Below are 58,051 nucleotides of genomic sequence, written 5' to 3'. Positions count from 1 at the left end.
CTGGAGCTACCCACTTTGCCGCCTCCCCACCGCCTCCGTCCCCTCCCCGGCCCCTCTATTTACCGCCATCATCAGCACGCGCGAGCTGTCACCAGGGCGCGAGACAACCGAACCGGCCCCGCCCCCTACCCGCCTATTGGCCCGCCCGCTGGAGCCCCGCCCCTGGGGCCCTGCATTGCGCCAACGGCGCAGCGCTGGGCCGCGACCCCGGCACCGGCACCCTTTCCGAGGGTTCGCGCCGTAGGCGCAAAGTTTAGGGTCAGCCACAAACGCGCGGCCGCTTTGAGCCTGGCGTAAGGAGCGGCGGCGTAGGGGGGCGTTGTGAATGACTGGTCGAAGTTTGGTTGAAGCACAGGAGGGTAAATAAGAAGGTTTCCAGACAAAGAGACTCTTAAAGGTACAGACTGTTATGTCTGTCCCTCCTTCTTAAAGGGCCAGAGACGCTCCCGAGCCCATCTCCGCCCCCTTCTTCCCGGGGAACTGTAAAGGTATTTTACATGAGTTTCCCATACTTTTTTGGGTTCACCTTTAACACCTCTCCCCACTGCGAAGGAAAAAGGCTTTCTCACTATCCCGTCCATTTGTTTTGTTCTGTTAAAAGACGTTATTTCTGTGTTGTTCCTAAAGCAGCAGCCCGCAAACCGTGGGGTTTCCGGAGGCAGCAGCAAAAGTTACTATTGGCTCCCAGGCGGGCGAGCACGTGTCTGGCTTTTGCCACTGATGACCCAAGAGAGATTCAGCCGTTTTATGGAAATTCCCAAGTTAGAGGATCGCTGCCGGAACTGATGAAGTTCAGCAAATTGTAGAGCTTGGGAAGTAAACCAGACTGAGTTGGTACTGGTCCTAAGGACTTCTTTCTGGAGGGATGGGGATGGACACCGTTGGGAAACAGAACAGCACCTAAGCTACAAAAGGCTTGGTTCCTAAGCAGTCTCCTAGGTGCACTGCCTTGAAACTACTTGCGGGGTTGAGGGGGAGGATGGGAGTCTCCCAAAATAAGATCAACAATCTCAACATCCAATACATAGCTAAGGCAGATAAAGACTTACATTTAAATATAAGGACAAGTAAAATAAACACACATTAACTACAGTGGTGGCTCAAGTTACACACCTGTAAATAGGAGAACTAGGTAAGCACAAAAAACAACCCACACACAATAGGAGGGGGGAAACAATGCCTGGACCAGGCGCTGTGAAGGCAATTTATTAATAACTTGCACTTTTAAAAGAGGTTTGATAGAAGGAGAGGAAGTGGAGTGTTTCATGAGGTTCAAGACCTCAGAGTTAGATTCAGAATTTAGCTGTCTCTCGTCCATCACAGTTAACATAATTCTTTTTAAGGAATTCTTACCTTATAACTCTAATTATCTGTCTTATTCCCTTACTCAGCAATCCCCAAGAAAAATCTTGGAGAAGAAAGATTGTTACTTATTCAATGTTAGTTCCATAACAAGGTGCTTTTGCTGAGTGAAGAATTTGGGAGCCACTTAAAACTTCTAATGGAAGGGATGCTCCCAGAATAGCAATACAGGAGGAAAAGTTTCTCAGTGCTGTGAGCATGTATTAGATCAGTGTTCTCAAAAGTGTGGCCCGGAGGCTGGGTGTGGTGGCTCACGCCTGTAATCCCAGCACTTTGGGAGGCTGAGGCAGGTGGATCACGAGGTCAGGAGATCAAGACCAGCCTGACCAACACGGTGAAACTCGGTTTGACTGGATGTGGTGGTGCATGCCTGTAATCCCAGCTACTCAGGAGGCTGAGACAGGAGAATCGCTTGAACCAGGGAGCTGGAGGTTGCAGTGAGCTGAGATCGCGCCACAGCACTCCAGCCTGGCAATGGAGTGAGGCTCCATCTCAAAAAAATAAATAAATTTTTTTAAAAAGTGTGGCCTGGAAAGCCCTAGGGATCTCTGAGACCCTTTGGGCTGGGGGGATAGTGGAGTGCCTGAGGTCAAAGTGATTTTCCTAATAATAATAAGACGTTATCTGCATTGTCACTGTGATGACATTTGCACAATGATACAAAAGTAGCAATGGGTAAAACTACTGCCTTAGCACAATCAAGGCAACTGCACCAAGCTGTACTAGAGGTCAAGGTATTCTTCACTGCCACAGTATAAAAAAAAAAAAGCACCTGTTTCAGGCCAGGCGGGTGCAGTGGCTCACGCCTGTAATCCCAGCACTTTGGGAGGCCGAGGCAGGCGGATCACTTGAGGTCAGGAATTCGAGACCAGCCTGGTCAACATAGTGAAACCCCCGTCTCTACTAAAAATACAGAAATTAGCTGGGCGTGGTGGCACGCACTTGTAATCCCAGTTACTCAGGAGGCTGGGGCAGGAGAATCACTTGAACCTGGGAGGCAGAGGTTTCAGTGAGCTGAGATCACACCACTGCACTGCAGCCTGGGCAACAGAGTGAGACTCTGTCTCAAAAAAAAAAACAAAACAAAACACGTTTCATTTAAGAAGTCTTCAATGAAGACAATAAAAATTACTTTAAGTACACGTGTTTATGTGATTAAATGTATGTATGTATGCATCAAGCACTTTTAAGTACATTTGTCTTGAGAAAAAGCACTTTTGTAATTTGAGTTTGGAGATGAGTTAATAGCTTTCTTCATGGAACACCATTTTTATTTGAAAGAACAGCTAATAGACTGTAGTTGTTCAGTGGATATCTGGCAGACATGTTCTTTTCTTTTTTCTTTTTTTTTCCGAGACGGAGTTTTACTCTTGTTGCCCAGGCTGGAGTGCAATGGTGCGATCTCGGCTCACCGCAACCTCTGCCTCCCAGGTTCAAGCGATTCTCCTGCCTCAGCCTCCCTAGTAGCTGGGATTACAGGCATCTGCCACCATACCCGGCTAATTTTGTATTTTAGTAGAGACGGGATTTCTCCATGTTGGTCAGGCTGGTCTCAAACTCCCAACCTCAGGTGATCCGCCCGCCTCGGCTTCCCAAAGTGCTGGGATTACATGCATGAGCCACCGTGCCCGGCCGACATGTTCTTAAAATTAAAGTTGAGTCTGATAGCATTGTCGGTTATGATAAAACTCAACCATTTATTTTTATTTTTGGAAACGAAGTCTCACTCTGTCGCCCAGGCTATAGAGAAGTGGCGTGATGTCAGCTCACTGCAACCTCTGCTTCCCGGGTTCAAGCTATTCTCCTGCCTCAGCCTTCTGAGTAGCTGGGACCACAGGCGCACACCACCAAGCCCAGCTAATTTCTTGTATTTTAGTAGAGACGGGGTTTCACCATGTTGCCCAGGCTGGTCTTGAACTCCTGAGCTCAGGCAATCTGCCCACCTCAGCCTCCCAAAGTGCTGTGCAGTGTTTTCCAAATGACCAATGCATGACACTACAAAATCACACATTCGTAAAAGATCCATTCAAAGTGCAAAATAAAGCCAGGCGCAGTGGCTCACGCCTGTAATCTCAGCACTTTGAGAGGCTGAGGGAGGTGGATCATTTGAGCCCAGGAGTTCGAGACTAGCCTGGGCAATATAGCGAGACCCCATCTCTAAAAAGAAAAAAAAAGTGCAAAATAAACCAATAAACATTAATAGAATATAAAAAGTTCACTAATATACTTTGAGGTTCCACATTGCAACTAGCCTTTAGCAGAGTTTTGACAGCATCAAAGAATATCCACAATTATCTGAAAAAGTTAGAATATACTTCTCCCTTTTTCCAAATACACATCTGTGGGAGGTTGAATTTTCTTCATATTCAACCAAAACAACATTGAAACAGATTGAATGCAAAAGCAGATATGAGTATTTCACAGTCTTCTATTATGCCAGACATTCAAGAGATTTATGAAAATTAAAAACAATGCTACTCTTCTCAAGAAATTTTGTTTGGAAAATAATTACTTTTCCTTAAAATATTTTATCAGCTAGGCATAGTGGCTCACGCCTGTAATCCCAACACTTTGGGAAGCCAAAGGGGGAAGATCACTTGAGCTTAGGAAGTTTGAGACCAAGCCTGGACAACATAGTCATCTCTACTAAAAATAAATTAGCCAGATATGGTGGCGGGCCCAGGTAGTTCCAGCTACTCAGGAGGATGAGGTGGGAGGATTGCTTGAGCTTGGGAGATGGAGGCTGTAGTAAGCTATGATCATGCCACTGCATTCCAGCCTGGGCAACAGAGCAAGACCCCATCTCAATAAATAAATAAATAAATAAATAAATAAATAAATAAATAAGATACATAAATAAATATTTTGCCCACGCCTGTAATCCCTGCAGGCTATGGGATTGGGAGGCTATGGTGGGTGGATCACCTGAGGTCAGGAGTTTGAGACCAGCCTGGTCAACAAGGCAAAACCCCATCTCTACTAAAAATACAAAAATTAGCCAGGCATGGTGGCAGGCGCCTGTAATCCAAGCTACTCGGGAGGCTGAGGCATGAGAATTGCTTGAACCTGGGAGCCGGAGGTTGCAGTGAGCTGAGATCATACCACTACACTCCAGCCTAGGCCATAGAGTGAGACTCTGTCTCAAAAAAACATTATTTATGTTAACGTGATGGGCTTATTGTTACCTTTAAGCAAATTAATAAATATTTAGGCCAGGCATGGTGGCTCACAGCTATAATCCCAACACTTTGGGAGGCCGAGGATCACTTGAGCCCAGGAGTTTGAGACCAGCCTGGGAAACATAGTGTGACTCTGTCTTAAAAAATAAAAAATTTTAGAAAATTAAGACCTGAGAGCAGAGATGGCATCTTCTTGCCTACAAAACACTCTTCATATGTATTTTCTTTTGAGCCTCTCAACAACTCTATGAAATATGGAAAGCAGGCATCATTATTCCCACTGTACAGATGAGACTCAGAGACAACAGCTTGATTGAAGTTACGTGGCAAGTTAGGGCCAGTGCTATGGCAAGCACTCAACCATCTGTCTCTCAAAGACGCATTCTCTTCCCTCGAGCAGGCCACCCCAGAACACCCTTCACGTTCACAGCCTTGCCTTTCCTACTTGACAAAAGACTTCACATTCACAGCCTTGCCTTTCCTACATGACAAAAGACTTCTACTCTTGAATTCTGGCTTCAGGACAATCTAGGCTATATAAATGTGATCCCTAAAATCTCTTTTTAAAAGTCTCCAAAGAAAATTCAGTCAAATTCATATTAATCTTAAAATTAGTCTGTGCTATCTGATGGGGCAGCGGTATGTTGGGAAATGAAACAGAGAATGCAAGAGAATTAGGAAACTTTGCCCTAATCATTTCAATAATTTTTCAACTTGCTAATTTCATCACAGAGGCAAGGAACTATTTCTCTGCCTCATCAATCACATTTTCTGAAAATGAAAAGTATATGCATTATGCCAAATTCCATTACAACAGAATACTTGTCAGACCCCATGGAGTGTCATAACAGAACAGTAACTCTGAAGCCACAGAAGTAGCTATCAAGATTGCTTCATATGTATTTACTCCTGCCTATTTTCAAAAGAAAAAGGGGAAACATAGGAAGATAGCACAAACTCAGTCCATCTTCCCAGAAACTGTCTGAAAGGCCCAAAGGATTGGCTATAAAATGAAGAAGGAAAATCCTCTGGCTTGACACCCAGATGTAAGGTCCAGAAGGCAGGGAAAGATCCTGCTCACAAAAGCTGGCTGGACCAGTCTCAAACTTGCTTAACTTTGTCCTCATACTGTTTCCATTGCAGGATTTGTTCTCCCTTTAGAGACTCTTTTCTGGATCACAGATTTTTTTTTTTTTCGAGACAGAGTCTCACTCTGTCACCCAGGCTGGAGTACAGTGGCGAGATCTCGTCTCATTGCAACCTCCACCTCCCAGGTTCAAGTGATTCATTCTTCTGCCACAGCCTCCCAAGTAGCTGGGATTACAGGCGTGCACCACCACGTCCAGATAATTTTGTATTTTTAGTAGAGATGGGGTTTCACCATGTTAGTCAAGCTAGTTTTGAACTCCTGACCTCAGGTGATCTGCCCACCTCAGCTTCCCAAAGTGCTGGTATTACAGGTGTGAGCGACCACGCCCCACCGAGATGTGAGTATTGAATGATTGAGGGATCATCATTCAATTATTGACTCTAAATCAAGCTGGGTGATTTAAAGAGTTATTCTAACCAAAAAGACTGATTTGGGAATGCTCTATGCAATCATAGTGACTCATCTTGGAGAGCTCCTACCCCCAAGAAGTGAGTACTCACAAGCCAAAGACACCAAATTCTCAGGGGAGGCCCAAGCCTGTAATGCAATTGGTTTCAGCCATTCCACATGAGATAGTAATTGGGGTCTGTGGCCTAAGAAACCCACGCAGTAACAGAAATGGAGAGGGAGGGTATGACAAGAGAAAGGCAATGTTGGGAGTTAAAGGTATGGGGCTGGAGATGACAAGGCCATGTATCAGTCCTGCCTGTCAATTTTTGACACCTGGAGCACATGCTTAGGTGGGGAACTTCTAACCACAACCCTTACCTTCCAGTATTTGAAGAGAAAAATTTCAATAACTGCCTCAACCTGAAGCCTCAGAACACACTGGGTTGGGGTAGATCTGGTGGAGGCGAGGAGTGGGTCAGTCCCTAGGTGTTTTCTTCAGTGAAGAAGCCACACCAACGCGTGGTGGGGGAAATGTGACTACCTGGTCCTTAATATCTGAGGAAAGCCAGCAGGAGGCAGCGTGGGAGCAGGGTACAGAGAATCCAGCATGGAAGAAAGACAACAGGAAAGCACAGCCAGGGCAGGAACCATCAATGGATGTAGGAAATAGACTAGACACAAAGTAGTTTACAGTGGTTCCCAAGATCCAGCATTTGCCTTCCCCTTCCACAGGTTTTGAGGTTGGCATGTATCCCCTGTACTGTAACTTAATAGATCATTTGAAAAGACTCTTCCAGGCTGGACAACAGGATGAGACCTCCATCTCTACTGATAAATAAACAAACAAACTCTTAAAAACACCCCCATCCTAAGGAATAAAGTGCTAGTTATACTTTTCTCTTAATACAAATTAGAATAAGACAGAGTACTAGTATTAAAATGTTTCCACATTCCACCTAAAATCATCCAGCACCTCAGGGAGGTCCAGCTGCTGTACTTTGGCACATGCTGGTAGCCAGGAGTCCTGAGCTTGAAGTTTGGTCTGACTCTACCCTCATCTCTCTGCATGACTTCATTTTACACTGAAAGAACTAAATGAGCTCTAAAGCTTCCCTGACAGCTGACAGTCAAGGTTAGCATATTTCTGTGTGGCTCTGGCAAAAGTACCCCAAGATGACATTGGCAAGGCCCTAGAAGTTTCCCAGTTTCTGCTCTTTTGGGGTAGCTACAGATGGGAAAAAGGCTAAAGCATCTGGAAACAGAGGAAGGAGGGGTAGGAAGATAGTCTAGAGTGGCAAGAACATGAGATGTGAACCAAAAAAATATGGCATCTCCATTTACTGGCTGAGTGTAAGATTTACTTATAAAATGGGAATAATCACGTCCTTTTCCCCTTAATTTATATAAGTAGCCCTCAACTTTCACTTTCAAAAATTATACACAAATATTTATATCCTAAAGTACTCCTAAAAGCCCCACTCAGAAATGCACACAAGAGCTGGACAACGTATGGGTCCTTCCCACAAGTCATCAGTTTAGTTTTGGCAGCTTTCCTAGTGCCAAATTTCCTAGTGGAGCCATATTTCTTAAATTATTTAAGAAATGTAGGCTGGGCAGGGTGGCTTATGCCTGTAATCCCAGCACTTTGGGAGGCCGAGGTGGGCGGATGACAAGGTCAAGAGATAGAGACCATCCTGGCCAACATGGTGAAACCCCATTTCTAAACATACAAAAATTAGACCAGGCACGGTGGCTCACGCCTGTAATCCCAGCACTTTGCAAGGCCAAGGCGGGCAGATCACAAGTTCAGGAGATCGAGACCATCCTGGCTAACACGGTGAAACCCCGTCTTACTAAAAATACAAAAAATTAGCAGGGCGTGGTGGCGGGCACCTGTAGTCCCAGCTACTAAGGAGGCTGAGGCAGGAGAATGGCGTGAACCCAGGAGGCGGAGCTTGCAGTGAGCCGAGATCAAGCCACTGCACTCCAGCCTGGGCGACAGAGCGAGACTCTGTCTCAAAAAATAATAAATAAATAAATAAAATAAAAATACAAAAACACCAGGCACGGCGGCTCACACCTATAATCCCAGCACTTTGGGAGGCTGAGGCGGGCAGATCACGACCAAGAAACCCCGTCTCTACAAAAAATACAAAAAAAACTAGCTGGGCGTGGTGGCACGTGCCTGTAGTCCCAGCTATTTGGGAGGCTGAGGCAGGAGTATGGCGTGAACCCAGGAGGCGGACCTTGCAGTGAGCCGAGATCATGCCACTGCACTCCAGCCTGGGCAACAGCGCAAGACTGTGTCTCCAAAAAAAAAAAGAAGCTGGAAAAATACAAAAATTAGCTGGATGTGATGGTGTGTGCCTGTAGTCCCAGCTACTCAAGAGGCTGAAGGAGAATCGCTTGGACCTGGGAGGAGGAGGCTTCAGTGAGCTGAGATCAAGGCACTGCACTCCAGCCTGGGAATAGAGCAAGACTCTGTCTCAAAAAAAAAAAGAAAATATATTGCATTACCTGCCTCTTTTAGTGACACATTTCCTTTAATTGACACAAAGGAAAAAAGTACCCAAGTGGCAGTTCTTAAATCTGGTGTTCTCTAGACTTAAAGCTGGTCGAATGTATGCTTAAATGTGAAGGAAAAGAACAAAAGTGAAAAACGCTGGAAATGTTATGAGCCAAGACTGTGCCTAAAAGGCAAAGTGGGCTGGGCACAGTGGCTCACACCTGTAATCCCAACACTTTGGGAGGCTGAGGCGGGTGGATTACCTGAGGTCAGGAGTTGGAGACTACCCTGGCCAACATAATGAAACTCCATCTCTACTAAAAATACAAAAAATGAGCTGGGTGTGGTGGCGGGCACCTCTAATCCCAGCTGTTCGGGAGGCTGAGGCATGAGAATCACTTGAATCCGGGAGGCAGAGGTTGCAATCCAAGATTATGCCGCTGTGCCCCAGCCTGGGCAACAAGTGTGAAATTCCATCACAAAAAATAAAATAAGGGTCGGGCATGGTGGCTCACGCCTGTAATCCCAGCACTTTGGGAGGTTGAAGTGGGTGGATCACCTGAGGTCAGGAGTTCGAGACCAGCCTGACCAACATGGAAAAAGCCCATCTCTACTAAAAATATAAAATTAGCTGGGCATGGTGGCACACGCCTGTAATCCCAGCTACTCGGGAGGCTGAGGCAGGAGATTCGCTTGAACCCGGGAGGCAGAGGTTGTAGTGAGCCGAGATCGTGCCATTGCACTCCAGCCTGGGCAACAAGAGCAAAACTCCATCTCAAAATAAATAAATAAATAATACTAATAAAACAAAATAAAGGCAAAGTTTGTATACTTTTTTTTTCTTTCTAGCTTTTAGGGAACAGAGTCCCTCCTTACAATGCACAAGTCTAGAGAGTCTGTATTTACCACAATCAAATTCTGGAGATTTTCAGGAAATGCATTGTGTTCAAAATGTTCCTATGCATTATTTCATTCCATAAAAGCTGCAGCCTACAGAAAAATACAAATAAATAAAACTGGACGAAAGCAAATGTAAATCAGGAGGCCAAAAACATAAGATCTGTGCATTTTATTTTGTAAACAATATCTAAAACATACCTCAATATAAAAAACCAGAAACAAAAAAACAAAAACAGGGCGTGAGAACAAAAAATACAAATGACAGGTTCTGTAGTTATGATACTGAATTGAGCTTCCTGTCAGCTAAAACTAGAAGGGAAACATGACCACTACCTGACTTTTGCAGAGGCTTTAGATCTGAGCACTTGGATCTGAAAACAGTTTCTCTTTAGATGTCTTCAAATAAGGGACAGTATCCTTGATGACAATACAGTACATACATTAACAATTCTCCTAAGACCATCTCTGTGTATATCAAGGTTATACCTGGATGAATATTTCTGCAGCAGGCTTGGGGTAGGCAGGCAATATGGCCAAATATGTAGTTTGGAGGTTCAAATGAAACAGGAGAAAGAGCTCAGGCAACCATGAAGCAAGGTGCACGTATCAGGGTCAAGTGTTCTAACACAAGATTAGGGTGCATGAGAACTGGAGAGGCCTCAATACTGAGACTTAGACGAAGGGTGTGGAATTAACTTCCTAGTGTGACTAATCCAACTTAGCTCAAAGTGACTCTGAGATCAGCCCTTCTCTCAAGTCAATTCATAAACGAATGCTTTAGTTACAGGAGGTATTAACTACAAATGAACAGCCAAGAGCATTCCTGGGCATGTCCATTGAGCTCCATGTAGCAGAGGCCATTAACTGGGTCTCAGCAACTTGTAGTCACAATTCTCTTTCATCTTGTAGTCACAGCATCCCTGAGTTTTAACTCGGCACATGACTGCCCAGATAAGAGGCTCTATGTCCCAACATCTCTTTCAGCAAAGTGTGGCCACAGTGATTTGAGCAAGATAAGAGGCTCTATGTCCCAGCATCTCTTTCAGCAAAGTGTGGCCACAGTGATTTGAGCAATGCTCAGTCTATCTTTTTTAAAAAAACAGATCTTTTCTCTCTTTCTTTCCCCAGGAGAATGCAGATATGGAGCTGATGAGTCTTCTTTGATATTGTGGGTAAGAAAACATACTGGGAATGGCTGAATAAGAGAGAAAGAAACCAAGTTCCTGATAACCTTGTAGAGTTAAATCTGCCCTAGACCATCTGATTACCTCTCTATTATTAGGTGAGAAAAAAACAAACTTCTATCTTATAGCAGTTTGGCCTGTGGCTTAACATATTTCACAACAGAAGGGAAAGATGTCAGAAGGAGAGTTCAAAGGACTCAGGCAACATCCTAGGAAAGTCAATTCGCAAATCACTTCAGCAAACAGGTCAGAAAATGGTAACTATCAAACCAGTTGTGCCTTCCACTCCATCTCCAGGATAGAAGCCCAGTTACATCCTCTGACAAAAGGAAGAGGCTCTTATTACAGCACAGTCCAAACATAAAATGCAGCATGTTCACGGTGGGCCTGAGACAAATCCCCAATAGTTGGGGATACAGACTGTTTCCCCCACCAATACCAGGCAGGGACATTCCTGTCCTACCTTTCCCCTAAAGGAGGCAGGGTCCAAACTTCTCCATTCTTCATAATTACCATTCTTGAGGACAGGCCAAATCCAGTAAGGAATGGAGTAAAACAGCTGATGGGGGGCTATGTGTGAGAGTCAGGGGGTTGGGGAGGGGACTCCAGAGCCCCAGAACAAAAGCCACAGCTGGGAACCAGAGAAGGAGAGTAGACTCCATGTCTACCCTGGGTTTCTGGGGTCCGGGAACCTGAGAGTCAGCACCTGCTTCTCCTGTGGAGTACCCCTGGTGACAGAGCTCAGCTGGCAGCTGCTCATCACTAACGAATCCCAGCCACCGGCACCTGCTGCTGCTTGCGGATCTTGTTGAAGAGTTCCATGTACTGGACCATGGTATCTGCTGGGCCGTAGACTGCATCATGTCTGTTCCCAAACACTGCAGGAGCCCCTGGTGTGTGGCTGCCTAGAAAACTCTGTAGGAACTCAAGCAGCAGGCTCCAGCAGTCACTAGCTACCACACAGGGGCCATACTCCACCTGGGAACCAAAAGCACAGAGAATGAGGGTGAATGAAGGCTAAGACAAGGTCTGCTTCTCTTGCACCTCCTGCCTCCTGCTCCCATCTTCCCCAACCCCAAGCTAAAGACATACACCTCCTAGCACAGTGTTGGTCCACAGGAAACATTCAACCCAAACACTGGGCTCAACACCCGCATCTTTAGGCATCTTTGACATTTCTCTTTCTGGAGCTGTGCCAACCTGCAGCCCTCCCAGAGGATCCAGAAGCAGATCTGGGCCCCTTTTGATGATCTCAGGACTGTGTTGTCCCTGCTATGCTGGGTAAAGATTCAAGGAGAGCTCAAGAAAATTCTAAGAGACNCCAGGCTGGAGTGTAGTGGCCGGATCTCAGCTCACTGCAAGCTCCGCCTCCCGGGTTTACGCCATTCTCCTGCCTCAGTCTCCCGAGTAGCTGGGACTACAGGCGCCCGCCACCTCGCCCGGCTAGTTTTTTGTATTTTTTAGTACAGACAGGGTTTCACCGTGTTAGCCAGGATGGTCTTGATCTCCCGACCTCGTGATCCGCCCGTCTCGGCCTCCCAAAGTGCTGGGATTACAGGCTTGAGCCACCGCGCCCGGCTGCTCTCCTAATTTTTTACTGGAGAGATGGCAGGACAAAATTACTGGCAACCCTAAGGAGAAACAAGTAAATAAACAGGTGGGGTGTGTTTCTACTACAAGATTAGAAATGTAGAGGATCAACAGTGGGCCCTCAGTGGGTCTCAGCAAATCCAAGGTCTATCACAAGCTGAAAGAGTTAGGAAGTCTTGGTCCTAGAGGTTGTTGAGCAGAAACTACCACTAATGCCCTTTTCTCCAAGTGGGATTCTTCCTAGACTTATCCATCCCCATGTTTCTACATTTTAAATCCCTACATAAATGTTGATCCTCCAGGAAGAATCACAACCAAAGTCAGCAGTGCTCATACTGGCTTGAATTCCCAGAGCAAACTGCCTCTTTTATGGCATTTTCAGACTAACTTCAAAAATAGTTTGTGTGTTTCGGCCTCACTCAATAAATAAATCACAAATTTTCAAAGGGTAGACCCTGCAAGCTTACTTGTTTTCTTATCTCAGTGCTGGGCATATTATAAGTTGTGAACTTTCCCTGGTCCCACAAGAAGCCAGCTACTGCCACACTGCCACTCTCACTCCTTGTCACTATATATGTGTATGTATACACACACTCTCTCTCTCTCAGGGTCACAGATGAAGTGATCTCACACACAAACACCTCTTTCTACCATGAAAGAACGCAGACAGCATGTCAAAAGGAAAAGCACATTTTTGCTTCCCAACTTTTGATACCTATCTTAAAGCATACTAAGGAGAGCTATATGGGCATATGTGATTTAGGGCCCACCTCCAGAAAATTGTTCCAAGAGTTGTCCTGTTCTGCTCCAGTACTTCTTCTCATGGGTGACTGTCCCTCCATATCATAACTCACCTGCCTTCCTTGACTATCTTTTCCCTTCTCTAGCAAGCTACCCTTCCTAATGAAGCTTTCTGCTTGGTTTGAACCCAGCTTCCCGCTTCCTACTTCCCACCTTGTGTTAGAGAGTCTCAGTCTCTGAATAATTAAAGAAAGGATAAAAGATTCACGGAGAGAAAGCACAGATGCCTTGGAGTCAGGGATCAGGCAGGCATAAATATCTGTTTAAATTGAGAAGGACTGGAGGCCAGGTGTGGTGGCTCATACCTGTAATCCCAGCACTCTGCGGGGCTGAAGTGGGAGGATCACTTGAGCCCAGCAGTTTGAGACCAGCCTGGGCAACACATCAAGACCTCATTTCTAATTAAAAAAAAAAAAAAAAATTTACATTCGGTGGGTATAGTCCCAGGTACTTGGGAGATAGGTTGAAGGATCAATTGAGCCCTGGAGGTCGAGGCTGCAGTGTGCCAAGATTGCACCATTGCGTTCCAGCTTGGGTGACAGAGCAAGACTCTGTCTCAAAAAAAAAAAAATAGAGAAGAACTGGAAAATCTTCAGAGCCCTTTGCTGAGCAGCCCCCTCAGCATATCCTGCTCCTATTTTCACCAAGGTCTTACCTCCACAGAGATGCCCCGGGCACTGGGCCCCATTGTGACCGTGCCCACCTTCACCAGGAAGTCACAGTACTGGTACCGGGTGCCCCGGGTTTCAATTTTGCTGGCCTTAGCACTCTGGAAAAAGCCCTTGAGCTTCACCATAAGCACATCAAAGTTGGTGTCAGCAATAAGACAAGGGCCATTCTCAAAGAGAGCGAAACAGCTCAATGGGTACTCTGAGTTGTGCATCACATACATCAGCTTCCCGGTCTGACCTGCAAGGGACACAGATCCTATTCATCATCAAGACTTTCACTGGTGAACCCCAGAGTAGACTCAAATGACTCTCCCCGGAATGAGGCAAGACAGCAATCTGGCACTACCTCAGCAGTTCTTGGTGCAGGGTGAGGGGAATCCTCTCACTGACAGCCTTTTCTAGAAAGGTATGGGGGAATAGCAGGAGAGGCAGCATGTGGTAAAACCCACTCTGCTCTACAGAAAATGGTGAGGGGCACACAGGAAACTTTAATAGTGTTGATTATGTTTTAATTCTTTTTTTTTTCTGTCACCCAGGCTGGAGTGCAGTGGCGCGATCTCGAGCTCACTGCAAGCTCCGCCTCCTGGGTTCACACCATTCTCCTGCCTCAGCCTCCCAAGTAGCTGGGACTACAGGCGCCCGCCACCACGCCCGGCTAATTTTTTGTATTTTTTTTTTAGTAGAGGCAGGGTTTCGCCATGTTCGCCAGGATGGTCTCGATCTCCTGACCTCGTGATCTGCCCGTCTCGGCCTCCCAAAGTGCTGGGATTACAGGCATGAGCCACCGCGCCTGGCCTGTTTATGTTTTAATTCTTAAGTTGAGTGGTGGGCTCACCGATGGTCTATACGTAAAGTCTAACTCCCATAGACTTTACATATAATCTTTTGTATGTTATCATATATTACATAAGTAAAAGGAAAGTAACAGCATTTGGGCATGCCAAAGGAAGTAGCTGCTCCCTTCTTCTGCGCACTCCTCCTCACCTCAGCTTCCTCCCTCTTTGAGATCTAGTAAATGGTCCTACAGAAGCACCAAAGGGGAGTGTCTGAGCATAAGCAGGGAAAGGTAGATGGGAGCCAAGCTGTGATAGGTCTTGTCTACCATGCCTCAAGAAGTTTAGACTGTATCCTGAAACCAACGGCAAACCATTGGAGAATTTTTAGAAGTCTAGCCAACTTGGGAAGCAAGCAGCACACTACAGCAGAGAGAATTCAGGATCTGGTTCAGAAGTTCAACTTTCAAGCCCCAGCTCACCCCTTCAAGTCTCTAAGAAATGAGTTTTCTCATTGATTTCCACAGACTTTTTGCAATAAGAATGGAAAGCTATATACATTTAGTTAAGTAGAAAACAGAAGAAGGAAGGGCTGGGAACAGTGGCTCACATCTGTAATCCCAACACTTTGGGAGGCTGAGGCAGGTGGATCACTTGAGGTCAGGAGTTCGAGACCAGCCTGACCAACAGGGTGAAACCATATCTCTACTAAAAATACAAAAATTATCTGGGTATGGTGGTGTATGCCTGTAATCCCAGTTACTTGGGAGGCTGAGGCACGAGAATCACTTGAACCCAGGAGGCGGAAGTTGCACTGAGCTGAGATCATGTCACTGCGCTCCAGCCTGGGCAACAGAGCAATACTCTGTCTCCAAAAAAAAAAAAAAAAAAAACCAGAAGGCAAAAACTGGAAAGCAAGATTCCTCTTTCATACACTATAAGAATTAATGGATAGACTGCCACAATCCCACATGCTTATTACATATATAAGCCATTCCCAACACTTTTCTTAGGGCTTAAGAAACATACAAGCAGAGGACTTAGCCCCTGACTTCAAGAAGCTGACAATCAGGCCAGGGATCACACCTGTAATCCCAGCACTTTGGGAGGCCATGGTGGGTGGATCGCTTGAGGTCAGGAGTTCGAGACCAGCCTGGCCAACATGGTAAAATCTCGTCTCTACTAAAAATACAGAAATTAGCCAGGCATGGTGGTGTGCGCCTGTAATCCCAGCTACTCAGGAGGCTAAGGCAGGAGAAGCACTTGAACTCAAGAGGCAGAGGTTGCAATGAGCCAAGATCATGCCACTGCACTCCAGCCTGGGTGATAGCGAGACTCCATCTCAAAAAAGCAAAAAAAGCTGATAATCTCATGAGAGAGATAGGCTAAAAACTTTTTTTTTTTTTGAGACAGCGTCTCACTGTGTCGCCCAGCCTGTAGTGCAATGGCGTGATCTGGGCTCACCGCAACCTCCGCCTCTTAGGTTCAAGTGATTCTCCTGCCTCAGCCTCCTGAGTAGCTGGGATTATAGGTGTGTGCCACCACACCTGGCTAATTTTTGTGTTTTTAGTAGAGACGGGGATACACCATGTTGGCCAGACTGGTCTTGAACTTCTGACCTCAGGTGATCTGCCAACCTTGGCCTCCCAAAGTGCTGAGATTCCAGGCATTAGCCACCACGCCCAGCTGAGATAGGCTAAAAACTTTTTTTTTTTTTTTTTTTTTTTTGAGACAGAGTCTCACTCTGTCTCCCAGACTGGAGTGTAGTGGCACGATCTCGGCTCACTGCAACCTCTGCCTCCCGGGTTCAAGTGATTCTCCTGCCTCAGCCTCCCGAGTAGCTGGGATTACAGGCACCTGCCACCAGACCTGGCTAATTTTTTGTATTTTTAGTAGAGACAGGGTTTCACCGTGTTGGTCAGGCTAGTCTCGAACTCCTGACTTCAGGCGATCCACCCACCTCGGCCTCCCAAAGTGCTGGGATTAGAGGCATGAGCCACCGCGCCCAGTGGCTAAAAACTTTTTAAAAGACCATGAAATAAAACAAGTTATTACCGAGGAAAGACCACAAGTCTTTCGGAAGAAAGGAAAGACTTCAGGATAGGAAAAGATTAAAGTGAACAAGTCAGCAGGAAAAAAAAACAGGATTTGGCCGGGCATGGTGGCTCACATCAGTAATCCCAGCATGTTGGGAGGCTGAGGCGGGCGGATCATGAGGTCAGGAGATCAAGACCATCCTGGCTAACATGGTGAAACCCCATCTCTACTAAAAATACAAAAAATTAGCCAGGCATGGTGGCGGGTGCCTGCAGTCCCAGCTACTCGGGAGGCTGAGGCAGGAGAATGGCATGAACCCGGGAGGCGGAGCTTGCAGTGACCCGAGATCACGCCACTGCACTCCAGCCTGGGCGACAGAGTGAGACTCTGCCTCAAAAAAAAAAAAAATAGGATTCGAACTGCGATAGGAAGAGAAGATAGGATCCAGCCACAAGAAGGAAGAAGACACTCTAGATAGGGGGTAAGAGTGTGGGAATGAAAAGGGTGCAAGGGTTGGGGGAGCAGAGGTCATGTGGCTTCCCTATATAGGCCGCTGTTCATGAACACAGGAGGCTCTGCATGATCCTCCAGGACACATCCCTCCTCCTGACTGCTTGCTGACGATTCACGCCTGTCACCTCCTTCTAAATCCAGTTCAAACCTTCTGGACTCTCAAGAAAAAAATCCATCCAAAGCTGACCTCGTCATTCTGTCTACTCACTATAATTACACAATTTATTCATACTATATGAGTCTGCAAGTGTTACTGCCTTGGAAATATCTTAAAAGTCAACTAAGGGATGTGTGTGTGTGTGTGTGTGTGTGTGTGTGTGTGTGTGTGCGCGCGCGCGCGCGCTTAATGAAGAAGGCACTTCTAGTTATAAACAATAACATTTTCCTTTTCTTTTCTTTGAGACACGGTGTTGCTCTGTCACCTAAGCTGGAGTGTAGTGGCATGAACACAGCTCACTGAAGCCTCAACCTCCTGAGCCCAAGTAATCCTCCTGCCTCAGCCTCCCATGTAGCTGGGACCACCATTCCCACCATTTAAAAAAAATTTTTTTTTGAGACGGAGTCTCACTCCGTCACCCAGGCTGGAGTGCAGTGGTGCAGTCTCGGCTCACTGCCAGACTGCCAGCCCTACCTCCCAGGTTCCCACCATTCTCCTGCCTCAGCCTCCCGGGTAGCTGGGACTACAGGCGCCCACCACCACGCCTGGCTAATTTTTTGTATTTTTAGTAGAGATGGGGTTTCACCATGTTAGCTAGGATGGTTTCGATCTCCTGACCTCATGATCCACCTGCCTCGGCTTTCCAAAGTGCTGGGATTACAGGCGTGAGCCACTGTGCCCAGCTTTTTTTTTTTTTTTTTTTTTTTTTTTTTTGTCGAGACGAGATCTTACCATCTTGCCTAGGCTGGCCTCAAACTCCTAGGCTCAAGCAATCCTCTCACCTCTACTTCCCAAAGTGCTAGGATTACAGGTATGAGCCACTGCACTCAGCTGACAATAGTACTTTTTTTTTTTTTGGAGACGGAGTCTAGCTCTGTTGCCCAGGCTGGAGTTCAATGGAGTGATCTCGGCTCACTGTAGCCTCTGCCTCCCAAATTCAAGCGATTCTCCTGCCTCAGACTCCTGAGTAGCTGGGATTACAGGCACCTGTCACCACACCTGGCTAATTTTTGTATTTTCAGTAGAGACGGGGTTTCACCATGTTGGCCAGGTTGGTCTCAAGCTCCTGACCTCAGGTGATCTGCCCACCTCGGCCTCCCAAAATGCTGGGATTCCAGGTGTGAACCACCGCGCCTAGCCGACAATCGTATTTTCTATCACAGCAAAATCCTTTCATGTCTGTACCACCTTGTAAAGCAAGGAGAACCAGATTTACTGTCCCCCTTCTAAAGTTGAGGAAAATGAAGCTAATTGGATCCCAGAGCAGCAGCAGTAGCAGAACCACCTGGGAACTTTTTAGAAATGCAAATTATAGCCAGGGCGCTCACGCCTGTAATATCAACACTTCAGGAGGCCAAGGCAGGGAGGATCGCTTGAGCCCAGGAGTTTGAGACCAGCCTGGGCAACATAGGGAGACCTTGACTCTACAAAAAAATCAAAAAGTTAGCCAGGTATACTGGCACGCACCTGTGGCCCCAGCTATTTAGGATGCTGAGGCTGAAGGATCACTGGAGCCCGGCAGGTCGAGGCAATAATGAGCTGTGATCATGCCATTGCACTCCAGCCTGGGTGACAGACTACTAAGTCAGAAACTTTGGGGTGGGGTCTAGCAGTCTGTGTTGTAACAAGCCTTTCAGATGATGCTAATGCTGGTCAAGTGTGAAAATCACTGAACTACAGGCACAGAGCCGGTAACCAGCAAGACTGAAGCTCCAGTCCAGGCCTGCTCACCCCAAGTTTGTTGCTTCTTCCATTGTTCCCTCCTGTCTGCCATGAAGGTGTACTGTCTCCCCAACTAGACTGTAACTTCTTGAAAGTGAGGGCCTGCTCAGCCCGCACCAGGTAGTTTCACTAGAAGTCATATGCCATTTCATATCTATATCCAAATGTTTTATTACCCAAATGCTTTTGTAATTATCTTTTGATTTTTACCTCCTTCATATTGAAGGCAACACAAATGGAACTGCAATTTTATCAACGACGATAAAAAAGCTCATTACAACTCTTAGCCACTTAAATACTACATTAAGTATTACATGACAGGCCGGGTGCAGTGGCTCATGCCTGTAATCCCAGCACTTTGGGAGGCCAAGGTGGGCAGATCACAAGGTCAGGAGTTCGAGACTAGCCTGGCCAACATGGTGAAACCCCACCTCTACTAAAAACACAAAAATGAGCCAGGCATGGTGGAGTGCACCTGTAGTCCCAGCTACTCGGGAGGCTGAGGCAGGAGAATTGCTTGAACTCGGGAGGTGGAGGTTGCAGTGAGCTGAGACTGCACCACTGCACTCCAGCCTGGGCAACAAGAGCAAAACTCCATCTCAAAAAAAAAAAAAAATTACATGACAATCTCAGTTCTACATGCTTTGCATGTATTAACTTATTTAGCACAACATGAGGAGAGAAATACTATGATTATCTTCATTTTACAGATGACAGAACTGTATTGGGAAGAGTCCAAAAACAGAGCCCATGTCAGATAGTTTTGGTACAAGAAATGTATACAGGGAACGAATACATGGGTTCGAAGAAAGGAAAAACCAAACAGGATGGTGGGACAACCCAAAGATTAGCAACACAGGAAGCTACAACCATCCCTAGGGCTAGAGGGAAAAGAAAATATGTGCTGTTATCACAGGCAGGAAAGAGGGCTGCCTAGCAGAAGCTAGAACCAAGGAGGTGAAGACACAGCCATGGCTAGAGACACTGCCCAGAGCAGAGGGAGAGGAACACTGTGGGCTTCCTTTCTCCCATCCTCTAATCTTCTCTGGTGCCTCTCAATAACCAAAGCTAACTAGGAGAGGGCCTGGAAAATACAGCTTACAGGGGAAGTGCAGGAAATGGATCTAAGGGAAACAGGTACATGAGAGGCGTGGAAATAGTAACAGATAGGTTGTGGGAGTTACCTACAGGTACACAGTTAGAATGTGGCAAAGCCAGGACTCAGGGCTCTGGCTCCTCAGTGATAACCACAGTGCTATGGAACTGTTCAAGGTCAAGTTACTGCAGAGCCAAGACTAAGAGAAACAAGTTCCCTAACTCATAGCCAAAGAGTCTCTCATTGCCTGCGCCCAGGAGTTAGAGCTTGCAGTGAGCTGTGATCATGCCACTGTACAGTTGGGCAACGAAGTGAGACCCTCACTCTAACAAGAAAAAAAAAAATCCTCTCTCCCTCCCAACCACCATCCCCATCATCCACACCCCATCTCATCACTCAATCCACTAAAAGAACAGTTGATTTATGCTAATGAGGAGGTCAATGCCAATGGTTAGGTGTAGGAAAACAGGAACTCTATAAAAAGAAACTTCTAGAAGCCCTAAAGCTCTAAAAGAATCATAAACAAGACTTCTGGGCCTAAAACAAGTCTTTCTCAAATTTCAGAGTGCATAAGGATTGTCTGGATTATTAAATGTAGATTATGTGGCCTACAGCAGCAGTCAATCAGTAAACAAGGCCAGGAATCTGCAACTCTAACAAGTAACCCAGGTGATTCTGATGTGGTTAGTCAGTGATTAACCCTCTGAGAAACATTGCTTTTAGAGTTCAAACTGCACAAAACAAAAAGCACTCAAAGAACACAAGAGCCAGGCATGGTGGCTCATGCCTGTCATCTCAGCACTTTGGGAGGCCCTTGCTGGTGGATCCCCTGAGCTCAGGAGTTTGATACCAGCTACTTGAGAAGCTAAGGTGGAAGGATGGCTTGTGGCTGGGAGTTTGAGACGAACTTGGGCAGCATAGTAAGTCACTCCCATGACCCCACCCAAAAGTAAAAAATCAGCCAGGCATGGTGGCACATGCCAGTAGTTTCAGCTACTCAGGAGGCTAAGGTGGGAGGATCACCTGACCCCAGGAGTTTGAGGCTGCAGTGAGCTATGGGACACCAAAGCACTCCAGCCTGGGCAACAGAGCAAGACTCTATCTCCACACACACACACACACAAACACACACATACAAAGAAATTTTGGGATGTAGCAGATATGTTTAGTATCTTGGTTGTGGTGATGGTATCATAAGTGTATGCATATATCCAAACTCATTAAGATGTATGCATTAGATGTGTACAACTGCTTGTATATCAACTATACCTCAATAAAGCTTTAGCCAGGAGTGGCGGCTCATACCTATAATCTCAATACTTTGGGAAGCTGAGGCCGGATAATCCCTTGAGGCCAGGAATTCAAAACCAGCCTGGTCAACACAGGGAGACCCTGTCTCTACAAAAAATTTAAAATATTAGCCAGGTGTGGTGGCTCATGCCTGTGGTGTCAGCTACTCAGGAGGCCAAGTCAGGAGGCCAAGGTGGAAGGATCACTTGAGCCCAGGGGGTCGAGGCTGCAGTCAGTGAGCTGTGATCATGCCACTGCACTCCAGCCTGGGCGACAGAGTAAGACCCTGTCTCAACAAAATAAATAAATAAAATAAAACAAAATAAAGCTTTCAAAGGCCCTATTCTAAGAGATAAAGAACCAATAATTAATGAATTCAGAAACACATCTCGCCACATGTTTAAGAATACCACCCTCAGCAGAAAAGCAGAAAGACTTCAATTAACACAAATGTCTATTAACTCCAACCCTCGTTCCGGCCATCCTACAGATCCATGTTACTGACCTTGGCTGCCAAGGGTAGATGCAGCCGTATGGTAAGTCTCACAGTCCACACAAAATGTTCCTTGCTTCTCTGCCCCAAGCATCTCCAATTTCCGGGTAAGGAGCTCTACGGTTTGCTGAACACTCTTGCCCTCAGCCACAGGCATCTGGGACACACTGGAAAGGAGAGCACCAAATGGTCAGTTATCCAGAGACACACATGTGCTCAATGAGCCACTCACTCGCCCACAGCATCACGGCTCGTCAGGGCCAAAAGTTATCTTGGAAATTACCTACTATGACCATCTCCCAACCCCTGCAACTTTATTATTAATTAAAAAAAAATTTTTTTGGGCCAGGCATGGTGGCTCATGCCTGTAATCCCAGCACTTTGGGAGGTCGAGGTGGGCGGATCACGAGGTCAGAAGTTCAAGACAAGAATGGCCAACATGGTGAAACCCTGTCTCTACTAAAAATACAAAAATTATTTATCTGGGCGTGGTAGCGGGTGCCTGTAATCCCAGCTACTTGTGAGGCTTAGGCAGGAGAATCATTTGAACCTGGGAGGCAGAGCTCGCAGTAAGCCGAGATTGCGCCATCGCACTCCAGTGTGGGCAACAGGGCGAGACTTGATCTTAAAAAAAAAAAAAAAAAAAAGTTAAGACCAGTCAAGTGCAGTAGTTAGAATGGGGAAGAATAGAACAAGGAGTCCAATCTGTAACCGAATGTGAACAATCAATTAAGATAACTCATTACACTTGGACCAGTCCCCCATTTTAAAGACAAGGAATAGAGGACCACTGTCCCTGAGAGCCCCTCTAAGAACTGAAGCACAGTTCTCAGGATTCTCACACCAGAGCAATGAACTTCCTATCATGGGGCATTCTCAAGTGTGGCATGCCAAAGATTCTAGATGGCACACAGGCTGAGCATTCAATAATGCTGAGTTATATAATGAAAAAGGGATTCCTTTTGCAACTCTTTCAGTTCTGACTACATCAAGGAGAAAGTCTCAGTTTAGGTTAACACGTTTTTACCAACTCTGTGAACTTGAGCTGTTCAGCACAGTAGCCCAGAGCCACAGGTGGCTGGGGCTAGTGTATTGGACACTGCTGTTAGAGAACATTTCCATCATCACAGAAAGTTCTATTCAACAGCCCTAGGAACAGAAAAAAAAGCAGCCTTCAAGTTTATAATCTTCGGGAATGAGAGGCAACAGTATTCACAAAAATTGAATCAAAACAATGGAACAAAACAAAACAAAAAAAACATCATTTCCAAGGTTTCCTCCTATGGTGAGTGAACCTCCTATGGTGGCTTCCCCTTTAGGGTGGTAGGTAACAATTGCCAACCAACAACGTGCCAGACTGTGTCCTAAGGCCTTTAGATGAATTAACTCTCCAAATCCTCACAATAGTCCTATGAAGATGTTATTTATCAACTTGTTACAAATAAGGAAACTGCCGGGAACGGTGACTCACGTGTAATCCCAGCACTTTGGAAGGCCGAGGTGGGCGGATCACTTGAGGTCAGAAGTTCAAGACCAGCCTAGCCAACATGGTGAAACCCTGTCTCTACCAAAAATACAAAACTTAGCCAGGCGTGGTGGTGTGTGCCTGTAATCCCAGCTACATGGGAGGCTGAGGCAGGAGAATCACTTGAAACCAGCAGGCGGAGGTTGCAGTGAGCCAAGATCGCACCACTGCCTTCCAGACTGGACAACAAGAGCGAGACTCCATCTCAAAAAGAAAAAAAAAAGGGGGAAATTTAAGTACAGTACAAAGAGGTTAAATAACTTGCACTAGGTCACACAGTTAATGTGTGGTACACCCAAGACTCAAAGCCCAGCAACCTGGTTTCCTGTCCATGCTCTTAACCACTAACTAGACTGCCTGTATAGGGATGTAGTGCCTGTTAAAACATTTTTAAGGAAAAGGTCAATTTAAAAAATCAATAAACAATAGTACAGGCAGTACTTAGCTATATAGAAATCAAGAAAACAGTCATAGATGACATTGCTTTATGCTCAGCTAAATGAATCTCTTAGGGTAGAATCCTTCTGTTGCTAAAAATTGTCACTATCAGAAAAAGCACTGATAAACAATGTTGCTAATGTGCCTTATTTTGAAATATAAAAGAATCCCTAAACTGACGCTACAAGGGACAGAAGTCCTAGGATTCTGAAAACGTTGATAAGGGTGCCAACAGAGAGCCCTTGCCCTGGAGCTGCCTTCTCCATTTAAAGAGCAGGGGTGGCTGGGCACGGTGGCTCATGTCTGTAATGCCAATACTTTGGGAGACCAAAGCAGGAGGCTCGCTTGAGTTCAGGAATTCAAGACCTGGATGTACAAAACAGCAAGAACCCATTTCTATTTCTTTAAAAAAAAGAAAGATCATGGGGTCCCAGGGTTCTACGCTGCATCTTTTCTATTTCCATCCCTCACATATCTTGCTTCCATTAAGGAACAAAGGAGGATCATGATGTGAATTGTGGGAAACAAGAGTGCAATCACTGAGAAACCTGCAAGAACCTGGGCTACCAGGAGGAAAAGTATTTCCCCTACACATGATTTTGTATGAGAAGCCTATAGCCACTGGCTTCAGATAGCCTGGCCTTCGGGTTTCTCCCACGGGGAAAAATGCTCACATCTACTGAGATAAGAAAAAAATGTTCTGGGACCTGACACCTTACAACTAACGCCTCCACAAGCACTGGACCCATACCTTTCCCTGCTACCTCATCTTCTTCCAACTAAGACTTAAAACATATGAAAGATAAAAACTCCATTGAAACTAGACTAACCATGGAATTAAACATAGTGGGAAACGGGTCCTAAAGAGATAAAGTGCCTGGAACCATGATCTCCTTATTTTCAACAGCCTCTTTTTCCCTCTGGACCCAAGATCTTAAAATGGGCAAATTAGAAACAGACACAAACTGGTCTAACTGCATTTGATGGCTGAGGGAAGGGTAGGCGAAAATCTTGGCGGGTCGCGATGGCTCACGCCTGTAATCCCAGCACTTTGGGAGGCCGAGGCCGGTGGATCACCTGAGGTCTGGAGTTCGAGACCAGCCTGGCCAACATGGAGAAACCCCGTCTCTACTAAAAATACAAAATTAGCCGGGTGTGGTGGCACGTGCCTGTAATCCCAGCTACTCAGGAGCCTGAGGAAGGAGAATGGCTTGAACCTGCGAGGCGGAGGTTGCTGTGAGCCGAGATCGCGCCATTGCACTCCAGCCTGGGCAACAAGAGCGAAACTCCGTCTCAAAAAAGAAAGAAAAGAAAAGAAGAAAGAAAGATAAAGAAAATCTTAAAAAACACTGTCTCCTGATTGCTTATAACCCACTCCCTCCAACCCTGTCTGCAGGTGGGTCACAGTCCAAAGACCCTATTTCCAACCCTGACGTCCCATTGCGGGCAGTACTATGGCCTCACGGGAAGGAAAATGTATCTAGAAGGGAATGAGGTACACAACCATTGATAGGTTCCTGGGATAAAAACTTTGCTTTGTCGACACCAGCCTGGCCAATATGGTGAAACCCCATTTCTACTAAAAATACAAAAAACAGCTGGGCGTGGTGGTGGGCGCCTGTAATCCCAACTACTCGGAAGGCTGAGGCAGGAGAATCGCTTGTTAACCCAAGAGGCGGAGGGTGCAGTGAGCCAAGATCGCACCACTGCACTCCAGCCTGGCGACAGAGCGAGACTCCGTCTTAAAGAAAAAAAAATAAAACTTCGCTTTGCTTTCCCACCTTCCAAGAGGAAGGGGCGCATCTCCGAGGAAACAAGGCCGGGGAACCCGCGGCCCGCACGGGATCCTCTCATCCACACAACCCGAGGACAGCTCCCAGGGGACGGCGGACCACTGTCAGGGTCCTCTTTCCGGCCCTTCACAACTCCAAGCTCCGCCCCACAAAATCCCCTGCAGTCCTACCAAGTCACTCCCATGGCGTCGGGCCAGGAAGGTGGCCGGATCACACGGTAGAAACGCAGGGTTCCCTGTCCGCCCACAGAACCTGCTCCAGTTCCCCAACACAACCTTTGGTCTCAGAAGAGACTCCGGAAATACGTAAAAACAAAGCGCCGGGTCCACGCCTTTCCCCAGGAGTGGGGCGGGTCTCAGGGGCCCTCGGTGACACCTCTAGTGACATCATCTGCGGATTCCCGCCCACAGGTTTCTAAATCCAGACATTCCCGTTTGGCTGAGCACTCTAGGCCTAGATCCATGAAGCTAAGAGAGCGACACTCAAAGACTGCACTGTTGAGAGAAGCTAACGTTAAAGGCTGTGAATATATTGGGGAGTCCAGCTCCGGAACCCGGGAGCTCTTTTAGTGGGAGGGGCGGCGCTGATGGCGCTTCTGGCCTCCGAATGCTAGGGGGCGCTGTGATCGCCGCGTGGCCTCTTGGGAGCTGGGAGTCCACCGAGCAAGCGCATTCTGGCCTTTTCGCAGTCCCCACGTGCGAACTTCCCCGGCAACGTTTTCGAGAAAAATGCCCAAATTCAAGGCGGCCCGTGGGGTCGGGGGTCAGGAAAAACATGCGCCCCTGGCCGATCAGATCCTGGCTGGGAATGCGGTGCGGGCAGGGGTCCGGGAGAAGCGGCGGGGTCGCAGGACCGGAGAAACGGAGGAAGAGTATGTGGGACCCCGGCTGAGCCGGCGGATTTTGCAGCAAGCACGGCAGCAACAGGAGGAGCTCGAGGCCGAGCATGGGACTGGGGACAAGCCCGCGGCGTCGCGGGAACGCACCACGCGGCTGGGTGAGTGTCTGGAATGAGATCCGAGGAAGACAGTGGCCAGTAGTGGGGCGGGGTGGACAGCTAAAAAGTGTCTGGCAGGGGAATTGCTTCGAGTCAACAAAGGGTCTGTATTACACTTGCAAAAGTAGTGGAATGGGAGATTGAACCGTGTCCAGAGCCCTCCGCGTCCGCTCCTAGTTTAGGCGCTCCCTTCTACACATCCCCTAAGTTAGGCCAACAGTAATCGCTCGCTCCACCCTAGCATTTTCCATTGGTTTTGTAAATAAATACGGGATACCCACTACGAGCTTTGCACTATGCTCGGAGTTCTATCGAATGTTTGGGTACAGAAGTAAACTACATAGGCACGTCTGACTTAAGGACCTTACAGTCAAGCCCAGTAGAGAGTCAATTAAGTAGACTCTTAGAATAATATTTTTCCATGATAAAGTATCGCTTCCCTGGTAACAATAGCGTTGGTCTTGAGAAGCTTCTCCGATTGCAGCAGGACCTTTTAAGTTGAGAACTGAAAAACGAATGGGAAGCCTTATGAGCAGAAAACACATTGTTTAGCAGCCAAAGAGGGAGAGAGATGAAAGACGTTTGATATTTTCTCACTAAGGAGGGAGTGTTGACCTCTGAGATGCTTCATCCGTTTTTCAGATCTCATCTAAAGCAATATTTGACGCAACTGAATAGTGGCCTCCTGGCCACAGTATCCTTACTTGGGTTTTAAGACATCAACACTCCTGTTTTACTGCCACCTCACTTCTCAGTATCCTTGACTGACTCTTACTGCAACCTCTTATCCTCAGTCCTCTGACCTCTTCAAATATTCTCTGGTGCTGGCAAGTTTCATGGTTTAAATACCATCTCTTGGGTGACTACTCCTAACTTTATAGTCTAGCCCTGACCTCTTCCATGAAATCCATATTCTTATATTCAACTGCCTACTTGGCAACTCCAATTTGAAATCTAACAGACAGCTCAAATTTAACGTGTACAAAACAGAAATCCTGACCTTCTCTCCAAACCTGCTTCTCTCACCGTTGTCTTCCCTGTTAGTAGCGTATTCTTTCATTTGCTCAAGACAAACTTTAGACTCCTCTCTCTCTCTCTCCCCGTCTCTCCCTCTCTCCCCCACCCTATCTCCTCTCTCTGTCTCTCCCTCCCCACATCTGATCCGTAAGAAAATTCTGATGACTCTGCCTTCAAAGTATATTCAAAATCAGACAACTTTTCACCGCTTTGGAACACCATCCTGTTGAAGCTACCACAATCTCTCACCTGGATTATCACAGTAGCCTCCTCGTTAGTATCTCATATTCTCCTTTCTTTCTTTTTCTTTCTTTCTTTTTTTTTTTTTTGAGATAGGGTCTCTCGCTCTGTCACCCAGGCTAGAGTGCAGTGGCACAATCATAGCTCACTACAGCCTCAATCTCCTGGGCTCCAGCTATCCTCCCACCTCAGCCTCCCACATAGCTAGGACCACAGGTGTGTGCCAGCATGTCCAACTAATTTTTTTTTTTTCTTTTTTGAGACGGCCCAGGCTGTAGTGCAGTGGCACGATCTCAACTCACTGCAACCTCTGCCACCTAGGACCAAGCAGTTCTTCTGCCTCAGCCTCTTTAGTAGTGAAGATTACAGGCATGAGCCATCACATCCAGCTGATTTTTGTATTTTCAGTAGAGATGGGGTTTCACCATGTTGGCCAGGCTGGTCTTGAACTCTTGACCTCAAGTGATCCGCCCACCTCAGCCTCCCAAAATGCTGGGGTTACAGGTGTGAGCCACCGTGCCCAGCCGCTAATTCTGTAATTATTTGTAGAGATGAGGGCTCACAGTGGTGCCCAGGTTGGTCTCAAACTCCTAGGCTCAAGTGATCCTCTCTGCCTTGGCCTCCCAAAGTGCTGAGATTACAGGTGTGAGCTACTGCACCCTGCCATATCTCATACTCTCTACATAGCACTCCACAGGTGGGGGATTACAATGGTCTACAATGCGCTTTATGATCTGCCTCCTTTACCAGTCTGACCTCTTCTACTGCTTTCCTCTTTGCGCATTCCACTCCACCTATATAGGCTTCATTGTGCCTTAAACATGGGAAATTAGGGCGTTTGGCCTGGTTGTTCCTTTTCTCTGGGATAGTTTGTTCTCATACACTTGTAGGGTTACTTTCTCAGAGAGGCCTATCCACTCCATTTACGATTGCAGCACTCTACTCCATCTCCATACTCCCAATATTTCTGCCATATCCTTTTTCATAGTACTTTTTTTTTTTGAGACAGAGTCTCGCTCCATTGCCTAGGCTGGAGTGCAATGCTGTGATCTCGGCTCACTGCAACCTCCACCTCCTGGGTTCAAGTGATTCTCCTGCCTCAGCCTCCCAAGTAGGTGGGATTATAGGCGCCTGCCACCACGCCCAGCTAATATTTTTTTTTGTATTTTTAGTAGAGATGGGGGTTTTGCCATGTTGGCCAGCCTGGCCTCGAACTCCTGACCTCAGGTGATCCACCCGCCCCGGCCTCCCAAAGTGCTAGGATTACAGGCATGAGCCACCACACCCGGCCCATAGTACTTATATTTTAACCCAATATATTTATATGTTTATTTATGTCTGTCTTTTCCAATTAGACAGGATCTGGTGCGTTCAGGGTGGTATGGTCATAGACTGTCTCCTCCAATTAGAATGTAAGCTGTATAGAACAAAGTCTTTTGATTTCTCTTGTTCATGGATATATTGCCAGCACCCCCAACAGTGCCTCACATATAGTGTAGGTGCTTGGTGTTTGCTGAATGACTGGGTTAATGGGTAATGAATGATGGTCATGTAGGTAGGAGCCAAACTTGCAAAAGATTTAAAAACCATCCTAACAGCAATGGGAAGAATGGAAAGCTACTGGAGAATTTAAGTATAGGGCTAATCAAATCAAATATGTGTTTCTGGAAGATTACTGTCTGCAGAGTGGAAAATGAGTTGGAGGGAAGCAAGGTCAGAAACATGGAGATGAGTGAGCGACTTTTGAATAAATCCAGACAAGAAGTGATGCTGATCTACGCTTAGATGGGGCTGTGAAGCATGTGAGAGACAGTCTATAAGGTAAAATTGAATAGGATTTAGTAATTGATTGGGTGTTGAGGGTGAGGGCAAGGGATGAGGCAGGAGTGCCTCCCAGGCTTAGCATTGGATGGACAATGGTACCATTTCCTAAGCTGTGGATGGTTAGCGTTGTAGACCTAGGAGGGAAAGAAAATTAATATAGTTGATGACAGGTGAGATTTGAGGTGACTGTGAGTCATCCAAGAGCAGTTGTACAGGAGACACCTGGAGTTAGGGTCTGGCGCTAAGGAGAACCACCTACAAAGTACACATTTGGGAGACTGTTGGCACGTGGAGACAAAATGTCTGTTCCCCCTTAGCGTTTATCACATACTGCCACTGCCTTTGTTGTTAATGACCTATTGATACATAGCATTATAGCTCCCCACTTGGATTATTAGCCCCCCTTTCCAGATGCCCAGACATGTAGCCTTCCAAAAATGGAAGTTATTTAAATGGACTAACTTCATTTATTTTATTTATTTATTTTATTTATTTATTTTGTTTTGAGACGGAGTCTTGCTCTGTCACCCAGGCTGCAGTGCAGTGGCACAGTCTTGGCTCACTGCAAGCTCCGCCTCCTGCATTCACGCCGTACTCCTGCCTTAGCCTCCCGAGTAGCTGGGATTACAGGCGCCTGCCACCAGGCCTGGCTAATTTTTTGTATTTTTAGTAGAGACTGGGTTTCACTGTGTTAGCCAGGATGGTCTCGATCTTCTGACCTCGTGATCTGCCCGCCTCAGCCTCCCAAAGTGCTGGGATTACAGGCATGAGCCACCACACCCGGCCCCTTTTTTTTCTTTTCTTTTTTTTTTTTTTGAGACGGAGTCTTGCTCTGGGCTGGAGTGCAGTGGCACGATCTCAGCTCACTGCAACCTCTGACTCCCTGGTTCAAGCGATTCTCCTGCCTCGGCCTCCCTCCCGAGTAGGTGGGATTACAGGTGCATGCTACCACGCCCAGCTAATTTTTTGTATTTTTAGTAGAGACAGGGCTTCTCCTTGTTGGTCAGACTGGTCTCGAACTCCCGATCTCAGATGATCCACCCACTTCGGTCTTCCAAAGTGCTGGGATTACAGGCATGAGCCACCATGCCCAGCCAACTTCATTTATTTAAGTAGACTGGTGGATTGAAATCTGAACTCCACTGCTTGACTTTAAAGGCCCTCTAGTCTGGCTTCACCTTTCCCACCTACCTAGCATTATTTATTGCTATTGCCTAGGAGACACTTAAATCCGAGGCCTTATTTTCTCTGCGTCTGGAACACACTCCTCCTGCTCCCAAACTGCCTATCCAGTGTCTAATTGTCCTCGCCACTCATCCTCTAAGTGCATATGTTGTCTCTACCACTCATTGTGGCATATAATCAAACCCTAGTATGTGTAGAATAGTGGTGAAGAATGCAGTCTAGACCCAGACTACCTGTCTTGGGCAAATTATCAACTTTTTGGTGCTTCAGTGTCCTCATCTGAAACTGGGTATAATAATGGTATCCACTTCTTGGGTTTATTTATTTTATTTTATTTTTTAAGTTTTTGCCAATGTTCTCATAAGAAGGTTAGTTTATTTTTTTTTATTTTTTATTTTTTTTTTTTTTTTTTTGCGCCAGCGTCTCAACTCTGTGCCATGCTGAGGCAGTGGCGTGACCTTGGCTCACGCAACCGTCCACCTCCTGGGTTTAAGGGATTCTCCTGCCTCAGCCCTCTCCAAGTAGCGGAAAACAGCAGCACTCACCACACCCAGCTAATTTTGTATTTTTAGTACAGACAGGGTTCACCATGTTGACTCAGGATGGTCTCATCTCTTGACCTCATGAGCCGCCGGCCTCAGCCGCCCAGAGTGCTGGGATACAGACGTGAGCCACCAGCGCCGCGGCACTTCTGGGGTTTATAGTAAACAGTTAACATGGGTACAGTGTTAGAAGTGCCTCTACAGGCGGCGGGTGGCTCAGGCCTGTAATCCCAGACTTGGGAGGCGAGACGGGGCGATGGATCACGAGGTCAGGAGATCAAGACCAGCCTGGCTAACACGGTGAAACCCGTTTCTACTAAAAAAACAAAAAAACAAAAAACTAGCCAGGCGAGGTGGCGGGCGCCTGTAGTCCCAGCTACTCGGGAGGCTGAGGCAGTAGAATGGCGTAGACCCGGGAGGCGGAGCTTGCAGTGAGCTGAGATCCGGCCACTGCACTCCAGCCTGGGCGACAGAGCGAGACTCCGTCTCAAAAAAAAAAAAAAAAAGAAGTTCCTTCTACAGGCAGGGCACAGTGGCTCACGCCTGTAATCCCAGCACTTTGGGAGGCCGAGGTGAGCAGATCACTAGGGGTCGGGAGATCAAGACCAGCCTGGCCAACGTGGTGAAACCCCGACTGTACTAAAAATACAAAAAATTAACTGGTGGCGGGTGCCTGTAGTCCCAGCTACTTGGGAGGCTCAGGCAGGAGAATGGCGTGAACCTGGGAGGCGGAGCTTGCAGTGAGCCGAGATTGCGCCACTGCACTCCAGCCTGGGCAACAGAGCGAGACTCTGTCTCAAAAAAAAAAAAAGTTCCTTCTACATAACTGAGTATGGTATGTTAACTATTATTTATGGCCATTGCTTTCTCATTGTTTCCTGTGTATACATTTTGTTTCTTAAGCATGGTTGCAAGCCCCTGGGGACAGGGAGCTAATGCATGCCTCATTTGTTTCAGTGCACATAACTGTGTCTATCACAACCACATGTGAGGCCTGTACTACATAATGACTAAAGTTAAACTGACTAAATCCCTCAGCTACCTATTGCTGTGCTCATCCATTTAGTCTCCCCTCTTCTAGGTCCAAGAATGCCTCAGGATGGATCAGATGACGAGGACGAAGAGTGGCCCACCCTGGAGAAGGCTGCCACAATGACAGGGGTGGGCCACCATGCAGAGATGGTTGTGGACCCTGAGGATGAGCGTGCCATAGAGATGTTCATGAACAAGAACCCTCCTGCCAGGTAGGTCTGGGGATTTGGGATAATGGATCCTTGTAGAAAGTTCCCACAGGAAAAACAAGTTCCCTGGCAGACTTAACAATTCCCTACTTTAGGAAAGGGCCTGGAGTTGCTAGTTGTAGGGGACCGCCTTGACAAAACTGGCCCATCCTCAGCGGACCACTGTGAGTGGGAATGATCCAGCCTCAGAAAACATTGTGTCCTTCTGTCCATTTATTGTACAACTGCCCAATTGCCAGGGAAACAGCTCCAGGCCCATTTTACACCTCTGGAGAGAGCCATCCTATTGCATCTGGTTTTGGTATTCTTAGTTTTTTTAGTGGTAAGCTCAACTTCCTTGGACAAGTGTTCATATCCTAAGGTTCATTTAAGCCAGGGTTTTTCAACCTCAGCATTATTGACATTTTGGGCTGGGTAATTTTATGTGTGTGTGGAGGCTATCCTGTGCAGTGTAGGATGTTTAGTAGATATCTCTGATCTCTACCTTCTAGACTCCAGTAGCAACCTTCCCTCTAATTATGAAAACCAAAAATGACATCAGACGTTGCTAAATGTCCTCTGGGAGGCAAGACTGCTCCCAGTTAGGACCACTAATTTATTCCCATCTATAATAAATGGTAGCTCCAAAACATGCAGGCATTTAGACTGCCTGTGGTGAAACTCCTGAGCCCATAAATTTTGGCCGTGGGGAGTGGAGTCTAGGATAAGGGTCCTCAACCAGTTCATTCTGACCCTGTGATATTAACATAATGGTGTCCCTGATACTTTAGATTGTTTGGGGTTAATGCATCTCTCATTGCTAATTGTACTGTAAAAGGACAAGGAGGCTGATAAATTCTGTGGCAGCTTATTTGAAAATGCAGAATGAAGAAATGAAAATGAGCCCCTCCCAGATTGATGCCTAACAGTTGAAATACATGTCACAAAATATGTACTTGGGCCTGTCCCACCAGAGAGCCTCTCAGGTTCTCACTCAGCACCTCATAACTCCTACTTCACTGATAACGCTGACAAATTTAGCAGAATGCTTTTCCAACTTGCAGTAAATAGAATAGACAAGCTCCTTGAAGTAATCAGAACTTCTGGCAGTTGTAAGAAATGATAGCTGGCGTCTTCAGAAAGCAAGCCTAGATCCACATGAATTCAACAATCAGAGGCCATTTAGTTTAGGGGCACATTATAAGGTACTATAAAGCACCTTAACCTAAGACTTTCAAAAACCTGAGTTTGACTCTTAACCCCACCTGACGGCTGTGAGGCCCAGTTCCCATGTCTGCATAAGTTTCCGTGTCCTATAAGTGTTGCACTGACTCTAGGACTGAAAAGTCCCAAACTCAGTGCCTGGCATTGAGTAGGACCTCAGAAAAGAGGAGCAGTTTGTTTTTTGTTTTGTTTTGTGACAGGGTCTCACTCTATAACCCACGCTGGAGGGCAGTGGTGTGATCTCAGCTCACTGCAACCTCAACCTCTCGAATAGCTGGGATTACAGGCACGCACCACCACGCCTGGCTACTTTTTGTTTTATTAGTAGAGACGGGGTTTCACCATGTTGGCCAGCCTGGTCTCAAACTCCTGACCTCACGTGATTCACCTCCTTCAGCCTTGCAAAGTACTGAGATTGCAAACATGAGCCACTGCACCCAACTGAGGAGCAGCTTTAAATACATTTCAGTCTGGGCATGGTGGCCCAGACCTGTAATCTCAGCACTTTGGGATCCCAAAGCAGGAGCCCAGGAATGTGAGACCAGTCTGGGCAACATGGGGAGACCCTATCTCTACAAAAGAATGAAATACTAGCTGGGCCTTGTGCTATGTGCCTGTGGTCCCAGCTACTTGAGAGATTGAGGCAGGAAGATCGCTTGAGCCAGAGAGATAGAGGCTGCAATGAGCCATGATGGTGCCACTGCATGCCAACCTGGGCAACAGAGCTAGACTCTGTCTCAAAAAAAAATAAATAAATACACTTCAGCAGCCTCTGAAGGCACTGGTATTATATGACAGCTCACGGTGATGGTAATGCTGAATCATTAAGATAATGTTTGATATACCCAACAATACTGTGTTTAAGGAGGCTGAAAAGAACATAATCAGTCTTAGAAATACTTCCATAGATACACTGCTGTGTACTGACCGTTCCAAGTAATGAACAAACATTAACTTATTTAATCCTTCCATTAATCTTTTAAGTTGGGTACCGTTATTATTCCTATTTTACAAATGAGGAAACAGAGGCATAGAGAGGTAAAGTAACATGCCCAAGATCATACAGGGAGTGGGTAAGCCAGGATTTGAACCTGGGCAGACTGATTTCAGAATTGAGATTCATAATAACCTCCATACAACTGCCAGCTTTGTCCTAAATGGAATGACTTTCAGTTCCTTTGCACCCCGCAGTGATTCTGTCTGTGGTGGATGAATGGGCACAGAGAGGGAACTCTAAGCTGCACATCCCAGCAGGATCGCAGTATGTCAGTGCTCACAAGGGACTGTGGGGAATCTGGAGCTTCCTGGACAGTGACCACAGTGCTCCTTCCCTCCTCTCTCCCCTCCCCTTGGCACTTCCCCTCTTAGACGCACCTTGGCTGACATCATCATGGAGAAGCTGACTGAGAAGCAGACAGAGGTTGAGACAGTCATGTCAGAGGTGTCGGGCTTCCCTATGCCCCAGCTGGACCCCCGAGTCCTAGAAGTCTACAGGGGGGTCCGGGAGGTAAGAGCTGAGAGGGGAGCCACAGTGGAAGACCCCTTTGGGGGCTGTGGGCTCCCGCCACAGGCTTTTGCCTTTTGCCTGCATCTCATACTAAAGAAGTCATGGCAGTAGAAAACAGACCTAAGAGGCAGAATGTGTGGTTTCAGATTCCTGCTCTGCCTGTAAATGACTTGGCAACCTTGGGTCAGTTACTGGAACTCTCACTGGTCATCTGTAAAACGAGCATAATAATGGCACCTCCTTATAGGGTTATTGTGGGGATGAAATGAGTTAATATATTAAAAGCACCCAGACAAGTTCCTAGCCCACAGCAAGCTTGCCATATGTGGATGACAGTGATTGTTTTACCTCCCTCATCCCTAGGTATTATCTAAGTACCGCAGTGGAAAACTGCCTAAGGCATTTAAGATCATCCCTGCACTCTCCAACTGGGAGCAAATCCTCTACGTCACAGAGCCTGAGGCCTGGACTGCAGCCGCCATGTACCAAGCCACCAGGTAGAGTAGATGGGGGTTTGCAGGCCTTGGGTCTATAGGTGCAGGCTGGGCTTGGGACAGACAGGCTTTCCTTGCCTCTGGCCCCAGGGCCCTCTCTGCTACTTTATAGCATCATTTTTCTAGCTTTTCCTGTGTCATTTTTTGGGGCCAAGACCCAGTTAGCCAGTTAGGAACCCTCTGTGATGAATTTCTAGGGGAAGAGGCTTTTATAGCCACTGGGATACAGCCCTCCGTGATCAATTTCTAGGGGAGAGGCTTTTATAACCACTGGATACAACCCTGTAGCAGGACCCTCAGAAGTCTGTGACTGTCCAGGCATGCTCAGGGCCCTAGTGATAGCAAAATCGAGAGGAGCCATGATAGCAAGAGGAAGGAGAGTAGCTGAGTAGCCATCAGTTTGCACGAGCTCTGGCTCTCCCACAGACAGACGGCACTCCCCATTTGGGTATATCTCGTTGCCCCTCCTATTCTCTCTCTAAGCTGATGGGTGTTGCATGCACACAGCTCCCACACATCCCTCACTGAAAGAAAGGTCTCATATTTTACTTTAAAACCTCTTGTATGTACTATCCATGGTGATATTTAATGGGCTGGGTCCAGACTGTCGTGTGACTTGGAAACTTCCCCCACTTAACTCCCACTAGGATTTTTACCTCTAACCTGAAGGAACGCATGGCCCAGCGCTTCTACAACCTTGTCCTGCTCCCGCGAGTACGAGATGACATTGCCGAATACAAACGACTCAACTTCCATCTCTACATGGCTCTCAAGAAAGCCCTTTTCAAACCTGGAGCCTGGTTCAAAGGTGGGATCCCAGAGGCAGGGAAGAAAGGGAAGGGCTGGAGCTTCTATGGGGAACACAGCAGGCCTGGTGTGGGAAATTGCTAGCTGTCCCTGGGCTGGGTGGAATGCTTCCTGCTGTAACTCCTTTTTCTCATCCTGGGCTCATAGTGACTGCCCTTTGACTCTCCCCAGGGGTCCTGATTCCACTGTGCGAGTCTGGCACTTGTACCCTCCGGGAAGCCATCATTGTGGGTAGCATCATCACCAAGTGCTCCATCCCTGTGTTGCACTCCAGGTAGCGTTGCTGGGGGTGGAGCGGGGGGGTGGGGGCTGGTCAGTGGATATCCAGATAGTGGAATTGCCAGGACTTGGGGATGGGTAGAATGGAGAAGAAGCTAAGGATAGCCTTGGGTTTGTGCTTGTTTAAGCCAATGAGTAGGTGTATCATTATCCCCCTAAATGTAAGTTCTGCAACAACAGGGCCCGAGTGCCTGGTATAAATAAAGTACTCAGTAAATAGATGAACAAATGAGTAGGAAACACAGGAAGAACGTAGTTAGGGTGGAGAAGTTGAGATGTTTGGACCATACTCTAGTTGGGTACTGAAACAAGCAGTCTATGCTGGAGGTAGAGATTTGGGTGGATCCCTGTAGAGATGGTGACTGAAGTCAAGGGAGTATAATACGATTGGGTAGGTGAGAAGGTCCCTGGGGAATACCATAGTATAAGGGCCAGCAGGGGGAAGAAAAAAGGGGGAAAGCACAGAGGGAGAAGTAGGATCCTTCTTCCAATGTTTTCCCCGCTAACTCTACCCCACCTCCCTTTCCCACTAGTGCGGCCATGCTGAAAATTGCTGAGATGGAATACAGTGGTGCCAACAGCATCTTCCTGCGACTGCTGCTGGATAAAAAGTATGCACTGCCTTACCGGGTGCTGGATGCCCTAGTCTTCCACTTCCTGGGATTCCGGACAGAGAAGCGTGAACTGCCTGTGCTCTGGCACCAGTGCCTCCTGACTTTGGTCCAGCGCTACAAGGCCGACTTGGCCACAGACCAGAAAGAGGCCCTCTTAGAACTGCTCCGGCTGCAGCCCCATCCACAGCTATCCCCCGAAATCAGGCGTGAGCTTCAGAGCGCAGTCCCCCGAGATGTAGAAGATGTTCCCATCACCATGGAGTGAGAAAACAGTCAGTTGTCCTGGCCAAAGGGGTTTGGAAGGACACCAAGACCCCCATTGGTGACTGAAGATGACACCAAACCTTAATGGCTAAAGACCCAGATCAGGGCAGTGACAGATCACAGGAACATCTATGGCTCCCAGTCCAGGACAGGAAGGACTGAGGGTCTGGCTGGTTCCCTCTTCCATTCTAGGCCCTTATCCCTGTTCAGTTCTGAGAGCCGACTTATACCATACACTGGCATTCCCAGTCCCCAGCTGGGGCTTGGGGTGAGTACTTTTTCTATGGCTATTGTGTCAGGTCACTGTGGATAAAGGCAAAGGCAGATATTTATTGAACCTCTGTGTTTGGTGTAGTCAATGGAGGTGGGCATTACTCCTGTTAGTATCTGGAAGATGGAGGACACATTCTTGTCCCATTTATATGGGACCCACCTCCCTTGATCTCCAAGCTTGTTTCGTCCAGGCTACACTCACCTTGTTAGCCACCTGGGGCCACATCCTCTGCCTTCCCCCATCACAGGCTGCAGCAGCCAGGAGCAGGTTATCCAAAGATGGTCATGTGTCAGCTGTGGATGAAAGGACTACAAAACTGAGGAAAGCAGAGATACAGTCAAGAAAGGCCAGAGAATAAGGCTGGGCCCAAGAATGGTTAGATCAGAGCTAGCATCAAACAGGCTCCCTTTCTGGCTCTTCAGCCAATGAAAGCTTTAGTGACTAGTAAATTACGGCCAAGTGCCCCTTTTTTTGTTGATTTATTTTTTGAGACAGAGTCTCGCTCTGTTGCCCAGGCTGGAGTACAGTGGCATGATCTTGGCTCACTGCAGCCTCTGCCTCCTGGGTTCGATAGTTTCTCCTGCCTCAGCCTCCTGAGTAGCTGAGACTACAGGTGCATGCCACCACGCCTGGCTAATTTTTGTATTTTTAGTAGAGATGGGGTTTCACCAGGTTGGCCAGGCTGGTCTCGAACTCCTGACCTCAGGTGATCCACTGGCCTCAGCCTCCCAAAGTGCTGGGATGACAGGCGTGAGCCACCGCACCCAGCCCAAGTGCCCATTTTTGTGTGGCCCATGAGCTAAGAATGATTTTCCATTTTAAATGGAATTTTGTGATCGGTAGGAATTACATGAAATTCCAGTTTCAGCATCCATAAGTTTGTTGGAACAGCCACGCTCACCCATTTACATGTTTCCTGTGGCTGCTTTTGTGCTACAACAGCAGAGTTAAGTATAATCCTATAACCCTTATTTGCTTCCGAAATTGTGCATTTGTTCCAACCCATTTAATGTATTTGGGAACAGTTTGATCATAATGCAGGCTTAATGTTTGCTCGTGTATGATTTCATCCTCGAGAAACATTTAGGTGAATATGGGACACTGTACCCAGCTGAACCAAGCCTAACTAGTACACAAAACTCACACCTGAACATGTACTAGCTACCTCACTCAGCTCCCCACCTGTGTTGAGCAACCCTTCCAACATCCACTTCCAAAAGCAAAGTGCATGTCTTCAAGGTAAAAGGCCATATTTATTGTAATATTTATGTATTTCTCAACCATTTGACATACGTAAAAACCAAGCTATCCTTTTTTAACAATGTGTCACTCATTTGAGTGTTGTGCTTCAAGCCCCATTTTTCCCATGAGACCTGTGGTTTTTATTTTGCAAATTGCATGGCATAGTGATTTTCAGGAACGCATAGGTCACATTATAAAGCAGAACTGATTATATTTGGGTCAGAGACCATATAGCCCGCAAAGCCTAAATATCCAGCCCTTTACAGAAAAGGCTCAATGATCCCTGCTTTAGACCACTGACTTCCGCCTCCTTACCTCATACAGTCCAGAAATAGACTTAACCCACACACCAATCCAAGAAGCCAAAGCCAGTTTTATTTCACAATCTTTATTACAGTAGGATGATGGTCCTGGGCCACCAGCCTAAACCTTATGGCCTTAGGAAAGACCTGTGTCAACAGGGCTTGCCTCCCTCTCTAGACAGGGGCTCAGCCACCTCCAGGGCATCCCTGTTGCATTTTCCCTGCTGGAGGATGGGGCAGAGGGACAACGGGAGAGGAGGGCATGACCCCACCCCAGGCTGTAGCAGCTCCTCGGCCACAATGATCCTTTTGCCAGTAGCAGAAGGGAGGAAAACAGCAACCACCAGGGTTACCACCACTTGTGGGATGGCCAGGACCCCGTTATGTCCTCTTACAGTTGTGCTCAAAGCAATTAATAAATTAAAATGAGCCTTCGGCAGCAAAGCTGTCAATCACACAGAAGCTGAGCAGAAAGCAAAGCAAAAAGGAATTTATAGCTTCTCTGGCTAAGGCCTAGGCCCCTCCCTCTAGGAGCAGCTGTCAGCACGGATTATATAGGGGCCTCCAAAAGTACTGAGACAGCCATCTAGACTATTCCCCCTCATACGTGTCTATCATGCATGAAATTTCAGAGGGACCCCAATCCAAATGCAATAACCCTAGAAGGGGCAACACCTTTAGAAGGCACTAGAGCATTTTGGCAGTTGAAAACAGCCCCCAGGGGTGGGTGGCGCTCAAAAGGAATGCTGGCGTATGTATCCAATTCTGTCCCATCAGCCTGGCCCACCCCCAGCTAGAGTTGGGAAAGGCGCTGCTGGTCAGATGCAGGGAGGAGGAGCTTGACTAGCCACCGAAATGCAGACGTGGCTGGCCAGGCCCCTTAGTGCACACTGCGGGGATGGGTAGGACCAGACTCCTTGGGCTTTGTGAAGGGGGAACAGACGCCCCTTCAGGCTTCAGATGTGGTGTGATTTGTTCCTGGAGGCAGGGAGGTGGGTGGCAGTGGCCCCTCCTCTGCTTAGTGGCCACTCCAGAGGGCCTCTCCAGGGCTACAGGTGTATGGCTGTGACATCTGTAGGAGTGCTGGTCTGGCTGGGCCCTTGGCTGCTGGATCCCCGGGGGGCTTTGGGCGCTGGGCTGGAGCTGGTCTGGGCAGCTTCCCTGAGGCTCTCCCTGAGTGCAGCTTCGATCTGCTCCTGACAGGCCCGCAGGCAGTCCTGGGAACATGGGAGAACAGTGAGGAGCGAACACTATCCCCCATAGCATCTGGCAGCAGGTGCAGGGGAAGGACAGCTCCCAACACATGGGGAAGTCTGGGGAGGTTAGGCCACAGCCCAGCCCCAGGAATCGCTCTTCAGTTCTCAGAAACTAGCAAGAGGATGTGGCAAGGGAGTGTGAGAGCAGCCCTGCATCTGACACCGAATCCCCCACCCCCACTCCAACACACCACTTGGCAAGAAAAGAGCCCCTAGGGCCAGTGCCCTTCACCCCACCCAAGATACTTGCTCTTCTCCAGACCAAGGCAGGAGATAAAAAGCCACAAAGCCCCAAGGTTGTGAAACCAGGACTCGGGACCAGGTTGGGGTTGGAGGTTTCCCTCTACTGGAGGCTCAGGGCATAGCACTATATGAATGGAGAGGCTGCTGCCCAGCTGCCCAGCACTCACCACTTCAGTGCCAGTGATCCCTGCCAGCAGCTCTGTGAGCTCATCCCCGGACATGGAGCAGGCACCCAGGCCTTGCACTGCAGCCCCAATGCTGCCCGTGGCGATCATGGATGGCGGGTACATGGCAAAGGTATAATCTTGGAGAGGAGGAAAGGGAACCATGAGATGAGGAAACCTGAAGGATAACAGCCAGCATGGACTTCCGACTCCTCGGAAAGTGCCAGGCAGCATGAGTAGAGCAGAGGACATGCTAGAAAACTCCAGCAGTGGGTGGGGCAAGATATCGGCAAGGGAGGAAGACAGGAAAGAGTATCTTTCCTAGAGATCAGGACCAACTGCCAGTTTCCATAGGTCTAGGGAATAGACAAGACACTCCCTAGTGTGGGAACACAACTAGGGCCAAGAGACAGGGGTTCTGTTCCCAACATGTTCACTGTCAGACCCTGGGCGAGTCACTTCTCTCTATACCCTCGGTGTCCCTCCTACAAACTGGAGGGGTCTGAGATCCCATAGAGCTGATTATGACCTGCTTTTCTGTATCGAGACTGGGGGCTCAGAGGGGATGTAACTTTCACAAATGAATTTTGACAGCATAAACCAGAATCTCCTAGTTACCTTTCACCCTTATAAGTCTAATGATTTTTCCAATTTGGCAAAAATGTGCACAGGGAGGGCTCTTACCTGTAGCACAGAGGGCCAAAAGGTCTGGGCGTGCTTTTGACCAGGGCCTGTCGGTCACGGGGCAGAGAAAGCCGGTGCAGAATGAGGGCCAGGAAATCATGTGCAATCACAGCAGCCAGGTCCCACTTGAGCTTCCCTAGGACCAGCACCTCCCAGTCCTGGAAAAGGGGGAAAAGGGTGGGTCAGTGGCTGGAGAAGGGAAGAGGAAGGAGTAAAGCAGAAGTCTCAAAGTCTCGTAGGCAGGGAAGCCCATCAAACTTTTAAAGCCCAAGACCTCAGTTTCTGATTTTAAGGCCAGGCACCATGGAGTTCAAAGCAGGGAAGAGGAGGGGGCATGTGCTTTGAGCACTTACTGATCATTTACTAGGTGCCAGGACAACATGCTTTACATGGATTATCCCTTTTAATCCTGTCTGGTTATGTTTAAGGGGCCAATAATTCAGGCCTTCTCCTGACTTCATTCAGGGCTCTGAGGATTTCTCCAGCCAGGGCTGAAAGACGGAAGCAGCAGATACCACAGCATCACTATGAACTGGGGACTCCTCTGGGATGAAGCAGAAAGACTCTCCCAACCCCAAGGATTTGTGAAAGGGCAGATCACCACTAGCTTCCCCTGCAACTCTGCATCCCAGCCAAGTCCACACCTCTTGAATCAACAGGAGGGAGTATGACTCCTCCAATGACAGCCACTGAGCCTTTTCTGAGGTTCCTCAAAGGGGAGATTGCCCAACCCAAGCCACATCCCCTTGGTAGGATATCAGGGACAGGTCCTGAAGTATAGCACCCCACCCCACCCCCTTTAGCTGGAACCCATAGTGCCCCATGCCACTTGACTTTCAGGAGGATAGGTGCAGGCCAAGCCAGACAGGATGGCTCCAAATGATTCCTGAGGGATCAAGTCCTATCCTCACCTACCCAAGCCCACCTGCCAGTACTAGGTTTTGGGAGAAGCCTGGAAGCCTCACCCCAATCCACTCATCATGGGTTCCCAGACCTGGCCCCATTTCTGAGTTGCACACATGAGGATTTCTTCATTGTTTTATCTCAGGAAGGAACTTGTGGGTTTGACTCCTTATTGAGGCAGAAATGGCAACCCCACCCAACCTCTTCCAGGCCCCAGCCACAGCTGTCTCTGTCTTGGCCCCAGCTTAGGTGTCAGCCTCTCAAATCAGTCCCTACCCTCAAAGAGCCCCAGAGAAAACAGCCTGGCCAGAAGTGAGGCAGAGAAATTACAACGCTACTCCCAGTTAATGTCCCAGGAGCCAACTCCTAACTCAGCAGTTAACAGAAGGGACCCAGCTTCTAAGGAAGCATCTGGAAGGCAACTGGGGGTGGGACTCTCCCTATGGGGAGGCAAGGGGTCATGTTTGAGGGAAGGTGGCCACCCTTCCCCATATCCAGGCAACCAGAGAATCCCAGTGTTAATTGGTGGAGAACACACCCCTGGGAGTGCTTAGCTTCAGTGGGTGGCAGCGGCCACCACATCCCTGACTTTTTAGACAACCTGGTCTAGCTAGAAGACCCAGGTTCTACACTCATCTGCTTAGTGCGATGCTGAGGCAGGGACCTTTCCCTCCCTCCTTGGGCCTCAGCCTCCTATGCTGCACACGGATATGGACCAATTGGAGTTCTCAGAGGTCTCTTCCAACCTTGACCTTCTAGGAAGTCTTCTGGGCACTCCACCCCCAGCTCAGACAAAGGGAAGAGTACTTTTTGCCTGCACTGAAAACCCTCATATGTGGGCACACACACCACCTCCATCTTTTCACAAAAGGAAGTTCCCCTTCTACCTTCCAGCCCCAACCCCTCCAAAAACATCTTGCTCTCTGGCCCTGGAAACTAGCTCCAACTTCAGACTTGCCAAAAACTACCAGATTCATCACAAAGAGCTGTGGAGCCTCCTGGATTCCCAACTCTGGCCTCCTACTCCCATCTCTGAGCTACTTGGCAGGAAGAGGAATCCTGTTCCTCGACTCACAGCAGTCGGGGGCCCCAGTACCCTGGCTTCCCTGCCAGCCAATCATAGCAGCCTGCTTGCTGCCCTCCTCCCTGGGAGATGGGGCCCAGAGACTCCTCTCAGGGTCAGCAGAAGACTTGGCCCGCCACAGAGCAAGGTGGAAGAAGGTGCCAGCTCACCCACCCTCTCCCCCCAGCCCCCTAGGAGACAATCTGCATGTCCTAAATAACCTCTTCCAGATCCAGCAGCTCCCCCACCTTCTGAGGCAGGACTGAGGCTCCTTCTGAGGCGGGACAGAACCGGTGACTTTCCTGCCCTGTCTGAGCCCAGCGCAAGTTTCCAGCAAGAGGCCCAGGGAGCCACTTCCCAAACCACAGGAGTGACAGCAGCTCCCCACAGGGTTATGAAAGACCTTGGTCAGAGAGGGCGGGCCGGGGGAGGGGGCACCATTATCACATCGGAAGCAGCTGCAGCTCACCTCCCTGCCTGTCCCTCAGCTTGCGCCTTTGGCTAAGGGGGGTAGAGGGAGCTGTTTCCACCAGGCCCAAAGCAGCTGCTCCAGTTCCTCAGAAGGAGGACAGGAAAGGATTAGGAAGAAGCTGTCTCTTCCGGGATATAAGAGGAAGCAAAGAAGGTGGGATGAAATACATCAGCCCTTCCTTAAAGCAATCAGAGCCTGGCTTTAATTGGCTCTGGGAGGTTTTTCTATCACAAAGTCCACATGAGGATAAAGACTCAACCAAGGCAAACCCCCTCCCCCACATGAAGCACATTCCACTCCCCTACTCCAGTGGGGGTGTGCAGACATGCCCTTCTGCTGCCAATAAATAACTCATGGTGGCTGCGTAAACCCAGAGGCAAAGTACTAGTGAGTGTAGACATGCAGTTTGACTTGTTGCTATCTGGGGGAAAGACCAGGAAGGAGTGGCATCCCCTGGAGGTCAGGAGGGGGTTTAATGCCTGCCTGCAGCTCAAGCCTGGGCGGGAGTGACACTAACCATCACACCACACTGCCCCATCGTTTGTTCCACCCCAATTCCCTTCCCAAAGATCCTGATCGCCTTGCTCCCCCTCCAGGGAGCAGAAAGCCTCTGATATCTCAAGCTTTCCTTTTCCTGGAAAGTGGGAGACAGTATGTGTCGGGGGTGGGGGGGGTTACACACGCACCCGCAACTGGCGGGGAGAGACAGCGTGGTCGGTGTAGATGCACAGTTTTTCGATGGTCAGGGGCGTGGTCTCGCGCAGCTTGGAGGCCAGCAGCATGCAGACCGCACCCAGGAGCTGCAACTGCGCCTTTCGGGTGGGGACACAGGACAGGTAGCGATCCAGGTAGTTCATGGCCAGGGGGAAGACTTCCTCCTCACAGCGCTGCTCCTCACATACCTGGGGGAGGGCGCACAGTCACTGCTGGGGCCAGAGCGTGGGGAACACAGCAGCGCGGGGGTGGGGGCGCTGAAGTGAGGTGGGATAGGGAGCAAAAACGGGAGAGAGGGTAAGCTACTTACAGAGACAAGGACCAATAAAAGAGGAGGATGGGCCCTCCCCAAGGTGACGCCCCCCACTTCCTCTGCGCGGCCTCCTCCCCTCTCCACTGGTGGGGTGGGGGTGGTAAAGTCAAGGAGCCCTTCCTCACGAAGGATTCCAAACGGAGACTCCCCTCCCCCACAGCGACGGGAAGTGGGACGCAAGGATCACCCATGGTAGCCAGAGAGCTGGGACCTCACGCCCATCACCGCCACCACTGCACACACCCGAGGGGAAGGGAGGAGGCTCCTGCCGCTGCCTCCCGCACTTTTCATTTCCCTGTCGGCCGGAACAGGGCGCGCGCCACCCCCATCGCCTTCCCCGCCAGAACCCCGCGACACACACAGGAACCGGCTCCCGGGCGGGGGCGGCCGAGCCCAGGGTTTTCCAGGCGCGCTCTCCGGAGAAGGCCAGGAGGGGGAGGGAAGCGGGAGACGCTGTGAGAAGCCGAAGGGGAGAGGATGTCCCTGGTCCCGTTTTCTCGGCCCGAAGAGAGGCACAGTTAGGGTGCCAAGTGACTGGCACTCACAGTCGGGAGGAGCCGATTAGGGCTTGGGAAAGCAAGGGAGGCAGCTGGCTAGGGTGCCCTAGTGGAAGGCCAGGCCCCGAGAGTCTTAGCCTCGGAGCATCCTGCAGATCGCTGTGTGGACCGCGATGTCCCGACAGGGCGGCCCCGGTGTGTCCAGACCCGGGAGCGGTGGGGGAGGGGGACGCGTCGGGCGGTACCTCCAGCATCCAGTAAGCCAGCATCTTCCGCATGTGCGGCTTTATCTCCCGCTGCACGCACTGGAAGTAGGAGGCGCGGGGCACGTAGCGCTCCTCCAGGCGGAGCAAGCTCTGCAGGACACGCTGGTCCCCGAGTAGCCGCGGGTCCGGCCCGGCCCGAGGCGCGTGCCGGGTGCCTTCGCAACACAGCAGCTCCATACTCGGGCAGCGCACAGGCAGGGCGGGAGTGCGGGCTCGCGAGTCCCAAGGCAGGCGACGGGCCGGAGAGCGCGGAGCGCGGGTCTGGCGCTGGCGCTGGCACTGCGCGGCGGATCCCCAGCCCGCCCGCCGCCCGCGCGCGCCGCTTCCCTGACAGGCGCCCCGCCCCTCGCGACGATGTAGCAACCGTGGAATGCTTGGACGTCGCAACGCTCCGAGGGGCGGGGCTGCGGCGCCCCGGACGGAAAGGGCTGGCTGGGCGCTCTCCCCTCCCTCCCGCGGCCCCATTGGGCCGCTGAGCGCAAGTCGGCCGGCTTCCGGGCACTCCGGGCCCTCTGGTCCACCGGGTGCAGAGAACTTTCTAGGGGGTGGGCCTCCTACCCACCCACGGGCCCTCCCATTTTGCTTCTCGGACTCTAGTCACCCAGGAAAGAATTTTTCTCCAAAGGTCATTCATTCACTTATTCATTCGTCAAACCCTACTTCACCGGCTGCTTGCTCTAAGGAATGCGATAAATAATGTCAGAGTCAGTTCTTAGTGAACGCTGCTCCAAAGCCTCACAATGTAATGACTCACTACATCTTCACGAAAACTCAGAAACCGAGGCAACTGTCATTCGGTAGGCCCGTGGCGGAGCTAGGATTGGGAAGCTGGCCTTCTTGCTCCAGATTCTGTGCTCTACACCACTGCTAGTTAAACTGTGATCCCAGACCTCTCCCGTGCATGGTCATCGCCTGGGAGCTGGTTAGAAATGCAGACTCTCAGGCCCACCCCTAACCTGAATCAGAATCTGCATTTTAACTAGATTTCTGTGCACTTTAAAGTATGAGAGCTTTAGTCTAAATCAGCATATAACAGAACGTAAAGGCCATGGAGTCAAGGCCTCACCTTGTTAAGTTGGTTGCCCAGCTTTGGACAAGCCCCTAAAGTCGACATTAGTTTCTGTTTGGAGAAACTGGACGGAAAAACTAGATTCTCACTGAATCAGTTTTTCCCCCAGACTCTGAGATCTACCGGTTGCATTTCTTCCACCTCCCAAACTTTTGGTTACTTTGTAGTTTTACCGGAAGCTGGATTCCACTTGACCAAGAGGCAGACAAAAGACCTCCAATAATGCTCCAAATGGGAGGAGGCTATAGAGGATCCCTGCCCTGGCCTACTGGGGTCCTCCTGACTTAGGAGACACTAAGGAAGTGTCTCCTTCCTTACTAAGGAAGTAACTAGAGAAATGACACTATGATGTAGAAGATGTAAGTTCTGTGCCAACCATTTTCTGTTATTCTCTTTTTTTTTTTTTTGAGACGAAGCCTCACTCTGTTGCCCAAGCTGGAGTGCAGTGGCGCGACCTGGGCTCACTGCAACCTCCACCTCCCATATTAAAGCGATTCGCGAGTAGCTGGGACTACAGGCACGCACCACCATGCCTGGCTAATTTTTGTATTTTTCGTAGAGACAGGGTTTCACTATGTTGGCCAGGCTAGTCTCGAACTCCTGATCTCGTGATCCGCTGGTCTGGGCCTCCAAAAGTGCTGGGATTACAGGTATGAGCCACCGCGCCTGGCCGAATTATTCTTTCTTCTATAATAAATTGTATTGTAGTTTTAATATAAAATATTCTTTTGCATTGTAGAAAACTTCAAAAATGCAGATAAGCCACAAAAAAAGGAAATAATCATTTGCAATTTGCCATCCAGTAATAACCCTTTAATATATCAATGTTTATTTGGTAATCTTTGTTCTATGAATAAACATACATTTTAAATGGAATCATCACAAACTGTTTTGTAAGCTTTTTTCATTAAAAAAAATACTGTTAACACTTTTCCATGCCATTAAATATTCTAGGACATAATTTGTAATGGGGACATAGTATACCATTAGCTGAATGTACAAAATGTATTTTGACAAACCTGTATTGGTGGAAATTTAAATTATTTCTAGTTCTTCCCTATTAGACACAATACTGTAAAATATTTTTGGGGTGATATCTTTGTGCACACTCGTGATTATTTCTAGAAGTGAATTAATTTCTAGAAGTGGAATTTCCCAATCTAAGGTTATGAAACATTCTAAGGCTTTTGATACACTTCTAATTGCCAAATTTTCCTGCTGAATAGTTAAACCAATCTACTCCACCATCATTACATATCTATTTTTCAAAACAACTCTGCCAACTAGAGAGTGAAAGTAGCTTATTAGTAATAACAAATCTATTTTGGCATATTTTTAGACATTTACATTTCTTATGTACATTACCCATTCATGTCCTTAGCTTATTCATTTATAGGGATGTTTGTTTTCTCTTGTTGATTTATAAATGCTCATCAAGTCTCAAAGATATTAACCCTTTTGTATTTTGTTTGGTTTTTTAACTTTGTTCATAAAATTCTTAACATAAATTAATTTTTAAAATCAGTATTTTTTAAACTTCTCATTTATAGCAACATGGCACTATGTATAAAAATGTCCCATCAGCCCAGTACTTTGGGAGGCTGAGGCAGGAGGATCACTGGAAGCCAGGAGTTGAAGACCAGCCTGGACAACAAAGCAAGACTCCTATCTCTACAAAAAATAAAAAAAAAAATAAGCTGGGTGCAGTGGCACAAGCCTGTAGTCACAGCTACTAGGGAGACTGAAGCAGGACGATTGCTTGAGCCCAGGAGTTCAAGGCTGCAGTGAACCATGATGGTATATGACGTGCCTTAACATTTTGTTATCATACATTTTACAAAAACAAAATTTTAGTTCATTGTTTTGACTAATTTTTGGTTCATGGTGGATTTCTTTCTTTTTTTTTTAACAAATAGAAGGGTTTTGTTTGTTTGGTTGGTTTTGGTTGGTTGGTTTTTTTTTTTTTTTTTTTTTTTTTTTTTTTGACACGGAGTTTTGCTCTTATTGCCAGGCTGGAGTGCACGACCTCAGCTCATTGCAACCTCCACCTCCCGATTTCAAGTGATTCTCCTGCCTCAGCCTCCTGAGTAGCTGAGATTACAGGTGCCCACCACCCCGCCCGGCTAATTTTTGTATTTTCAGTAGAGATGGGGTTTCACCATGTTGGCCAGGCTGGTCTCAAACTCCTGACCTCAAGTGAGCCGCCCCCTGCTCAGTCTCCCAAAGTGCTGGGATTACAGGCGTGAGCCACCGCATCCGGCCTTTTAGTTGCTGATTTATTAATTGAGGGAGGGCCACACAGACTGACTAGTCCTGAAAGCTGGCTGTGAACCTGCAGTATGGGGATGGGAGCTCCTGGTGAGCAGGACTTTAGGAGAGATACTTCTGCCTCACCCCTGGATGAAACCGCCATACCTAGAGCTAGATCATCCCCGACTTTCAGGGCCAAGGACTGGCCACTGGGGAGGCAGGTGAGCTCAGTGCAGGACCAGCACAAGTTCACCAGTTACCTCCTCCTCAAAGAAATAGAGGCTCCTCTTGCTTTTTTTGTTTTTGTTTTTCTAAAAGGAAAACTAAAGACAAAGCAATGACCAGGGCCAATAGTATGAGAAGTTTCTACCCAGGTGCATCCAATTAGAAAAAGTCAATAAAATGGCAAATTGGAGGAGGAGTGGGAATAGAATGTCACAGGCCAAATAAGAAACCCCAAAGAGGAAGGATACATTTTCTTTCTCTTCCCCTTCATCATCAAAATATCCCTATCTGGGCCAGGCACGGTGGCTCACACCTGTAATCCCAGCACTTTGGGAGGCCAAGGCGGGATCACCTGAGGTCAGGAGGTCGAGACCAGCCTGGCCAACATGGTGAAACCCCATCTCTATTAAAAATACAAAAAAATTAGCTGGGTGTGGTGATGGACGCCTGTAATCCCAGTTACTCCAGAGGCTGAGCAGGAGACTTGCTTGAACCCTGGAGCCAGAGGTTGCAGTGAGCCGAGGTCGTGCCATTGCACTCCAGCCTGGGCAACAAGAGCGAAATTCCATCTACAAAAAAAAAAAAAGTCCCCATCTGAGAAGTAAGAGGGTGAACAAGGTGATGGGTGAGGCCCATCACCCCACAGTCCACATGCCATGGCTTAGTTACCTTCAGACCCATTGAGATGCTGGGGAGAGCCAAGCGAGCCATGGGTCTGAGGACAGGGGTGCTAAACAGGGCTCTGGAGTCAGAGACTGCTTTCAATTCAAACCTGGCTCCTCACCTTATGACTTGGAGAGAATTATTGGAACCTCTCTGTTTCCTCTTTTATCCAGTGGGGATAATATAATAGCCCCATAATGATGTTCTGAAAACTAAATGAGCAGAAAACGTCTCACCTGTGCCTGGCACAAAGCAAGCATTCAGAGATAGTAGTTTCTGAAATGATTATTATTATTCCCTTTCTCAAGGAGTACCCTTTCTGTTATGAACATGCATCCATAACCCCTCTAAGAAAAGCAAAAGTTTGAGCAGCAAGCGCCCTACTCCTAGAATTGCATCTCCAGCAAATCCTGATGACCTGGCTTATGATGGTAAACGCATGGTCTGGTGTATGGAGAGGACCCTCCAGGGCCTGGAGCCACACCCCTGTGCCACTCCACTCCCTCACTGTGTGACTTTGGCTAAGTTAAACCACCTCTCTGTGCCTCAGTTTCCTTTTCTGAAAATGGTGATAACAGTAGTACTCCCCTATAGAGCAGTCGTGAGGATGAAATGGGTTCATTTGTTTAAAATACATAGAAGAGTGGCTGGCATGTGGTGAACCCTTTTTTAAAAAGTTGTGATTGTGGGACTTAAAAGCACAACGTTGGCCAGGCACGGTGGCTCACACCTGTAATCCTAGCACTTTGGGAGGCCGGGGCAGGCAGATCACTTGAGGCCAGGAGTTCGAGACCAGCCTAGCCAACACAATAAAACCCCATCTCTATCAAAAAAAATATATAAAATTAGCCGAATTTTGTAATTACAAGCATCTATAATATTTGTACAATATTTCACATTAATCTTTAAAACTCTTTGTCCACTCCTATCAGTAAAAATTGAGCACTCTTCGGCCAGGCGCAGTGGCTCACGCCTGTAATCCCAGCACTTTGGGAGGCCGAGGTGGGTGTATCACCTGAGGTCAGGAGTTCAAGACCAGCCTGGCCAACATGGCAAAATCTTGTCTCTACGAAAAATACAAAAATTGGCCAGGTGCGGTGGCTCACGCCCATAATCCCAGCACTTTGGGAGGCCGAGGTGGGCGGATCACAAGGTCAGGAGATCAAGACCAGCCTGAACAACATGGTGAAACTCCATCTCTACTAAAAATACAAAAAAAATTAGCCACACATGGTGGTGCACACCTGTAATCCCAGCTACTTGGGAGGCTGAGGAAGGAGAATCACTTGAACCCGGGAGGTGGAGGTTACAGTGAGCTGAGATCACACCACAGCACTCTAGCCTGGGCAACAGAGCAAGACTCCGTCTAAAAAACAAACAAACAAACAAACAAACAAAAAAAGAAAACCAACCTAGCCAGGCGCGCTGGCTCAAGCCTGTAATCCCAGCACTTTGGGAGGCCGAGATGGGCGGATCAGGAGGTCAGGAGATCGAGACCATCCTGGCTAACACCGTGAAACCCCGTCTCTACTAAAAAATACAAAATCTAGCCGGGCGAGGTGGCGGGCGCCTGTAGTCCCAGCTACTCCAGAGGCTGAGGCAGGAAAATGGCGGGAACCCGGGAGGCAGAGCTTGCAGTGAGCTGAGATCCAGCCACTGCACTCCAGCCCCAGCGACAGAGCGAGACTCCGTCTCAACAAAAAAAAAAAAAGAAAACCAACCTGGATGGGCATTTAAACTCTCAACACAGCACTTTGGGCAGCACTACCAAATCAGAGCTGGTGTGAACTGACCTGTTTTCAGTTTCCGTTTTGCATCGAAGGCTGCCTTCTTGGCAACGTCACAAGGATGTCCAATAGGCCAGTTAAACTCAACTTCTCCAAAACTGACATCCTAATCTTTCCCCCAAAACCTCGCTCTTCCTACACGCTCATCTCAGAAAATGGCAACTCCATCCTTCAGAAAATGGCAACTCCATCCTTCTAATGGCTCAGGCCAAACACTTGGTGTCATTCCTGACTCCTCTCTCTCAAATCCCACACAATCCCCACACTCTGATCAGCAGATCACAGAGGAGCTATTAATAATTTCAAAATATTTTCAAAATTTACTCTTTTTTTCCTCCTCTGTTACCTCCTCTGTCCAAACTCGGTTCTTCCTTGACCTTACTGGTCCCTCACATCCAACCTGCGACCCACTTCTGGTTGATTCTACGTCAAAAATACATCTCCAATCCCTTTCTTTTCTTGATTTCCGATGCTACCCCCCTGGTCCGAGTTGCGTCATCTCTTACCTGGATTACAGTGGTAGCCTCCTGCCAGGTCTCCCTGACCCCACCCTCGGCCCTCCAGTCTAGTCTCAACCCATCACTCTCAGTGGCTCTCCATTTCACTTGGAGTGACTGCCAAAGACGCTGTGGCATCTGTACTCGCACCCCATTTCCCAGCACTCTCCCTCACTCTGCTCTGGCCACACTGTTCATGGAACACACCAGGCATACATGTTCTCTTTGCACGTGCTGTTCCATCTGCCTGGAATGTTCTGCCTCCGGATATACACATGGCCCACTCCCTCACTTCCTTCAGGAAATCCAAAAGTTGTATTCCTCCTACAGCCTTTCCTGGCCATCCTACCTAAATTTTTAATGCCAGCTCCCCGGCCCTGACACTTCTTATGCTCTTTCACTGCTTTATTTTTCTGCTTACCACTGATCACTAGTATAGCATATACTCTGCTTGCATATTCTGTTTACAGCTTGTCTACTCCCACACCACACCACCAAAACAGGATGGTATCCAGTTCATAGCAGATGTTCAATAATTTTTTTTTTTTTTTTTTTTTTGAGACAGGGTCTCACTGTATTACCCAGGCTGGAATGCAGTGGCATGATAACAACTCACTGCAGCCCCTATCTCCCAGGCTCAAGTGATCTTCCCACCTTAGCTTCCCAAGTAGCTGGGACCATAGGCATACACTACCACGTCTGGCTCAATACATCTTTGAGTTAATGAATAAAACAAACTGGATATAAGAAAAACACCAGCATACACCACATGATAAATGGCAACTCACATGTGGTAAGGGAGCTGTTCGGGCCAGACACAGTAGATAGCATATGTCCCATCCAAAGCCCAAGAGGTACTGCTTAGCTTCAGACTTTTGCTACACCATAGTAATGAGTGTGGCCATAGATTCCCTGTTTCCCCAAGATAATATTTCTTAGATCGGGCATGGTGGCTCATGCCTGCAATTCCTGCACTTTGAGAGGCTGAGTTGAGAGGATCACTGAGGCCAGGGGTTCAAGACCAGCCTAGGCAGCACAGCGAGACCCCACTACTACAAAAGAAAAGAAAAAGGCTGGGTGTGGTGGCTCATGCCTGTAATTGCAGCACTTTGGGAGGCTGAGGTGGGTGGATCACTTGAGGCCAAGCGTTCAAGACCAGCCTGGCCAACATGATGGAACCTCATCTCTACTGAAAATACAAAAATTAGCCAGGCATAGTGGCGCACACCTGTCATGCCAGCTACTTAAGAGACTGAGGTAGGAGAATCGCTTGAACCCCGGAGGCAGAGGTTCCAGTGAACCAAGATTGTGCCACTGCACTCCAGCCTGGGGGACAGAGTGAGACTGCGTCTCAAAAGGAAAGAAATTTCCGCCGGGCGCAGTGGCTCACGCTTGTAATCCCAACACTTTGGGAGGTGGGGGCAGAGCAAGACTCCGTCTCAAAACAAAAAAAAGAGAAATTTCTTAAAATATCTATATTACTTCAGTTGAAAAACAGTAACAAAACCATACAAGCCATACATGATGAGCCCATATACTGGGTCTGAGGGACAAAAAGCAGTTTGCAATTTCTAGCTTATAAGCTGCTTGGGAAAAGAAACCTCAGGTACTAGACTGAAACTGTCAAGTCTCTCCTCATAAAATAAGAATACAACCTATATATTTAAGCAGTTGCTTTTTCTTCCTGTTTCTGGCTGTCTGGGTTCTGAATAAATGAGGCTTTCCTGTTCTGTCATTCTGCTTGAGATTCCTGTTCCACAGGTAACACTGAGGTGCACACAGGGCCTCAGGTGTGGAAGGGTAATCTGCTACAGCAATATACTTGCGAAGAGAGAGCTGTCTTTGGTTCTCAGCTGGCAAGCATTCCTCATTCTAGGCAGGAGATAGCACTGGCATTGGTTTGGCACAGTCATTAAGTAAGTGAGCTCTGGATTTAGGTTGATGCCTAGCTCTGTTATTTGCCAGCTGTGTGATTGTGTGATCCTGGGCAGGTTACTTAACTTTTCTGTCCCAGGCTTCTCATTTGCAAAAGGGGGATGGTAACTCCTATTTCATATGGTGCATGAAGGGATTAATATGGGAAAAGTACCCTCAGCCGTCCTAGGCTCATAGTAGGTGGTCAATAAAGATAGCTGTGATCATTAACAATCAGGTACCTTATCACGTGCCTTCCACACATCCGGCAGCCCTGGGACATGCTGGACATGGGTCGGAGATGAGAAGCTTCCCTTTTTTTCTTTTCTTTTTTTTTTTTTTTGAGACGGAGTCTCACTATGTCGTCCAGGCTGGAGTGCAGTGGTGCGATCTCAGCTCACTGCAAGCTCTGCTTCCCAGGTTCACGCCATTCTCCTGCCTCAGCCTCCCGAGTAGCTGGGACTACAGGCACTCGCCACCACGCCCGGCTAATTTTTTGTATTTTTAGTAGAGACAGGGTTTCACCGTGTTAGCCAGGATGATCTCGATCTCCTGACCTCGTGATCCGCCTGCCTCGGCCTCCCAAAGATCTGGGATTATAGGCGTGAGCCACCACGCCGGGCCAAGAAGCCTCCCTTTTAAGCTTCCAGTCTAAAGCGCCTGATATGATGATCCTCCACAACGCAGGAATCCTAAGATGTCATGAAGACAGAAGACTTTTACATGGGCATTTGCAACACTCATCAGAAGTAGGCAGGGTGGTTTGTGTGATAGGAAGGGTGGGCTGTCCTGGGACTGGTGGGGATTGGTGGTTCTGATCACCTGAATTCCATGAAACAGTCATGGTGGAAGAAATGGGATTCCAGGAGCTTAGAGAGTAAGTGGGAGTAAGAAGAGAGAAGCAGGAAGAGGGCATCCAGAGAAAGTTCAGGTGGGGGGTCAGGAGTAGTATGTCCCCAATGTGGCACAACATCCCTGGTAGCACACCAGAGCAATAATAGTAATAATGCTATTTGGTAGTAATAATATTAGATCCCACTTATTATTTTTTTATTAATTTTCTGAGAGTTATATTTTGCAGAGTCTTGCTCTGCAATTCTCCTGCCTCAGCCTCCCAAGTAGCTGGGATTACAGGCGCTCGCCACCACGCCCAGCTAATTTTTTTTTTTTTTTTTTTTTTTGTATTTTTAGTAGAGATGGGGTTTCACCATGTTGGTCAGGCTGATCTTTAACTTCTGACCTCAGGTGATCTGCCAGCCTCGGCCTCCCAAAGTGCTGGGATTACAGGCGTGAGCCACCAGGCCTGCCCTAGATCCCTCTTGTTAAGTGCTTTCTCCTAGCCAGTCACTGAGAGCTGTACCACACCTGTTCTGTGAGGTTGAGGTGGTATTATTCTCCTTCCACTACCGATAGAAAAAAGAGAGACACAAAGGGGTTAGGCAACACCCAGTGCCAGCCATACAACTAGCAAGTGTCTGTCCCAATTTGGGCTTCCCAGAAGCAGACCTTGAGACAAGAATTCAAGTGAAATAATTTACCTGAGAAGCGATTCCATGAAGCAGCTAAAGCGGTGGAGAAATGAGCGGGGAAGGGACAGAGGCCAGTGAAGACTGCATTATTGTTAACCATGGTGGACAAATGGAGCTCAATCTTGCCTTGGAACTAGGAGACAATCAAAAGTGCATGCTTGACAGCTACTGTACCTGAGGGGTGGGGGAGCAGGGAAATTTGTCTACCAATTCCCAACAGCCAATGTATGAGGGCTGCTTGGGGATGGAGGAGGAGTGGAATTAATTCCCCAGTACTTCCAGCCTTTCTGTGGGAGGGCATGATGGCCTCTGATAGAACAAGCCCTCAAGCAAAGTGACAGTGCCAGCAACTTGGAAGTGAGGCTGGTGCACTCTCAAACGGTAAGTGCCATGGACACCTGGGTGGAGACCAACTGCATGTGCTACAGTGGCAGAGCTGGGACTCCAACCAAGGCAATCAAATGCCAGAGCCCATGTTCTAAGCCCAAATAAATACCTTATGCTCATTTTAAAGTGTGAGTGTGAGTGTGTGTGTGTGTGTGTGTGACATGAAACCTGGGATTTCATCAAGTTTCTTCTTAATGAATAATTGTTATTTTTAAAATATTACATAGACAATAGCAGAGGGGACACAAGGATGTGGCAGTTGTGAGGGTGACCAATGACAGGCATTGGGAATTGATGGAAGACAAATAAAAGTGCAAAATAGGCCGGGTGCGGTGGCTCATGCCTGTAATCCCAGCACTTTGGGAGGCCGAGCCAGGCGAATCACCTGAGGTCAGGAGTTCAAGACCAGGCTGGCCAACATGGTGAAACCCCGTTCCTACTAAAAATACAAAAATTCGCCAGGCGTGATAGTGTGTGCCTGTAATCCCAGCTACTTGGGAGGCTGAGGCAGGAAAACTGCTTGAACCCAGGAGGCAGAGGTTGCAGTGAGCCGAGATGGCACCTCTACACTCCAGCCTGGGTGACACAGTGACTCCACCTCAAAAAAAAAAAAAAAAAAAAAAGTGCAAAACATTGAGTCTGAAGACTTTGACTTGAGTCCCAGGACCTGGCTCTGTCCCAACTATATATACACAACTGGGCAAGTGTGTCAAAGCCTGTCAAAGGGGGATAACAAGACTACTTAGAGGGTGGCTCTAGGACTGGATGAGATAATGCATGAGTTAAAAAGCACTAAGTAAACTGTGCGGTGGTAGGTAAATCCAAGGGTTTCGAGTCCCCAAGGAATCTCATGGAGAACCAGTAAGAATGGGGACTCCCATTTTGTCCTTCCTTGTGTGACCCAGCAGACCCCTCCCACCTTCACTACTCCAGCCTCTCCCAGGTTTTGTTGAGCTATCAGGTTGTGTGTTTCAGGGGAGGTCAGGGACTCCCTGGTCTTGGAGGTTGAATCCAAGTTACTCCAAACCAATCACAGTTATTCCACAAGTGGTTTAGGAATGGGCACTTGCTGTAAATCTGACCGATCAAGTGTGGAGGTGAGTCTGCTAAAGGACTTCCATCAGTGGGGCACAGGAGGAACACAGCTTCTTTCCTGCTCTGTGTGAGAATGGAGGAACACATGCTCATATTATTGATACTTACTATGTGCCAGGCACTATTTTAAGAATTGGAAAAAAAAGGCCGGGCGCGGTGGCTCAAGCCTGTAATCCCAGCACTTTGGGAGGCCGAGACGGGTGGATCACGAGGTCAGGAGATCGAGACCATCCTGGCTAACATGGTGAAACCCCATCTCTACTAAAAATACAAAAAACTAGCCAGGCGAGGTGGCGGGCGCCTGTAGTCCCAGCTACTTCGGAGGCTGAGGCAGGAGAATGGCGTAAACCCAGGAGGTGGAGCTTGCAGTGAGCTGAGGTCGGGCCACTGCACTCCAGCCCTGGCGACAGAGCAAGACTCCGTCTCAAAAAAAAAAAAAAAAAAAAAAAAAAAAAAAAA

General features: G+C 48.0%; 4 protein-coding genes across 10 annotated transcripts in view; 1 reads left to right on the top strand and 3 right to left on the bottom strand.

Moving 5' to 3' along the window:
- USP49 (ubiquitin specific peptidase 49) overlaps nt 1-146 on the bottom strand; it is a 112,123-nt gene extending 111,977 nt beyond the window's left edge. For all 7 annotated transcript variants that reach the window (XM_017878255.1, XM_017878261.1, XM_017878259.1 and 4 more), the window contains exon 1: nt 64-146. The gene's annotated coding sequence lies outside the window, so the exon portion shown is untranslated. The remainder of the gene's footprint in view (nt 1-63) is intronic.
- Nucleotides 147-9,641: 9,495 nt separating this feature from the next.
- Nucleotides 9,642-25,934, bottom strand: MED20 (mediator complex subunit 20). The gene is made up of 4 exons (XM_017878254.1): nt 25,741-25,934; nt 21,827-21,981; nt 13,718-13,971; nt 9,642-11,649 (listed from the first exon to the last, which is right to left on the bottom strand). Exons 1-4 carry the CDS (start codon nt 25,752-25,754, stop codon nt 11,434-11,436), a joined length of 639 nt encoding a protein of 212 aa, XP_017733743.1. The 5' UTR covers nt 25,755-25,934; the 3' UTR covers nt 9,642-11,433.
- A 33-nt stretch (nt 25,935-25,967) lies between these two features.
- BYSL (bystin like) lies at nt 25,968-38,120 on the top strand. The gene is made up of 7 exons (XM_017878253.1): nt 25,968-26,566; nt 32,456-32,618; nt 35,187-35,325; nt 35,689-35,822; nt 36,467-36,627; nt 36,798-36,900; nt 37,439-38,120. The coding sequence occupies exons 1-7, from the start codon at nt 26,299-26,301 to the stop codon at nt 37,782-37,784; spliced, it is 1,314 nt and encodes a 437-aa protein (XP_017733742.1). The 5' UTR covers nt 25,968-26,298; the 3' UTR covers nt 37,785-38,120.
- Nucleotides 38,121-39,652: 1,532 nt separating this feature from the next.
- On the bottom strand, nt 39,653-46,543 carry CCND3 (cyclin D3). The gene is given in 6 exon segments (XM_017878252.1): nt 39,653-40,818; nt 41,268-41,404; nt 41,949-41,965; nt 41,967-42,106; nt 45,073-45,288; nt 46,156-46,543. Coding segments are annotated over 6 exon segments (876 nt in total). The 5' UTR covers nt 46,354-46,543; the 3' UTR covers nt 39,653-40,650.
- Between the last annotated feature and the right edge of the window lie 11,508 nt (nt 46,544-58,051).

This window comes from Rhinopithecus bieti, unplaced genomic scaffold, assembly GCF_001698545.2.
Source record: "Rhinopithecus bieti isolate Rb0 unplaced genomic scaffold, ASM169854v2 scaffold_9981, whole genome shotgun sequence".
Taxonomy (NCBI): Eukaryota; Metazoa; Chordata; class Mammalia; order Primates; family Cercopithecidae; genus Rhinopithecus; species Rhinopithecus bieti.
This window is presented reverse-complemented; position numbering and strand designations above follow the sequence as displayed.

What these genes read in the sequence shown, in the direction of transcription:
- MED20 (XM_017878254.1), bottom strand. An exon ending in ATCTACCCTTGGCAGCCAAG is followed by an intron (nt 13,972 to 21,826) that starts GTCAGTAACATG and finishes TGTCCCTTGCAG; the next exon opens with GTCAGACCGGGAAGCTGATG. An exon ending in CCCGGGGCATCTCTGTGGAG is followed by an intron (nt 11,650 to 13,717) that starts GTAAGACCTTGG and finishes TTTGGTTCCCAG; the next exon opens with GTGGAGTATGGCCCCTGTGT.
- BYSL (XM_017878253.1), top strand. Translation starts at nt 26,299, where the DNA reads ATGCCCAAATTCAAGGCGGCCCGTGGGGTCGGGGGTCAGGAAAAACAT. An exon ending in AACAAGAACCCTCCTGCCAG is followed by an intron (nt 32,619 to 35,186) that starts GTAGGTCTGGGG and finishes TTCCCCTCTTAG; the next exon opens with ACGCACCTTGGCTGACATCA. An exon ending in ATCCCTGTGTTGCACTCCAG is followed by an intron (nt 36,901 to 37,438) that starts GTAGCGTTGCTG and finishes CTTTCCCACTAG; the next exon opens with TGCGGCCATGCTGAAAATTG.